Here is a 72,089-nt window from a genome sequence, read left to right as displayed (position 1 = left end):
TTGTAAATAAGATTCATAGCATGATTTAAACATAAAAGGCAAAGGCAGATTGTAATTTGAAAAGAGAAACTTCATTCATACATCAAACCCTTCAAACAAAGTTTCATGGTTATGACATGTCAAAAACAGAATTCACTTCAAAACACTGTTGTTGTTTGTTGGCTGAACAACGTTCAAAAAATAGAGGTTGTTGTTTGCTTAACAATCCAAAACACTAGAAATTTAAGTGTTCAACTGCCTGTTGTGGATCCAACAGTAGAAATAACATTTAGTTTCCTAGGAGACCTTCTGAGCATTGGTGGCTGGACTTCAGTTTGAACTTTTGGAGCCTTCAAACGCTTTGATGCAGCCGTCTTCATCTTCGAGCTCTCACCAGCTGATGTTGGGACTCTCTTCATCTTTTCCATTTTTTTTCCCTTCTGAGCTCTCTCTCATTGGGTATGGGAAACTTCACATTTGGTTCACTTTCTCTTTGTGTACCCTCATTGATAACTACTGATTGGGATCCTCCGGGCTGTAACAAAGAATACAATCTTAATAGTGTAGTTAAGTGAAATAAATATGTGTAAAGTTCTCATCAGTTAGTGTATCTTACATTGAGTACTTGTTTTCCAGTTTCCAAATTGACATAAAGTCCAAGTCCAGCTGCTGCTTTTCTTTTAGGCTTAGATGAGGTAGAAGCCTCTGCATTTTGGTCTACCTACATATTTAATAGAAGTAAGTAACATATACACAAAGCATATTTGTTAGCCAAATATATACTACATGGAAGATTGCAGTACCTTCTTAGGGTTCAGTGAGCATGAGTTTTTCTTATGAGTTTCACTTCCACACAGGCTGCAATGTTGTGCCTTTCCCACCCTTGAAAGCTTGTGCCTATGTTTCGGCTCATTAGGTGTCCTCACCCTATTCTTCTTAGGCCTTCCTATCTTCTTTTCAACAGGGGGTGGTTCTATTGCATCCTCTTCTTTCACATTCCAAAACTTAACTCCAGGTAATGGTTGGATGGAGTGTGCATATGGCATAGCTATCCCTATGGTACCACTGACTCATGGCAAGTAAAGGATCCATCTTGCTTGAAAAAAAAGCAGCAATGGCATGGGAACATGGCATACCAGTTAGTTCCCATGCCCTACATGTACATGTCTTTGTATCCACAAAGACTATGTGTCTGTCTTCACCATCAGAAACCTCATATCCATACTCACCATTCCACACCACATGACAATCAACTGAATCAGTTTTGTTAGCCTCAAACATTTTCATTGCATTAGGTGCCCAGTCAGTTTTCCAACTTTGCAAAGCAACTTTCCTATCTCTAATTCTTTGCATAGCCAACAACCTAATATCTTCTAACATGCTGATAATAGGTTTATGCCTAGCATCACTTATACTAGAATTAAAAGATTCAGAGCAGTTGTTGTCTACCATATGAGTTGAGCATCTAGTGCTTTGATAGGCCCTACACCAGTGTTGTTGCGGATAGTGTAAAAGCTCATCTGCTGCCTTTTTGTTTATGGATCTCAGCTTTGCCATATTAAGTTTGAACTCTTCATCAAACGAGCTCAAGCTGCAATCCAGAATCTCTTTTTCATTTCCTCTCCTCTCCACTTTTTACTCCAGTTGGCATATATATGCCGTGCACACCACCTGTGCTCAGCATATGGAGTAAGCATACCTTCTGCATGTCAGACATCATTGTGATCTGCTCCCCTTCCTCTAGCTGTAATTCTTGTTTCAAACACCTCATAAACCATGTCCAATTATTCTTGTTCTCCTTGTTAACTACTGCCCATGCTATAGGTACAATTCCATCATTGCCCTCTTTGCCCACAGCAGTTAAAAGGCACCCAAAGGTAACCCCCTTTAAATGGTAGCCATCAAGACATATGATCCTCCTACAGCCCCCCAACCAATTAAGTTTCAAAGGCCCCAACATCACAAATAGCCTCTTAAAAACTCTTCTTCTGTTCTGTAATTGCTCAACAGATAAAGAAAGTTCCATCTTTGTTCCAGGCATGACTTCTTTCACTTTTTCAATGTAGGCACACAACCTATTAAACTCTTCTTTATAGCTGCCCTCTAGGTTATTAATGATGTCTTTCTTTGCCCTCTTACACTTGTGAAGACTCACATGTAGCTTGAGGTGCTCCTTCACATGGCCTTGCATGTCTTTACTTGTGAATTTAGGATTTCTATAAACTGCATTCTTGAAATACCTAGCCAAATAACCCTGACTTGCACCAGGGACTTCTCTCTGCTTATTACAACAGTGGTCAGAAAGCACAAGCTTTTTGACCAACTGTGCGTGTGCGGCGCCACGCCGGTGCCATCTCCCCCTCCCCGGCTTCTCCTTGGCCGTTGCTTCACCGACGACGCGGCCCTCCTCGCAGCAGCAGCAGACCCTCCTCGCAGCAGCAGCAGATCGGCCCTCCGCTCCTCGCAGCAGCAGCAGAACCGACGACGCCGCCTACTCGCAGCTGCAGCAGACCTCCGCTCTCGCTTCGCTCACCGTCGGGAGCCACGCCGAGAAGACGGACGCGCTGCTCAAGCGGGCCCAGCTGCAGGCCGTCGGAGGTTAAAGAGCCGCATGACACCGTTATTTCACCTTCATCGACGCCTGCGCCGGAGGAGCAGCGACAGCCGCTGAGACTTCCGATCTGCGACATCTGCACCGGCAGGCCGCGACTCCGGACTTCCACCGGCGCTCACGGCTCAGCTGCTCAAAGTGACGATCTCCTGATGACGGCGCCGGAGGCTCTCGCAGCCCCGAACTCCTCGGCGGCCTTGCCTTCACGTTTTGATTTCCCTCCTATCTCTAACAACTTTTCCCCGAACTCCCATCTGGTAAGAGATGCGAACCATGGAGCCAACTTTTCTGGTATTCAGGCACAAAGTGCGGCTACCACACCGACGCCAAAGGCTGTTCACACAAGTGTTGCGCCGATCGCGGATACTGGAGACAGTGGGTCTGCTAAGGCTACGAAAAGGACCTTTGCATCTCTGCTTCATACATCGTCTCAGCGGAAGCCTGATTTACTCATCCACAAATTCACTTCGCTGAATTCCGAGAGAACGGGGAGCGGTTTCTCACTCACCATCCCTAAGGCCCTCATTGATAAGAACTTGGAGGGCTTTAAGCATGCCGCTATTGGGCGACTTTTCCTACAAAAGGGTGACAAACCGAGATCTACACAAGACATCAAATCCGACTTGCAACGTTTATGGAACCTGAAAAATGGTTGGCAATTGATTCCGATGGGAAAAGGATTTTTCACGCTGAAGTTCGGAACGCAACAAGACAAAGACATAGCCAAGGCCAAAACGGTTTGGGATCTTTCTTCTGGCTCACTTCGATTGCGTGAATGGACTCGCAACTTTGATCCTCATAAGGAGATTTCTTCCCTCAGTCAAGTTTGGGTTCGCATATATAATATGCCCGCTGAATATTGGCACCCAGAGGTTTTTGCGGCCATGGGACGTACGTTAGGATTTCCTATCAAATTGGATGGCGCTTCGGCGAATCGGGAAGTGGGAAGTTTTGCTCGATTGCTTGTTGAGATTGATTTGTCTCTTCCTTTAATTGACTCTATGACAATTGATTGCGATATTACTTCCTTTTATGTGGAATTTGTCTATGAACATTTGCCTCGCTACTGCTCTCTATGCAAAATAACAGGCCACGTTCTCGATGAATGCAAGCGGCTTAAAATCAATGCCGATGGTAATGATTCCAAGCAGGCTTCAACTAAGGAAGGCAATAATCAGAGGACGAACAAGGATGCCAATATGCCAGCGAAGGAAGTCAGCAAACAGGTGTTGAATACTTTCAAGCCTCCTGCTAAAGTTAGTAACTAGAAGCCTAAAGAGCAGCAGGAGTCTCTGGCCACGGGAAAAAATCAATTTGCTGGTCTCGATGTTGAGGAGGGGGAATTTTCAGTTGAAGAGGAAGCGGATACTCCAGAGCGACATGACACGCAGCCTTTGCCTAAGGGGCCGTTTGAGGATCCTCACCCCTCGACGTCCCTTTCACCTCGGGAACCATTTCCGACGGGTTCTGGTGGGCAGCCTGTTCTTGATGCCCGACCCAGGTCTCCCTCTTCTGCGGTGATTCTACATCAGGTCCTCCCTGAGGCCCAACTTGGGTCGTCTTCCTCTGCAGAGACTATGCTTCAGGTCCCGCAATCGGATCTAGCTTTGGTGGTGATGCCAGGAAAGGCGATGATGGAGGATTCTCCCATACCTCGCGGCCGTGGGCGCCCAAAGGGTTCTACCAAGAAGGGGAGGGTTTCCGATTCCTCTATAAAGCACCGGCTCCGGCGTATAATCAAGAATGGTATGGATATAAGTAAGAGTCGTGCGGATGGTGCCGTTTTGCAGGGCGCATGAGCACATATTGTGCCAGTGGAGTTCTTGAATAAAGTCCAACATGCTCAGGATGGAGGTGCGATTCTACAAAATTTTGTGATTCATTCTTCTTCCGACGCTGCTCGAGCTATGTCGGCGGTGGTTTCTAAAAGATTGGGAGATATGTTGGACGACGACGACTCTTTGGATGAGGATGAATCTCTAAATATTTTCTCATAGTTTGGGTGTTTGTTTTCGTTTACCCGTGGTTTCTCGCGGGTGTTTAAGACTGCTTTTGTTTTGACTCTTGTTTTTCTTTTTTTTCATTTCTAATAAAATTTCTATTTCAGCAGCTTATTACAACAGTGGTCTGCAATTAAAGTCTTCACTCCTAACCCCTCCTTATCCCCATCCTTAGACACCAATATAACAAATGGACATGAAGCTTCATTAATACAGACAACTCTTATTCTTTTAGGTTCATTTTTTAAGAACTTTAGTTTGTACCCAAACTTCACACCGTAGGCATGTATGGCATCCCTAGCATCCTTTGCATTTGCAAAGGTCATGCCTAGAGCAAAACTACCCTCCTCACCATCTTGTACAGTCCCAATCATCTGAGTACTATCCTCTGCCTCACTCTCTGATGATTCTTCACTATAAACACTTGAATCACTACAATCTCCCTCATCAACCTCACCCTCTTCTATGTGCCTATCTTCACTCTCTGCCTCAATATGAATCCCCTGCACCCCTGCCCCATTCCCTTCTACATCACTCTCTCCTAAATTCATAGCTTGACTCTCCTGCACCCCTGCCCCATTCCCTTCTACATTGACAGTTTCTAAGTTCTCAATATCATTTTCCTCCGGAAACATGGCTAGTGGTGTGATAGAAGGCATATGATCTCTATCATGATCAGTAAATAGTAGAACCTCCTCCTGGCCAATTAACTCAAAGTAATCAAAAACTTGGTGACAATGCTTAGAATCCCTAAGGTGAATTAGACCATTCTGGATTTTGTAATCCTCATCACACGCATATACTTTGTTAGGTTTACTTCCATAACAGTTTTCAAATTCATCATTAATCTGCTCTAAAGTCATATTTTCAACTGTATCATTTATCTCATTAGAATTAAAACCGTCATAAAACAAGTCACCATTGGCTTCATCTTTTTTCCAAATACCCCAATAGTTGAAAATAAACTTAAGAGGAGGCATGCTGCACAGAAATACAGAGAAGAAAAACCAAAAATCACAAATTTGTTCATGCGACAAGTGAAGAAGAAAAAAATAATTCAAATCATATAAGCTTTGCATGTTCTATTCAACCATTTTTTTCACACATATTTCTCAACGAATACTGACCTTCAATCGCGCTGGCTCTTTCAATGGTTCATTGTTTAACTTGCTTTCCTTCTTCGTCTTCCCAAAAGCCTAGTTTCTTCTTGGTGTCTTCGATTAGGATTTGCAGAATAAGATGTTTCGAATGCTTGAGACGATTGGAATACAAAGGTGGGTGGGAAGCCCGCGTAAATGCCTTAAGTGGGCCCCAAAAACGCGAATAAAAAAAAATTAATTAACTAACGTTGACTAACGGCGTCAGGTCAGAGGGGCTAATTTGTGCGCTTTTTTGAACTTTAGGGGTTTAGTTGCACACACAGTGAGTAAGGGGAGTAAAACGCTATAAGGGCCTCCACTTAAGGGGCCTATTTGCACCTTAACCCATATTAAAAAAACAAAAAGAGTGGAGAGTGGAGAGAGGAAAGAGGAGAGAGGAGAGAGGAATAAATTAATTTTATCATTTCAAACTATTATAACTTTTTTGTGTCAATTTTTTTAAATATAATTTTTACATCAAATTAAAGATATTGTCATGATCTTTGATTTAAGGGTTAATTACATCAAAATATCTGACCTTTTCCCAAAATTTAGTTTTTTGATAAACTTTTTAATTGTAGCAAAAATTTTAGCTACGTTTCAATTTATTGCAATGTCCATCCCGCGTATATTTCCGGCCAAATCCATTCATTTGTGGCCAATTTATTTTAGCTACGTTTCAATTTATTGCAATGGATTTGAGACGACAATATTTCATTACCCGGCACGACATGCCACCTAAGCTTTACGGAGGTCCACCTCAGCATGAATTTGGCCGAAAATATACGCGGGACGGTCATTGCAATAAATTGAAACGTAGCTAAATTTTTTGCTACAATTAAAAAGTTTGTCAAAAAGCCAAATTTTGGGAAAAGGTCAGGTATTTTGATGCAATTAACCCTTAATTTAACATCCATATTAAATATTTTTCACGAATCAAATTTGATGATTTCTAGAAAATAATCAAAAGAAAAAAGAGAAGTGAGATAAAATTTGGTAAAAATCATATAATGAAGATGGTGAGAGAACGTGTGAGATGAGAGAGTTAGGAGAAAGAAAGTGTGATAAAATGATTGATAGAAGGAAGGAAAGAGAAAATCTGGCGGTAAAAAATTACCGTTAAAAACTGGTGTTTCATATATATATATATATATATATATATATATATATATATATATATATATATAGATGTCCATGCTGCCCAAACTTTTCACTATTAATTGCATGTTTTTGGGTAGGGATGTCAATCGAGCCAACATCGAGTTTCGAGCAAGTTTTATCGAATTACGGGTTATTCGGGTACGAATTAATTGGATTGGAAAAAAAATTCGGGTCAGAAATTTTCAACGTTAATTCTAAATGTTCGAGTTTCAGGCTAACCCATTGGACTAATCGGGCTCAAATCTTTATTTTAAAAAAATTAACTACTCCCTTCGTCCCACTCCAATTAATAGGCTCACTTCTTTTGGGCATGGAGATTAAGAAAACTTACTTTTTAGTAGAAAAGTGGTAGTAAAGTGGTGTGGTCCACACCAATTAAGTACAACTTTTTTACCCAAAAAATAAAATGAGCCTATTGAAGTGGGACATCCCAAAAAGGAAAATGAGCCTATTGGAGTGGGACGGATGGAGTAATATATTTCTCTTAACATTATTTTATTTGTAATAAATAAATACACGCATAAATTAGTGAATTAATTCAACATCGACTTAGATTATAGCTAATACGCACGTCTTAGATATATAAAGATGCAACATTTTTATTAAATAAGTATCAATTTTTATTTTTTACATGAAATTTTTTTTATATTAAGCATTGGATAAAAAAAATACAAAGAAGTGAAATGATGAGTATAACTTTCTAATATTAAAACAAAATACATTTCACAATTCTTAAAAAAAATATCTTATTATACTAATTTTCATAAGCAAAGTAATGAAGTCGAAAATCAAATAACGAAAAAAAAATCATATAATCAAGCGAACACATTATTTTCGAGTCAGTCCTATAGAATTTTGGATTAATTTCGGGCTGATCCAATTGGGTGTTGAGCTATTCGGTTATGGGCTATTCGGGTTGTAATTTTTATTGGGTTAAAAGTTTTCAGTCTTAACACTCTCGGATTGGTGGGTTAATCAGGTTAGCCCACAGGTTTCGCGCTGGATTGACATCCCTATTTTTGGGTATTATATACTTCCTCGTCTATGATCAATATTCTCCACTATTTTCGATGTGAATTTTAAGAAAAAAAAAATAGATAAATGTATTGTGAGTGGAGTTTGGACTCCACATTAAAGTAAAAATGTGCGGTGGGGGAGTGAAGTTTGGGTCCAACATAAAAAAATAAAAATAAAAAATGAATTGCACATATGAATGACACGTGGCGTTGACATTAAAATATTCTATTTTAAAAAAACACGGAGGAGCAAAAAAGTCATTTTCACATTTCTTACAATTAGTTGTGCATGGTTCTGTTTTATAATATACAATATTCTGTTGTGCTATATGCAATGTTCTGTTTTATTATATGAATGGTTTTTGTAATTAGTCATACATTGTTCTATTTTGTTGTTGCAGGGTTCATTGACACGAAATGCATAGTTCATTAACATCAATTTGCATGGTTTAGTTTACATAAATGCATGGTTCAGTTTAAATATTTTCTTGCAATTAGTCATGCATAATTTTGTTTTATAATCAATTATATAATACGATTAGCGATTCCTCGCTTCTCCTTAATTCTAGGTCCTATGTGGCATATCTAAGAAATCAAGGTTTAAAATCCCTGCAATTCTAGAGCTTCTACCTCAATTCTGTATTGCTGACGTGGCAATATAATTCCACATAAGTATATTATTTTAAAAACACAAATCTAACATTTCTCTACCCCAATTCCCTTTCTCCCGTCTCTCACATCCGATTCTCCCCTCCCCCACCGCGCCCCGCTCCTCCCACCGCCGCGATCTGCCTCGCCGTCCCACCCCGCCCGCTTATTCTTTCCCCATTTTAACACCAGACTCGACCTCCCTCGCTTCAATTTTCCGTAGTCCGGCCCCAAGTCAGTGCCGCCGCCCCTTTCTGTACACACTTTCGTGTTATTTTTCAAATCTTTAAACCTGAAACCCTACTCATCGGTCTCTCTCCCACCGCCAGCTCCTTCTCTCAACTGCCGCCCCAAACGACCTTGTCTTCATGGATGGGCTCATTCATCACCCGAAGTCTAGCCATCGGAGACAGCTGACGGCGAAGCTCGGCTACCCACGCCCTAATTTCGTCCCCAAATCGATCCCCACCCCCGTCGCCGATGGCCCGTTCCAAGCCCCAGGCTGCCCAACCGCAATTTCGTTGCACTTTCGTTGATTCGCCGCCGGTATTCTCCATGGTAAGTATTCTATTAAGAAAGATTACACTTGATTATGAGTAGCGCTGAATTTCGGAAAGATTTACCTTTCCCTCAATGATCAATCAATTTTTAGGGATTAAGTTTAACAATGGAAAGTTATTATGTTAGGAAATATTACATTTGATTTTACTATGATTAGTGCTCAATTAGAAATATCAAATTTTGGAAAGATTTACTGATCGATAACAATGGAAACTTTATAAGCTATAAAATCATTAGTTCGAATGATTAATTGGCTTTGAAAGTCATGCATTGAAGTTTTCACTGTTGATATTAAATAGAGATAATATATTCAGCGTGCTGTAATGGATTGAAGGTCATAAATCACAGTTTTCAGTTTCAATATTAAAATGGAGAAACAAATAGTGAAAATAGTATCAGTAGAGGAAATGAAAATTCCGTATATTAGATAGAATGAAGTTTCAATAAGTAATTCGATGGTATGGTTCATAAAAATATTTCTTTGTTCATTGTATGGTGAACAATTGTTGGTTATTTGAAAAAAAAAAGTAATGAAATATGAAGAAACAAGTAGCTTTATTGAATTGTTAGTGGTTTAATTCCTTTTCTTTCTCTATATTTTAGTTCCGAAATTCGCCATCGAGGAATTCAAAGTGCCTCTCAACCATCTGCTGACGGTATGATTCTATTTCTATTTCCAGTTCCATCTTTCTGAGCTATATTTTTATTTGTTGAGTCGGCCCAAAGGATTCTGAGGAATATGATTTGTGATATGGAGTTGGTAACTTATCTGAATGTTAACTTAACAATCTGTAGTAATTTGTGGGGGCCTTTTGTGTTGTATCATTTCGTTACTTGAATACATCACTACTCACAACAAAAGAAAATTTTGATGCTTTGTTGGTCCAGGATCTTTGAACAGGATGGAGTTATATTAGTGGTTGATAATATTTCATTTGACTTTGTAAAATGTGCTACTATTGATTATGTTGACGAGCTTATGCGTTCTGCCTTAAAGGTCCGTTTGTGGTAGCTGCTTATTTATAGTATTTTAATAACTGATGTTATCAATCCTTTGCCAGTAAAAAATTGTGATCTTATATGTGGTGAGAGTAGAAATCACTGTTGACTTATCATGGTATTTCTACATGGATAAAACAACTAACAAATTCGCTGTAAATTATTTTATGAGATTCTGCACCTTTGAGATGGTACATTTTGTAAATTAGTTGGTCTAGATTCTCATTGTACTCATTTTCAATCATTTATTAATTTCTTTGTCAATCATATGTTAGTTTATTTGTTTATTTCCAGTTTTTTGTCGATTGATTGATGCTCACTCATTAATGTGGTGATGATGTTCTTGTGCCCAGACCTATAACACCATAGGTATTGGTATATACAGAATAAGTAGTTCTGAATCTTGTGACAGAAGTGTTGTACAGTTGTGCATCTTTTAGTGGGTTTTATTGACTAGCATAATCAGATGAGGTGATTAATATACATAAAGCTTATCAATTCTGTCACTTGCTACCTTTACTTATGTAGTTATTGTATGACATGCTAATGGGGATAGATTTTATGTTTAGCATTGTTGAGTAAGTGATCGGCGCTCACAATAGATCGAAGAAAATAAAAACAAAGGAAAATGAATAGAGAAGAAGAACGCAAGACTTTTACGTGGTTCGGCAATGTGCCTACATCCACGGAGGGGATCTATAGATCATTCACTATCAAGAAATTGAGAAAATACAGATACAAATTAGAGCTTCAAGCTCATAGCAATGGTGTCGCCGCTCGCTCTCTCTCTCTCTCTCTCAATATTCTATAATTCAACCATTTTTTATTGAGATAATACTAACTACTCTTTATAGACTAATAAAGAATAGCATTGACATCCGTTCACTTATCCTTATTTGCATATAAGTCCTTAAATTGTTGAGTTTTGTAGACACACTCTCCAACAATCTCCACCTTGTCTGCAAAACCATCAATTTGCAAACTCCAGGTGATTCCATGAACTCCAATCTTAAATCTCATCACAACTTAATGAACTTAAGCCATTCTGAATGTTGACACGGCCAAACCTTCAACCACGTTCCTACTCACAGCACTCTGCATCGTCGTGAATAGCACCACCGAGCCTAACACCACGCTACTCGGCTCAGCAGTCACTGCTGCAGCCATGGTGGTGGCAGCGCCCAGATTCACAGCAGCTAACACAGCCTCCACATCCTTAGCTACCAACAACGTATCACTGTTTATATGAACTTTACAGCAGACAGTGCTGTGGTCAGACATCCATTGGAGTAACAGTGCTGAAGAACAGCGCTGTCAACAGTGAACAGCGCTGCTAACAGTAAACAGCAACAACTTTGTTACTCCAATAACAGCCCTGCCCCTTCAACAGGATACTCAAACACCACCAAGGCATCAAGCCTTGGTCACCAGCTTGATAAGATCCATGCAGCGAACAAACTTAGACACATGAACAGCTCTGGTGCCATTCTCTCCAAGAGAATTTACGGGATCCCTATCTTGTCCACTCATAACCCCTGCACGAGTCCTAGGCCCCCGATACTCCACCTCACCCAACAGTCCCACGAGCAAACCAGCTCATCCTGACTGTGTCTCTGAGCATGAGTATTCCGCCTCCTGACTCCGCATCCCGGTCTTACGCTGATGCACGTCAAACTGAGTTATGTTTTGAAATAGGAGACAAGGTCTTCCTAAAGGTATCTCCTACCAAGGGGATAACTAGGTTTGGTGTCAAGGGAAAACTTAGGCCCCGATTCGTAGGACCTTATGAGATTTTGGAAAGAATAGGCCCAGTAGCCTATAGGTTGGCATTACCGCCAAGTTTTGGAAACGTTCACAATGTTTTCCACGTATCACAACTCAGAAAATACGTTTTCGATCCAAAGCACATAATCCACCAAGAAGAGATGATCCTTTGCCCAGACTTGAGCTATGAAGAGAGACCAGAGGTCATTCTAGATCGAAAAGTACAACAACTCAGGAATAAGGCAATCACATCAGTGAAAGTCTTATGGAGACACCACGGACAAGAAGAAGCCACGTGGGAGCTTGAAGACAAAATGAAGGAGAAATATCCCGAAATGTTTTAGAAGAAATATGCAAATTTCGGGACGAAATTTTTGTTAAGAGGGGTAGTATGTAGTGACCCGCTCTTTTATATATTTTAAATCCAGTAATGAGTGTGTATTTTTGTTCATCAGTGAATGAAAACGGATATTATTCTGATATGAATTCAGCTTATGATCCTGAATTTATATTGTTAAAGCAGTCAATGATATTATTTCAGAGTTATAACTGACTTAGCAAAGTCACGTTATTTATTTAAGCGAGATGGAATTAGATTTTATTCTTACTCAAGTTGTGGATTATTTCAGACTCGTGAGTTAATTAAATCTGCGGATTTAATTTATATATTAGAACAACGAACGAATTAAATCTACGGATTTAATTTTGATTCATTTTATAACTTATCGATTTTAGCGAGATATCACATGTCAAAATCGAGATTTATGTAAATACAGTATCAAGCAGAATCGAAGCCAGTATTTTATTTCAGTTACGGAATCACCGAGACATAGAAAATACATCATTAATTCTTCTCTATTTTTTTTCTTTTTCTTTCCATCAATCTTTGACCACCACTTTTCCCCACCACTCATTTTTCACCCCGACCATTCACTCTTTCCCAACCACTTTCCCCCATCACTCATCATTTTTCCCACCACTCATCACTCAATTATGCAGCAATATATATTTTCCTATTAGTATCATCCCCTAACAAATGCAAACTTTCACTCTCATCTTGTTTCACCGAGAAAACAAAATTTAAGAACAACCCAGTTTGTTTCTGCCAAAGCTCTCAAGGTAAGGTTTGGCTCAATACTTTCATTCTCCCTCGACTAAATTCACCTGCATTATACAATGAACCATCATTTATTTCAGTTAATTCCTCAGTGGAACTAATCAACTACAACGAACAATACATCAATCAAACCAAACAATTGCAAGGTAAGCTTTGTCCTTAACTTTGCTATTTTCAGTTCAAGTCTCCTTCATTCGTTAAACAATGGCAACTTCAATCCATTTCAGTTATTTCACCCTTCACTACACTCCAGCAACAACCAATCAATTGAATACAAGCGAGGTATTTTGCTATCTCAAATAACCATTCAGTTCGCATTCATATCAGAGGCATAATCACGTTTCACCACTGTATCAAATGGGCATGATATGTATAGCAATAAAAAGACTTATGCTTTTCATCCTACTGCACTATAGAACAATAAGCTTGAGAATCATTCACCTTAGCAACTAGAAGATTAAACAGAATACGAGAATTTGCTTAATCAGTAGCAAAGAGAACCGCAACAACATTTTATTTGTGTAGTAAAAGAAGAATGACTAGAGAACTTAGCTTAAGGAATAGGGCCGACTGCCCTGCTCTGAATCGGAAGACGACGCGACGACGGGGCTTTCATTGACGTCTGAATCGGGACTGTCGGAGCTCTGCGAATCATGGCGACGGCGGCTCCGGGAAAGGAGGCTGCTGGACTCTTGCTGTTAACAGCAGCGGCTGGCGGCGGCGCTCCCAAGCGGCTACGTCCGGCGATAGAATTCCAGGCCGCGACCCGGCGAAACAGTAGCTGTAGTTAGAGGCGGCGGAAATCTCGAAAGCAGCCGACGACGCAGCAATAGGCAACCGTGAGCAGGCTGGCTCGCCGGATTCCAGTAGCAGCAGCGGCGTCGGGGCTCGGGGAATCGACAGAGGCGTCGAACTTTTATCTGCTCACTGGAGGAACGCAGCAGCAACGACGAGATTGAGAGTGACAGATCTGTTTTGGAGAGGATAAGAAGGACGTTGAGGGATTGACGTTGACGAGGAGCTGCAGCGGCAGGCGCCTCGGCTGAGGCCGGTTGGAGGCGGAGCGAGAGGGAGAAATAGAGAGAGAGAGCTCGACTGTTTTGAGTGAGAGAGAGAGAGGTGTGCGTTCTTTTGTGTGTGTGCGTGATTTGTAAGGTAAAAGAGAGAACCGAGAGTGTGTGTGAGGATGGGCTCTCATTTAATTGAGTTGGGCCGAAAATTTGGGCCTTTATTTTATTTTCTTTGGGCTTCATTATTTGTTTATTTATGGGCCTTGTTGTAATTATTGTAATTGGGCCTTTCTCTTTTAATTGTAAGATTGGGCCAATTTTAATTATGAATTGGGCCTCTGATTTTAATTATATGGGCCGATTTTAATTATAAATTGGGCCTCTGATTTTAATTATATGGGCCGATTTTAATTATGAATTGGGCCTCTGATTTTAATTATATGGGCCGATTTTAATTATAAATTGGGCCTCTGATTTTAATTATATGGGCCGATTTTAATTATGAATTGGGCCTCTGATTTTAATTATAAGGGCCGATTTTAATTACTGATTGGGCCTCTGAAATTATTTATATGGGCCTTTGATTATTCACATATTTGGGCTGCTGTATCATTTCAGTTGGGCCTTATTTTTTTTTTTTACTCATATGGGCTTTTGTTATATTATTTCATTGGGACGAATTTATTTAAATTGAAGCCCATCTATTTTATTTTAATTGGACTGTTATATTATCTTCGTTGGGCCTCGTTTGATTTATTTAATTGAGCCCAGCTAATCAAATTATTTATTTATTGGGCCAAGATTTATTTAATTACTTGAGCCGATGAATTATTTCAATTGGGCCTCTCATGTTAATTATTCAAGTTCACTTCTACTTAATTAATTATTAGGCTGCCTTATGTTGAGCCTTTTAATTATTTAAACTTGCAACAATACTTTCTTCCATTTATTAAGCCCGATTAATGATGAGGTTATAAATCGAATAAGCTGAAGTATTTATTTATTTTCTATTGACTACGAGGAGCGGGGTTTATTTAATTGACGGATTAGAATACCCAGAAGAGAACGGATTAATTTTTGTTAATTATCCGGCTTCATGAGACGAGACTTAGCTTTTGTTTTAAATCCGATAGCCAGGATTAACAATAGAAATTCCCTGATTATTAACTCAGAATAATAGTTCATGCATATGAGGTTCATGCATAGTTAATTACGCATTCTCATTTAATTGAGAATTTTTCCTCGATTTAAAGTCTTACGTTATTTTCTCGGATTAAAGGTCGAGCGCAAGAATAAGAGCTCGTCAAGGAGTCACTAATCTGTAACAAAGCTTTGCTATCAGGTGGGCATTACTTTCATATATATCAAATGAGTTTAAATGTTACGTTCAAGCAAGTTATTTCATGACTAAATTAATTGAAGTTATTTCAAATATTGTCTTGCCATAAAATGTTTCAATTTCAGTATGATATCTATCTGATGTGGCTTTTATCATGTAATCGAATTCGGGTATTGAGCAGTTGATAGCTATCCTGCCAGGGCTAGTGTACACCAGTGACCGTGAGTCATCTAGCGGGTTGGCCGGTCAAGTGACCGTGAGAGGTGGCCACCTCTCCGGCACAAAGTTCCAGATATGATAGATTACAAGAGAACTTAGACTGCAGTCGAACTTTAAGAATCACAAATGAATTTAGTAAGCTTGGGCCTTTTAGCGAAAAACTCCCTTGCTGTACTGTTTATTATGGCATGACAATTTACAGTTTTGAAGCATGTATTTTTATACTTAGGCATACGTGCCACTGAGTACTTTTGTACTCAAGCCCTGCATATATTTCTAAATGTGCAGGTTGAGCAGCGGCTGATGTTGATGAAGTGACAAGCGGGATTCTTTTGTCTTATTATGTATTAATGAACTCTAGGGTTACATGTCTTCATACATGTAATCAGAACCTTATTCCGCTGCATACTCAGAAGTTGTATACTATTTTGGATAAGTCGGAGTTATCCGAACTTATTAGTTATTTGAATCTATACGACTAACACTTCGTTATATTATAAATATCCATGTTGTTAATAATGATGAAATGCGATCATTTCTTGTTTGATTATTCCCTTTCTACCCCGCTTCTAATCTCCCTTCATTAGTCACGGTTTCCCCGGCTTAATTATCCTTAATTAGGTCTGGTCGTGACAGAGTGGTATCAGAGCAGTTCATTTGCTCTGAACCCTAGAGTTAATAAATTTTTCTAGTATGATCACTAGTATGAAAGAGTCAGTCGGCAAAAGCTCAGCACTTCATCACATCGCTATGCTCAACAGAAAGGAATGCAACAGAAAGTTTCGAATGTTGAAGTTTATATTTCGCCTTGATGCAAATGTTGATTTTACTTATGCCTTTTTATGGAGATGTTACTCAATGAACTTAGATGCGCTAAGGATGCATGATCACTGTTATGAACACAACAATAGAAGGAATTTAGCAAGAACATTTTTGCTTTTCTCTGTAAATTGAGGCGATGAGTAAGTTACAAAGTTAGTGAACCAGACGAGAAATCAACAAACAAAATACAATGGGGAGTAAAGAAAAGTGTCACACACGAGATAGTGACACGGGCATAGATCTTCGTTCGGATTATTCACGCGAGGCGGATACCGAATCAACTATTGCCTTAATCAGAGTATAGTGGGAACACTTTTCATAGTAATAAGAATACCCTACATAGTTTGGAAACTGCAACATAGCGGAGTTATCTCTTTTCAAAAACCTAGTTAGTACTAGTTGCAGCATATTTAAGACTTCACGAATTATATTCGAGTCTAGTGTTAGGCTATTATGATTATAATACCGTGGTTTGAATTTCGAGACCTCAAGTAGAATTATTACCTTACTGTTGTAGATATGTTTGAACCTTACTGTTTTTGCCACCTATTTTGATATTCGTGAGTTTGATTATGCGACCTTCATGTATAGATGGCAAGGATGCGCTTTACCAGACGACGGCCGTTGCGTCGAGATGCTAGTCCGGATGCTATCAGGAACTCATATTTTACTTATCGCCGATGCCACGGTGATGACTTAGGCCAATTCTTGGCCGGCTTCCATCGACACTGGGTCGCTGCAAGAGACCATGGGATATCGGACTATGACGGAATGGAGCGGCTAATGGATTTGCTGCCATCAGAATGGCAGGGATGGGCGAGGATGATTTCCGCTCACTACATCACTCGTTCTGGCAGGTCCTATGACTTGCATTATGACTTCTCTGGATTTACTGCTGAGATCCAGGCACAATTCACTCGTTGGGGAAATGCTCCTCGAGGGCCGTATATACGTCCGGGAGACCTTGCTCGAGTCGGAGTACCTTCGCCCGACGAACTACTGGACCCACTTCCGGAGCCGACTCCACCAGCAGCCCCTATCTTAAGGCAACCCAGGAGGCACGACGCTGAGGCAGGCCCCTCTAGGCCTCAAGCCTACAGAGATTTTCCACCTGGCACGGGTTCAGTGCCATTAGTCTGTGAGCCACCATTATCATCGAGGCAGTTGAGCAAGGCAGAGATAGCAGCCGCTATGGCCGACGTTGACAGAGTCTTAGCCGATACCATGGATTTCCTCAATAGGGGAAAAGCCCCGGCCATGGACGACCGCCCAACTCTTCGAGTCACCTTGAAGATGATTCGCTCAGCCATCATTGGCCAGGCAGCAGGTGAAGGAGGGGGTGAGTCGCACCCATCTGGCGGAGAAACAGATGAGGACCCAGAGAAAGATCCGGAAGAGGATCCAGAGGAAGACAGCCATGCCCCGACCCAGGGATCTTGTACCCGATCTTCTTAGACCGGTTTATATATATATCTAATAGGATGATATTTAAATATTCCAGAAACATAGATTGTTCTGATGCTTTTGTATGCCATGTGTCGGCATAGACTTTTGACTAGTATTAGGACGGAGACGCGAAACCTTGGGACGTTCCGTGACTGAGTAGTTTTTGTAATGGCTCACTAGGTAGCCAGTTCATCATGTGTGGTACTTAGATAGATCTTTGAATCTAGATTTTATGATGATGTAAAGTCCTCATTGAGGCAATTTTCCCTATGTTATATATGGTGATCTTATTGGTTTTTCGCAGCAAGTCGTTCCGCTATGTTTTATTTATATGTTCGTTTAAGTTTTAACAAGAGCAGAACTCGATGAGTTAAAGAGTAACTATAGAAATGATAGTATGTCCTTATTGTTTTTTTTAATGCGCTGACAACTTGTGTTTAACCTAATAGAATGCCGCCAAAACGAGGACGACCAAGAGGAGGGGGCAGGATTCCCCGAAATGAAAGAAGAGGCCCAGAAACAGGGCCAGAACCAGAACCCGAAATAGTTCAACCACCTGTTCAGCCAGAACGACGGATTGAAGAATTATTCTTGCGACAGAACCCACCTACCTTCAACGGGACAGGAGACCCGGCAGAAGCTGAAACTTGGGTTCGCGCTATTGAACGCATTTTCAACTTCCTGCGTTGCACCGACCAAGAACGTCTGACTTGTATGTCCTTTCAGTTGACTGGGTCAGCTGATTTCTGGTGGGAAGCACGGATGAAAACGATGACAGCAGAGCAGTTAGAAAACCTGACCTGGGAACAATTCAAAGCTGGTATATATGACAAGTATATACCCAAGAGCTACCGCAAGAAGAAGGAAGCTGAATTTTACAATCTAAAGCAAGGGAAGATGTCGGTAACTCAATATGACAGGATGTTCTGCGATATGTCTAGATAATAGCCGGAACAAGTGGACACAGATGAGAAGATGGCTGAAAAGTTTTGTGCCGGTCTGAGGCACGAGATTAGGATGGCCTTGGCAAGCCATGGAGGATTGTCTTACACTGAGTCGCTCAGCCGAGCGTTAGACATTGAGGCAGCCATGCCAGGAGAAAGACTTGCAACTGTACCTGCTCCAGCACCTCTACATGATCAAAATCATAATCAGAATTTCAAAGGGAAGAGGAGATGGGACAACAGTAACCCGAACCAAAGCGAGAAGAGGCCATGGCAGGGACGGGTCTTCCAGTCACAGGGCTATGGAGGTCAGGGTGCACCGAAACAGATGGGAAATAACCAACAGAGGGCCCCACATTGCCCCAAATGTAACAAAAATCATGTGGGAATCTGTAAGGCCGGCAGTGATAGTTGCTATATCTGTAACCAGAAGGGGCACTATGCAAACCGGTGCCCGAATAAGCAACATGGAACGAGTTCAAGGCCAAACCCACCTATCCAGGCTCCGCATCTGCGAGCAATTCAAGCTTTGCCCCAACCATACCCAAGGCAGCAACCACAGTATCAGCAGCCACAGCAGCACCAACAGCTACAGTACCAACCACAACCTCAACAACCGTATCAGCAACAGGCCCGCCAACAACAGCAGCGACAACAGAAACAACATGAAAAGCCTCGTCATGCTAGAGCCTATGCTATGAGGCAGAAGCAGCCCGAGAACAACCAGGGAAACCTGGCAGGTATGGGCATGCTATTCAATACTCCTGTTGTACTTCTATTTGATACGGGCGCATCGCATACTTTCATTTCAAGTACATGTGTTGACACATTAAAACTTAAAATGGAAAGAGCTGACCAGGAGTTGAGTATATCATCACCTATAGGAGGGATGACGACAGTAGATCATGTGTGTTTGAACCTAGAACTGAACATAGGGTCACTCAAGATTGTAGTGAACAACTCCTATGTTATACCGATGGGAGATGTGGACATAATCCTAGGAATGGACTGGCTAGCCGAGAACTATGCCACCATCATTTGTAACGAAAGACGGATATCGTTTCGACCCCCAGGAAGGGAGCCGTCACATTTCCACGGAATTAGTATGGGGAGAAGAAAGATGATCATCTCCGCCCTACAAGCAACGAAAATGATGAAAAAGGGATACCCAGCTTATCTCGTATACTTGCACGGAGAACTGGGTACTGAAAAGAGTATAGAAGATGTAGCAATTGTACGGGACTTTTCAGATGTATTTCCAGAGATTCTGCCAGGGCCACCACCGGACAGACCAATTGAGTTTACCATTGATTTGGAGCCCGGGGCAGCTCCCATCTCGAAGGCACCGTACCGGATGGCTCCTAAAGAGTTGGAAGAACTCAAGATACAACTGCAAGAACTTTTGGAACTTGGATTCATTAGGCCAAGTGTATCACCTTGGGGTGCACCCGTACTTTTTGTGAAGAAAAAGGATGGCACATTGCGAATGTGTATAGACTATAGAGAACTGAACAAAGTGACACTCAAGAACAAATATCCTTTACCAAGGATAGATGACCTCTTCGACCAGCTCAAGGGAGCAAGCGTGTTCTCGAAGATTGATTTGCGGTCTGGTTATCACCAGCTGAAGATTCGACCAGAAGACGTACCTAAGACGGCATTTCGAACTAGGTATGGCCACTACGAATTTGTAGTTGTGCCATTCGGGCTAACTAATGCGCCAGCCGTGTTCATGGACCTCATGAATCGAGTGTTCCATCCGTATTTAGACAAATTTGTCTTGGTATTCATAGATGACATCCTGATCTACTCGAAGAACGAGAAAGACCATGAGGAACATCTGAGAATTGTCCTAGAAACGTTGAGGACGGAGCGCCTTTATGCCAAATTCAGCAAGTGCGAGTTTTGGCTCAGCGAAGTCACATTTTTAGGACATATTGTATCATCAGAAGGGATTAAAGTGGACCCTGAAAAAGTGCAAGCAGTGCGCGAATGGAAATCGCCTACTAACCCTAATGAGATAAGAAGTTTCTTAGGATTGGCAGGTTACTATAGGAGGTTTATGGAAGGATTTTCCAAAATTGCAAGGCCAATGACGCAACTACTCAGGAAGGGAATAAAATTTTCTTGGACAGAGGAGTGCGAGAAGAGCTTCCAAGAACTTAAGGAGAAGTTAACTACGGCACCAGTGTTAGCCGTCCCAACAGCTGATAAGGAATACATGATCTACACAGACGCGTCCAAAAATGGACTTGGTTGCGTGCTGATGCAAGAAGGAAGAGTGATAGCATATGCGTCACGACAGCTTAGGCCACATGAACTGAATTACCCGACTCATGATCTGGAGTTAGCTGCAGTGGTGCATGCGCTGAAGATTTGGAGGCACCACCTATATGGAGTTAGGTGTGAAATATTCACAGATCATAAAAGCCTGAAATACTTTTTCGAGCAAAAGGACCTCAACATGAGACAGAGGAGATGGCTCGAACTAGTGAAAGACTATGACTGCGGTATTAACTACCACCCAGGCAAGGCCAACGTAGTGGCTGATGCATTGAGTCGTAAGACCCAATCTAAATTGGGAGCTCTCATCACTCGAGAGACGGTGCTCATAAGGGAATTTAGCAAAATGAGCATAGAAGTGGTTAAACCACCAGGGACGATAGCAAGCGTTGTGGCAACAGTACCTAACTTGAGGAAGATGATCGTAGAAGCACAAAGAAAAGACGGGAAGATGGAAAAACTACGGGAAGCAGTAAGAAAAGGAGGCGTCAAGAATTATCAAGAAGCATCAGATAATGTTATCCTCTTTGAAGGAAGAATATGCATCCCCCACGATGATGAGCTTAAGGATAAAATCATGAGTGAGGCTCACGATACCCCTTATACTGCCCACCCAGGCAGTACTAAGATGTATCAGGACCTAAAGAAACACTTTTGGTGGGAAGGAATGAAGAGAGACATAGCGTCATTTGTGGAGAAATGCCTAGCATGCCAACAGGTGAAGGCCTTACATCAAAGGCCATATGGAAAACTACAACCGTTGGAAATTCCAGAATGGAAGTGGGAGCACATCGCAATGGATTTTGTGACCAGTTTGCCCAAAACAAAGAGAGGAAACACTGCCATTTGGGTAATAGTGGATCGACTCACAAAATGTGCTCATTTTATACCAATACCGATCACACATGGGTCAGACAAGCTAGCTCAGTTGTATGTTCGAGAGATTGTACGCTTACACGGTGTACCCGTGTCGATCACTTCAGACCGAGACTCAAAATTTACTTCTAGATTTTGGATGAGCTTACAGAAGGAGTTAGGCACGAGGTTAAATTTTAGCACCGCCTTCCACCCGCAGACAGATGGGCAGTCTGAAAGGACAATTCAGACCCTCGAAGATATGTTGAGAACAGTGGTGTTAGATAGAGGTGGAAGTTGGGAAGTAGTGCTGCCGTTGATTGAATTTGCCTATAATAACAGTTACCAAGCGACTATCGATATGGCACCATATGAGGCATTGTATGGAAGAAAATGTAGATCACCACTTTATTGGGATGAAGTGGGTGAGAGAAAAGTTTTAGGACCAGACATGGTAAATGAGATGGTTGAGATAGTCCGCCAGATCAGAGGGCGAATAAAAGAGGCACAAGATAGACAGAAATCTTACGCTGATGCACGTCAAACTGAGTTATGTTTTGAAATAGGAGACAAGGTCTTCCTAAAGGTATCTCCTACCAAGGGGATAACTAGGTTTGGTGTCAAGGGAAAACTTAGGCCCCGATTCGTAGGACCTTATGAGATTTTGGAAAGAATAGGCCCAGTAGCCTATAGGTTGGCATTACCGCCAAGTTTTGGAAACGTTCACAATGTTTTCCACGTATCACAACTCAGAAAATACGTTTTCGATCCAAAGCACATAATCCACCAAGAAGAGATGATCCTTTGCCCAGACTTGAGCTATGAAGAGAGACCAGAGGTCATTCTAGATCGAAAAGTACAACAACTCAGGAATAAGGCAATCACATCAGTGAAAGTCTTATGGAGACACCACGGACAAGAAGAAGCCACGTGGGAGCTTGAAGACAAAATGAAGGAGAAATATCCCGAAATGTTTTAGAAGAAATATGCAAATTTCGGGACGAAATTTTTGTTAAGAGGGGTAGTATGTAGTGACCCGCTCTTTTATATATTTTAAATCCAGTAATGAGTGTGTATTTTTGTTCATCAGTGAATGAAAACAGATATTATTCTGATATGAATTCAGCTTATGATCCTGAATTTATATTGTTAAAGCAGTCAATGATATTATTTCAGAGTTATAACTGACTTAGCAAAGTCACGTTATTTATTTAAGCGAGATGGAATTAGATTTTATTCTTACTCAAGTTGTGGATTATTTCAGACTCGTGAGTTAATTAAATCTGCGGATTTAATTTATATATTAGAACAACGAACGAATTAAATCTACGGATTTAATTTTGATTCATTTTATAACTTATCGATTTTAGCGAGATATCACATGTCGAAATCGAGATTTATGTAAATACAGTATCAAGCAGAATCGAAGCCAGTATTTTATTTCAGTTACGGAATCACCGAGACATAGAAAATACATCATTAATTCTTCTCTATTTTTTTTCTTTTTCTTTCCATCAATCTTTGACCACCACTTTTCCCCACCACTCATTTTTCACCCCGACCATTCACTCTTTCCCAACCACTTTCCCCCATCACTCATCATTTTTCCCACCACTCATCACTCAATTATGCAGCAATATATATTTTCCTATTAGTATCATCCCCTAACAAATGCAAACTTTCACTCTCATCTTGTTTCACCGAGAAAACAAAATTTAAGAACAACCCAGTTTGTTTCTGCCAAAGCTCTCAAGGTAAGGTTTGGCTCAATACTTTCATTCTCCCTCGACTAAATTCACCTGCATTATACAATGAACCATCATTTATTTCAGTTAATTCCTCAGTGGAACTAATCAACTACAACGAACAATACATCAATCAAACCAAACAATTGCAAGGTAAGCTTTGTCCTTAACTTTGCTATTTTCAGTTCAAGTCTCCTTCATTCGTTAAACAATGGCAACTTCAATCCATTTCAGTTATTTCACCCTTCACTACACTCCAGCAACAACCAATCAATTGAATACAAGCGAGGTATTTTTCTATCTCAAATAACCATTCAGTTCGCATTCATATCAGAGGCATAATCACGTTTCACCACTGTATCAAATGGGCATGATATGTATAGCAATAAAAAGACTTATGCTTTTCATCCTACTGCACTATAGAACAATAAGCTTGAGAATCATTCACCTTAGCAACTAGAAGATTAAACAGAATACGAGAATTTGCTTAATCAGTAGCAAAGAGAACCACAACAACATTTTATTTGTGTAGTAAAAGAAGAATGACTAGAGAACTTAGCTTAAGGAATAGGGCCGACTGCCCTGCTCTGAATCGGAAGACGACGCGACGACGGAGCTTTCATTGACGTCTGAATCGGGACTGTCGGAGCTCTGCGAATCATGGCGACGGCGGCTCCGGGAAAGGAGGCTGCTGGACTCTTGCTGTTAACAGCAGCGGCTGGCGGCGGCGCTCCCAAGCGGCTACGTCCGGCGATAGAATTCCAGGCCGCGACCCGGCGAAACAGTAGCTGTAGTTAGAGGCGGCGGAAATCTCGAAGGCAGCCGACGACGCAGCAATAGGTAACCGTGAGCAGGCTGGCTCGCCGGATTCCAGTAGCAGCAGCGGCGTCGGGGCTCGGGGAATCGACAGAGGCGTCGAACTTTTATCTGCTCACTGGAGGAACGCAGCAGCAACGACGAGATTGAGAGTGACAGATCTGTTTTGGAGAGGATAAGAAGGACGTTGAGGGATTGACGTTGACGAGGAGCTGTAGCGGCAGGCGCCTCGGCTGAGGCCGGTTGGAGGCGGAGCGAGAGGGAGAAATAGAGAGAGAGAGCTCGACTGTTTTGAGTGAGAGAGAGAGAGGTGTGCGTTCTTTTGTGTGTGTGCGTGATTTGTAAGGTAAAAGAGAGAACCGAGAGTGTGTATTGTGAGGATGGGCTCTCATTTAATTGAGTTGGGCCGAAAATTTGGGCCTTTATTTTATTTTCTTTGGGCTTCATTATTTGTTTATTTATGGGCCTTGTTGTAATTATTGTAATTGGGCCTTTCTCTTTTAATTGTAAGATTGGGCCAATTTTAATTATGAATTGGGCCTCTGATTTTAATTATATGGGCCGATTTTAATTATAAATTGGGCCTCTGATTTTAATTATATGGGCCGATTTTAATTATGAATTGGGCCTCTGATTTTAATTATATGGGCCGATTTTAATTATAAATTGGGCCTCTGATTTTAATTATATGGGCCGATTTTAATTATGAATTGGGCCTCTGATTTTAATTATAAGGGCCGATTTTAATTACTGATTGGGCCTCTGAAATTATTTATATGGGCCTTTGATTATTCACATATTTGGGCTGCTGTATCATTTCAGTTGGGCCTTATTTTTTTTTTTTTACTCATATGGGCTTTTGTTATATTATTTCATTGGGACGAATTTATTTAAATTGAAGCCCATCTATTTTATTTTAATTGGACTGTTATATTATCTTCGTTGGGCCTCGTTTGATTTATTTAATTGAGCCCAGCTAATCAAATTATTTATTTATTGGGCCAAGATTTATTTAATTACTTGAGCCGATGAATTATTTCAATTGGGCCTCTCATGTTAATTATTCAAGTTCACTTCTACTTAATTAATTATTAGGCTGCCTTATGTTGAGCCTTTTAATTATTTAAACTTGCAACAATACTTTCTTCCATTTATTAAGCCCGATTAATGATGAGGTTATAAATCGAATAAGCTGAAGTATTTATTTATTTTCTATTGACTACGAGGAGCGGGGTTTATTTAATTGACGGATTAGAATACCCATAAGAGAACGGATTAATTTTTGTTAATTATCCGGCTTCATGAGACGAGACTTAGCTTTTGTTTTAAATCCGATAGCCAGGATTAACAATAGAAATTCCCTGATTATTAACTCAGAATAATAGTTCATGCATATGAGGTTCATGCATAGTTAATTACGCATTCTCATTTAATTGAGAATTTTTCCTCGATTTAAAGTCTTACGTTATTTTCTCGGATTAAAGGTCGAGCGCAAGAATAAGAGCTCGTCAAGGAGTCACTAATCTGTAACAAAGCTTTGCTATCAGGTGGGCATTACTTTCATATATATCAAATGAGTTTAAATGTTACGTTCAAGCAAGTTATTTCATGACTAAATTAATTGAAGTTATTTCAAATATTGTCTTGCCATAAAATGTTTCAATTTCAGTATGATATCTATCTGATGTGGCTTTTATCATGTAATCGAATTCGGGTATTGAGCAGTTGATAGCTATCCTGCCAGGGCTAGTGTACACCAGTGACCGTGAGTCATCTAGCGGGTTGGCCGGTCAAGTGACCGTGAGAGGTGGCCACCTCTCCGGCACAAAGTTCCAGATATGATAGATTACAAGAGAACTTAGACTGCAGTCGAACTTTAAGAATCACAAATGAATTTAGTAAGCTTGGGCCTTTTAGCGAAAAACTCCCTTGCTGTACTGTTTATTATGGCATGACAATTTACAGTTTTGAAGCATGTATTTTTATACTTAGGCATACGTGCCACTGAGTACTTTTGTACTCAAGCCCTGCATATATTTCTAAATGTGCAGGTTGAGCAGCGGCTGATGTTGATGAAGTGACAAGCGGGATTCTTTTGTCTTATTATGTATTAATGAACTCTAGGGTTACATGTCTTCATACATGTAATCAGAACCTTATTCCGCTGCGTACTCAGAAGTTGTATACTATTTTGGATAAGTCGGAGTTATCCGAACTTATTAGTTATTTGAATCTATACGACTAAAACTTCGTTATATTATAAATATCCATGTTGTTAATAATGATGAAATGCGATCATTTCTTGTTTGATTATTCCCTTTCTACCCCGCTTCTAATCTCCCTTCATTAGTCACGGTTTCCCCGGCTTAATTATCCTTAATTAGGTCTGGTCGTGACATCTGGTGACTGACTGGACTCTTCATCAGACAACAGAATTCCCTCTTCTCCACCAAAGTAAAACTCCACTCTTCATCAGAGTGTACAAAACTCGATTATGAGCTTATGAAATCATTAACAACAAATCTCCACCTGATTTCTAAGCCAATAATCGATAGCAGCAACTAACTCCAGTTCTTCCTCCGAAAACACTTTACTTCTGTATCAGACCTTAAAACAATCCTCCATCGGACTCACTGGAACGAACCTCCAGAATCAAGAACCCACTGTAGACCCCCTTTTAGCACATTCAGTGCTTCCGCGGAATGCCATGGCTCTTTCTCTTCTGACTCCACCCTCTTAGTGGCATTTGACTGATCTTGGCTTTTCTTCCAAGCAATGCAGTCCCTCTTCCAATGCCCCAGCTTCCCGCAGTAGAAACACCCCTGAGCCTCATCATCTGAGCCCACGTTTCCTTGCCTTCCTTTCTTGCCCTTCTTGAAAACCCTCCGGGGTTTCTTGGCCTTGCCACTCTTCCCCGATCACTGTCGAACAACCCTGATCGCTGCCGATTCTGCAACAGCGCTTATTTCTCAACATCGAGCGAAACCGAAGAACTATTTGAATAAGCGGCCATCGATATCGTCACAGCAAACAACAAACCGATAACTCCATTATATATTCAACTAAGAGAATGAACTTATCCCCATGCAAAACTCAACCATGTAAACTCCACCAATTCTCAACATTACAGAGTATTCCATCTGCTCGATCTCTCCTCAAATTGTTGAGAAAAAAAAAACTCCACCTTAACTCTAGTGGTATCATAGTCAAACATAAGAATCATGGGATCTCCTCAGTTCTCTCTTAAATAATATATCGTCACCAGCTGCCAACAAGATGCTTCACCTCAAATTCAACATTCTTATGAATATCAAAATTCTTAGTCACCGTCAATCACCAAAAAACAGCAGCACACAAGAGCTCAATCCAAGAATATACAGCAACACAAGAGAACCATAGCTCCAAGTCTCTCCACCGGACTTATGCTTCTTTCCATCTCATTTCCGTGCATCTTCCACTGCATTCTTGACCTCTTGATTCTCCAGTTAATCAACTCCATCAACTCTTCAAGAACTATCTCTTTCATCGAGAAACACTCGTGATCAATAGTCTTTAATCTGTGTAACAGGACACTCTCAAGGATCCAAGAAAAACCAGCCTCAGCTATGCCCATTGGTCATCCGATGACAGAACAAGCTTCTCCAAAACTTCAGAGATGAGTAACAAGGGACTACAACGACAAACGGTCGTGGACTCACTTAACCGCGCCCACGGGCTGAGAACACCCTTCACCGCACCGTAAGGACACTCGGACCAAAACGACAACTGCTTGGCCGCCCAACGCCATCTCCGTTGCTCTTTTACTTCCACAAAAGAATTGATCGAGTTTCAAAAAATAGACCCGAGATCTCAGTCCCTCTCTTGCTCGTAACCAGCACATACTACTCTCATTCGTACTGCTCTCTCCCTTTTCCAGATTCCTTACCGAATCCACATCTTTTCTGAAAATAACTTTCTTGAACTCCCTTTCTTCGCATCCAATTTTAGAATTGCTGCACCAAAGAAATTTTTATCTTGATTCCCATAAGGTTCTTGCAGTGAAAACCTCTTACTTGAATATTGTTGTTGCTAACCATCCGATCAGCCGCGCTAGCCAAAGCTTTCCGGTCGATCCTCACCTTCGGCGCAAGTCAGACTTGTACCTTTCCGGCAGCCAACTCTCTCTAGAAATCCATTACCGGCGAACCCCTTAAAGCATTCGTACCGATACGCCGACGTCTCGCCTCCGTGGAGCGGCGGTGAAACAGGAATGCACCTAGCATTCCTAGAGCACTGGCAATCGCCGCGGAGCCACCACCCCACGATATCGCCGAGAAGAGCGATCTGCATTCGCTCATCGTGAGATTCCCGTTATCGATCTGTCAGATCGACCTTCTTCCGCCTTCCCTGCGAATAGAGGTAAAACTGACTGCAAAGAACTTATTCTTTGTGGTTTAGTTGGCAAGTTTTCAAACCTCTTTTCAACGGACCGAATTGAGAGTTTGTGTGGAAAAGGAATTCAGACCAGTGTTCTGTCTCCGTGAGATCTTAGTGTCTAGTGTGCGCTAGGAGTGAGAAATTCAACCCAGTGTGTTGGTACTGAAGATAGGATCTTCAGTTGTTTCAGTTTGTTGTGCACCCGTAAGTACACGCATCGGTTTGCTGTGCACCCGTAAGCACATGTCCAGTGAAGTTGTTGGTCTGATCAACCGACCGTGGATGTAGGAAGAGTTTTCCGAACCACGTAAAAATCTCTGTGTTATTTACAGGTTTCAGTATTTACCTTCTTACTTGTGCTCTTACATTCCTAAACTGAAAACTGATTAATTGCAAAGAGAAACTTAACTGCTGACAACGTGATTAAATTCACAGGCTATTTCGAAACAAAAGTTTTCCGCTGCGTGTGTTATTAGTCTAACTGATCTATCTTCTGATAGTCAGTAAGATTCATAACATTTCTCTGTTTAACAAACTCGACTGAAGCCTTACGTATCAGTTAAGGTCTTTGACTTAACTGATAACTCTTTACTGAATAGTATTCAGTATCAGTCGTCAACCTAGTTTTGACAAAACTCTTTTCACTAAAAAGGTTGGGTCAGTTTGTATTCAAAGTTCATTTTCGAAAAATAGCCTATAGGTGTATTTCCCCCCCTCCAATACACCTATTCAAGACTATCCAGACCTAACAGTGACCCTTGCTGAGGGTCACCCGAATAGGACAAAGCAATTGGCAAAAAAAAAAATGCAAAGTCATTGAAATTGCTCGACCCAGCATGTCAGCCGCCCCCCAAGTCACCCTTCTCTCTCGTTATCATGTGTTGCCACATGTCAAAGTATAATTGGTGTATTAAATATTATGATAAATAAAATTTAATAATGATTTTTCTGTATAAAAAATATATAAAAATTATATTAAAATTTTTATTATTTTTAGCACTATAAATAGAACCCAATTTCAGCATATTTTCACACACAAACCAAATCTCTCTCTTTCTTCATTTCACATTTCGTTGAATTTTTTCCTCACAAATTTATTTCCATTTTAAGCTATGGATCCAAATCATCCCAATTATTTTTATCCAAATTCTCAGAATGATCAAAATTCCCAAGATTATCCTAACCCTCAAGATTCTGCAAATTTTTCATCTTATCCGACTCCTCATTTTTTTCCAAATTTCGAAAATCCACCAAATTCTCAATTTTATCAATCTCAATTTTCTCCAAATTTATGTCAGATTCCTACATCTCAAAGAATTTCCACATCTGAAAATGTCTCCCGTAATTTGTTTATGGGTGTTCAACGCCCAAACAAAAATCAGAAAGGGGCAAACAATGTAGCTTGGCGTGTGAAAGAAGATGTAGCACTTATGTCATCTTGGATCTATGCTAGCGAAGATAGCGTTCGAGGAAACAATCAAAAGGGGGAATCGCTTTGGTCACGTGTTCATAAATTGTATCACAACACTCAAGCGAAAAATCCGAATGAGCTCAACGAACGAAACATTGAATTGATGAAAGGTCGCTGGAAACGTCTTAACAAAAATATAAACAAATGGGTTGCTGCTTGCAGGGAAGCAAACGCTCGAAGAAGGAGTGGGATGAGCGACAACGATGTTGAGAAAGAAGCTCATTTTATTTACGAAGCAGGTGGAAGCAAGTTTCTAGACTTGGTTGTATTTAATGAAGTTATGAGTAAACATCCCAAGTGGAATGTTCATGATACCACCCCTATTTTTCGCCGTCAAAGTGAAGATGTTGATGACCAACAAAGTGGTGGCAGTTCGAAAAGATCAAAGACTTCGGAAGATGGGGGATTTTCTATCCTTTCTAATCCAGAAACTCCAATATCTGAACAGTTAACTGCGACTCGTCCCATTGGAAGAGATAAGGCAAAAAGGAAATGAAAAGGTAAGGTCTCACAATCTGAATCTACTCATGAATCTGTTGTTGCTGCAGAAATTCGTGCAATGAGACTCACTAGAGATGCCGAAGCTAAGTTAATAAAAACTCGAATCGATCTAGAGCGCGAGAAGTTGCAATGAAACGCAATGAAGATGGAAGAAAAAATATTGCTTCAATTGTTGTCGAAAGAGCACTTATCTCCAGAAGACGAAGAGATGAAACGTCAACTAATTAAAAATTGTGTTTGGAGAGTGAATGTATTTTAGTCATGTGCTTTCTATGTAATTTTAGTTTATGTACTTTTTATTTGTGTGCTTTTAATTTGTGTGCTTTCTATTTGTGTGATTTTAGTCAAGTGGAATTGTGTTATGTACTTGTTTTATGTTTAATTAATGAACAAGTGTATTTCATCTAAAGTTGAATAGCATTGGATCCGTTTAGCTTCCCAAAGAATTTAGTCAATTCTGACAAAGCATTTGTCTAATTCATATGCATACTGACACACATTATTTCCAAGTCACATGCATATTGACACTACATTATTTCCAATTCACATGCATACTGACACTACATTATTTCCATTTCACATGCATACTGACACTACATTATTTCCAATTCACATGCATATGTCATTTTTGACAGACTACATCATATGCAACCGTATCAATTCAAATCTAGCTATCTTATCCCATATTTCAGTATGTATTCTATATATGCCAGATGAAACACATCTCAATAAAACACAAAAATCTCACTCTTTGCTCAAGTACACCTATATCCTATTATTTTCCCATTTCTCATACAAATGTGTCTGTCAATGAATACTCTTCAATTGATTCAGACTCAAGTTCTGATGTTTCCCATTCCAACGAACTTGATGAATGGGAAGAACGAGTTTATTAACAAAATCGTCAATTTGATAACATCATCCGGAATATGATCCTAAACAATCATAATCTGATTGTAGGACATCAAATTCCAACAGCCAACAGGAGATATTGTGATAGGGAACGTGAGTTTGGTGCAGAGCATTTGATCAACGACTACTTCAACGACAACCCAACGTATACTCCAGAGCTCTTCCGACGGAAATTTTGCATGCAGAAATCGCTATTCGTTCGAATAGTGGAAGCTGTTACTGCTAATGATGAATTTTTTCAACAGAGACGAGATGCCACCGGCAGAATAGGTCTTTCATCATTGCAAAAATGTACTGGAGCCATGAGGGTATTGGCGTATGGGACATCTTCCGATGTTGCCGATGAGTATCTACAAATGAGTTCATCTTCGACAAGAGATGCTTTAGTCTATTTTGTGGAAGGTGTTATTTCTTGCTTCGGTGGTACGTATCTAAGAAGGCCTAATGAAGAAGATTTGGCAAGGCTGCTCTATGTTGGAGAACAACATGGTTTTCCAAGCATGATTGGCAGTATTGATTGCATGCATTGGGAGTGGAAAAATTATCCTAATGCATGGGCCGGCCAATATACTGGAAGAAGCGGAAAATCAACGATCATTTTGGAAGCTGTTGCTTCATACGACTTGTGGATATGGCATGCGTTCTTTTGAACACCAGGTTCGTGTAATGATATTAATGTACTCCATCGATCTCTTGTTTTTAATGATGTCTTAGAAGGTCGAGCACCAAAGGTTAATTACGTAGTGAACGGGTCGTCATTATGATAGGGCATATTATTTAATTGATGGTATATACCCTTCATGGGCTGTATTTGTCAAATCAATTACTTTCCCACAGATACGCAAACACAAGTTGTTCGCTCAACACCAAGAGTCTGCTTGAAAAGATGTTGAGCGAGCATTTGGAGTTCTACAAGCTCGATTTGCATTTCTACGACGCCCATGTCTTATTTGGGACGAAGTTTTGATGGGAAAAATTATGATGGCTTATATCATCATGCATAATATGATAGTTGAGGATGAACGAGATACCTACCAAAATTATTAAGATCCAACAAAAATTTTATGGATACACCTACAAGAGTACAAATAGAAGATGAAGAACATTTCCGCTATTCTACTGAACGCATTGCGAGTTTGTCTGCTTATATGACTAATAGAGATCAACTTCGCAATAGAGAAGCTCATAGGACTCTTCAAGATGATTTGATTGAGCACATATGGGAAAAATTTGGCACTGACAATTAAATATGTAATTTGCATTTTTAAATTTCATGTATTTTACTTTGATATATTTAATTTTAGTTGTGTGTTTAATTCTTGTAATCTTCCTTTGTGATTGAGTTAAATATCAATTATAATATATGACAATGTTTAATTATAATATAATTACAATTTTTTTTTCAAAAATATTTATTTTATTTATTAAATATAATAAATAAATATTTAATTTTAATTTATATTTTATTTTAGATATTAAGATAATTTAAAAATAAAGTGAAAAGAAAAAATATGTAGGTTGAGTTGGTGTCTCCATTGGGAGTAAAAATTATATTAGGTTGATGGTTGTGTAGGTGGATGAGAGAGAAATGAATATTTTATTAAAAAGTGGAGTAAGGTTGGATTGGGTGAGTGTCACGGCTGTGGGTAGTCTCACAGACACTTGACCGGCCAACCCGCTCGATGATTCACAGTCACTATGTACACTAATACCGATAGGATAGCTATCCGCTCAGGATCCAAATTTGATTATAAAATTGGCAGAGCCAATGCACATAGATAGGGGTGGGAAAATAGGGTTCGGGTATAGGGTACCCGAATACCCGACCCAAAAAAATCGGGTATCGGGTACCCTATACCCGAAAAATTAGGGACCGGGTTCGGGATCGGGTATTTAGGGTGGGGAAAAATCGGGTATCGGGTATACCCGATACCCGATCGGGTATACCCGAAATACCCTGTTTTTATTAAATATATATTAAATTATTTAATTAAATTTTAATTCCTTAATTTCAATTTTCAAATCAAATTAGGAGTGAACTTGAACTGTAACCCTACCTACTCCCTCCTTGTTCTCCCGACTCCCGCCGCGCCCCTAGGCCCCAGCCCAGCCCTCAATCCCTCTGTTCCGTTTGCTCGACGACCCAACGTCGCCGGCGCCGGCCTTCGTCGTCCCACCTGCCGCTTGCCACGATCTAGCGGCTGCGGCGCAGTCCTCTCGCGAGTCGCGACCATCGCCCAGTCCGCTGTCCGCCAGGCGCCCAACTCCCTCTGTTCAGCCCGCAGCCCGTCGACCCAGCCTCGCCGCCTCCGTCGTCCAAGCAGCTGCGCCGCCTCCGAGCTCCCAGCAGACACGCCGCCAGCCGTCCCCACTCCCAGGTATAGTTCTTCTTCAGATCTTCTAATCTTCTTCTTCCTTTTTTTTAATTACTCAATTCAATGTGTATTGTGACCGGGTAATTAGGGTACCCGAATACCCGACTCGGGTACCCGAGTTGGGTATAAGGGTACCCGATTTTTTTTCGGGTTCGGGATCGGGTATCGATTTCTCGTCTTAATCGGGACCGGGTACCCGATTTTTTCAGGTAGGGTACCCGATCCCGACCCGATTCTCAGCCCTATATACAAGCATAAAACGTTCTTGCTTTCAATATACAAATCCAACAATTTGAGCCTCACTCCGAGCAAGAATCCATGGGGTAGAGGTACCCTCTCGAGAAAAGAGGCCCCTTTCCCACGTCAAGGGCGATATCGCCTTGAAAATATACACCGCACCTAACGGCGGTGATAGGTTCGAGGCGGTGGAGGAGGTTCTCAAGAATCTCAACCACAATGAGGGAAACGACATCGAGGATCACTACGACCATCACCACCACCACCATCCCATGCACAAGGAGAGCGCTCCACCGCCATTGAAGGAGATCAACACTAACGAGTTTTTCTACAATATTTTCACTGCCCAAAACTTAATCCTAACAAAATCTTGGTCAATTTGGTTTGACTTGGTTTTTTCAATATTTTCACTTAAGATGTGAAGACGGTGGCAGGAGGGAGAGAGAGAGAAAGAGAGAGAGATTAATGAGAACTAGGAGAGGGAGAGAAAAAAGAGAATAAATCAACAAATCAATAGTGATCTCTTAATCTAAGATTAGTAAAAGTAATCTAATTTCTTAACCACTGCCCTTTTATTTCATCCACATCACCTTTTTCACTTTTCTTAGTCTCCGTGCCCACACCAAAGTGAGGCTTTAAATTATGGACGGAGGGAGTAATAATTAACAAATTAAAGGACCCAATTAATTAATACTCCCTCCGTCCCATTAATAAAGACATAGGTCTTTTGAGCACGAAGATTAAGGAGAGGTAGATTAGTTGTTAAAGTGTTGTGGCCCACCACTATTAGTGTAGTTGATTAGTTTTAATTTAGTGTATTTATTTATTTCTATTTAATGTTTTAGTTGAATTTTAAATTTTTGTAATTTCATTAATTTCGAAAATTTGAATTAATTTAAATGAATTAAATAAAAAATATTGTCCAACCACCACCTCCGACAACCACCACCGCCACCTCCGACACCACCGCTACCTCACAAATTCAACCCCCAATTCATACCCAAAACCGAAACCCAAATTCGACCCCCAAATCAAACCCAAAATCGAACCTGCAAAATCGAATCGCGGCAAACCCTAGCCCCTAACCCAAAAATCGAATCGCGGCAGACACAGAGTCTAGGGAGAGAGAGATGAGCGAGAGAGATGAGGGAGAACCGAGAGGGGAAGAAGAAAGGCGGTCGCGGCGCGGCCCCAGAGCCGCCGTCGGCTGGAGAAGGAGAAGCAGGCGGCGGCGAAGAGAAGGAGAAGAGAGGGGGATGTGCGCCGCGCTGCAAACCCTAGTCCACCGGCGAGGAAGGAGAGAACGAAGGAGAGGAGGCAAACGATTCCTTCGGAGGAAGCGAAGCCACCGCTGCTGTGCAGTCGAAAGGAGAAGAGAGGGGGGTGGGTGATGGCTGTTCGGCCGGAGAAGAAGCAGCAGGCGGCGGTTGCACCACTAAGGCGACGTCTTCGTCGGGCGAGAGAGAGAGAGAGAGGGCGAGATGGGGATGGATACCGCCGGCGTTCGTCGGGAGGTGTTGTGGTCAGGGCGGCGCCGGCGGCGAGAGAGCTGAGAGAGAGAGAGAGGGGTCGATTCTGGGAGAGAGAGGCCGAGTGTATAAAATTAGTTTAGGGTTTTTTTGTCTTATTTATACTTTAATTAAGGTGCAATTAACTAGTGTATATTAAAGCCTAATTATTTCCTTATTTGGAAGTGTGTCTTTATTATTGGGACACCCCAATAAGGAAAGTGTGTCTTCAATAATGGGACGGAGGGAGTAAAACTTAATTCAAATTAATAATTAATCAAGGCCCAATTTAAAATAAAGATTTGCTGGCCCAATTGAAAAGAAATTTAAAGCCCAGGAATATAAACACACTAAAATCAGTTAGCCCATCACCTTTTATGAAAATAAAAATCGCCCCAAAGAGAAGCCCAAATGCAAATAACCCTCGTCCCCCCCCCCCCTCTCTCTCTCTCTCTCTCTCTCCTTCTTTCACCAAACTCACGCACACACCCAGTACGCAGCTCATCTCCCTCCCTTCTCTCGGTTCTGTTGCCGCCGCCTGAGGCCGGAGAAGGTTCGGCGCGAACCGCCGGCGTCGCTCTGCTTGAGCCGGCGCCCCTTCCTATTCTCCTTCTGAAACACACCCACACACATCTCTCGTCTCTCTCTCGCTCTCGATCGCGCCGCCGAGCTGCGCCGCCACGCTTGGAACCACCGTCGCCCGATAGATTTGAAATAGTTTTCAGAAAACTCGAACTTTGTGTAAAGACTCGATTTTGGAATCAAAACTTTTGAATTCAACTATGTATATAGTTCTATTAAATGAAAGCAGAGCACATTTTAATGGCAGTTCATAGTCCTCTTGTATTACTAACATCATGAAAATAATTCTATATATGAATGATGGAGCTAATAAGTTATAGAATGTGAAATCTTGAAGAGGAGTTTGTGATTCTTGTTGTTGTTCTGGAGTTTGATTGGTTTGTGTTGGCCGCGGGAATAATCTAAGAACAAAGTTATTGAATGAGAAGATATTACTCCCCCGTCTCCAGGGACGGAGCCAGGAATTAAGTTCGGGGGCTGAACTTGTACGGCACTCGGATAATTTTTTTTGAGCATTCTGTATATTTAAGGTATTTTTTTATTAAAATACGAGCATAATACTAATAATAACGAACAATATTTTCATAGATTATATAGTTTCAATATATCACAAAACTTTTTTTGGACATTCCGTATATTTAAGACATTTTTTTATTAAAAAGCAAGCATAATAATAATAATAACAAATAATATGTTCATAGATTATATATTTTTCATATATTACAAATTAGTTTCAATACATTATAATTTTTTTTAACATTTCATACATATTAAACATTTTTTTATTAAAAGACAAGTATAATAGTAATAATAACAAACAATATTTCATAGATTATATAGTTTTAAATAACAGAATTATCCTTAAATTAAGTATATATGAGAGAATATAATAACCAAATACTCTTTTATAAAACAAAATTATTTTATAATAGGTATAAACATATATCTATATATATTTTTAAAAAAAAAAGTCAAAATTTGGGAGGGGGCTCTAGCCACCCTGGCTCCGTCCCTGCCCGTCTCAATAATAAAGACACACCTTCCTTATTGAGTTGTCCCAATAATAAAGACACACTTCTAAAAATAGAAATAATTAGGCATTAATTAAAACCCCTAATTATTCTGTAATTATCCTATAAATTAAAAAACCTTAACTATTATTGTGTCGTCTGCCTCCTTCTCCAACCTTAATTCTCTCCTCTCTCACAAACTCTCTCATCTCCACCACCTGTCGCCCCAGCCTCTTCCGGCGACGAGCGCTGTTGGTGACTTCCGCTGGACCTCCGGCGAACAGCGCTGCCGCCACTTTCTTTCAAATCTGACTCACGCTCACACACCCATCTCGCCCCCACAAAACCGCCGGCTCCTCCCTCAAATCTCTGGCAAAGCAAGAGCGGGCGAGCCCACCGCCGAACCCTCGACGCTTCTCACCTTTCCTCTTACTCTAGCGATAGCAGCGACGCCCCTTTCCATGCCCTTCCTCTGCCACCCAGATCCGCCAAACCACCACCGCCTTGAGCCGCCGAACCACCACCACGCGGCTCCGGCCTCTCTCTCTCTCTCCATGGCAGCAGCCATCGAACAACCCCCAATCATTTCTCCTTCTCCCAAAAACCTAGATCCCCAAGATCCCCTTCAAGATTCAGCCCCCAATTTTTGCAGAAACTTTCAAAATCAATTTTTCTTAGAAAAACATAAGCTTTTAAAATCTATTCATTTTTTAGTTTCATTTTTTGGTTAACATTTTAGTTCGATTTTGAGTTCGATTCTGAGTTTCATTTTTTAGTTCGATTTTTCGGGTTTTCTTTTGGGTTCGATTTTGAGTTCGAAATTGGGTTCGATTATGGGTTCTCTTTTGGCCACCACGTTGGTGGTGTTGGCCGGCGATTCTCGGTGATAGATGAGCACAGGATGTTCATCGGGCTGGTGAGCTTGGTGATCGTCGCCGGCGTTGATGGCGTGACGGTGAAGACGAAGAAGAAAGGGGGCAGGGGTGCTCGGTGATTGTCTGATTGTCAAAATGACTAAAATTAAAAAAAAACAATTAAATTAATTAAAATATTCTAAAATAATGAATTTATAAATTTAAATTTTCAGTTGACATTTAAAATAAAATAAAAAGAAATCACTAAATATTTACTAATCAAATACACTAGTAAAGGGGACGACACTACTTTATTTTCTAATCTATCTCGCCTTAATCTCCGTGCCTAAATGAAGCGTGTCTTCATTATTGGGACGGAGGGAGTATAAGAATGCATAAGAACTGAAGTTATTAATATTCATTTACCTTCACTGAATCTTGTCAAAAGAATAGCTCCGCACTTTAGAATTTGCTGAGTGAAGTTGTTGGTTTTAAGCTGAATCATTTAGGTGATTATAAAGGTGAATTTCGCAGACAACGAAAATTATGACGTTAGAAATTTTTGTAGGGAGTTGGAGAGGATTTATGTTTGAAGTGATTGGCGAAGAAAAATTAGTCTACAAATTTCTGCAGCCTTTAAATATTGTGAACTTGGCGTGATTTTCTTTTGCTGAAATCGTGACTTTATAAGCTAGGTGTGGCTATTTGTACGGGCGTATGCAGAAGCTTGTTGTAACATGAATTTAAGAGGCATGACTTTGAAGAGAAATGAGTTGGTTTTTGTGTGTAATTTGGTCAAAAGTGTATAGTGTTGTGTAGGAGAAAAACAAGGGAGATGAGTATAGAGTGAATAATGTGGACATTTATGTTGGAGGAAAAATAAGGAGCAAGTGTGGCTTGGTACATGGTGTTGGTAAAGTCATGAGTTAACCAGATTGTAAATGAACTCTTTTGTATAATTATTGGATTTGTAATGAATCTCTGATATTGCTGATTAAATACTTGTCGCATTTCTATAAATTAAATCCTCAAACTTGGAATTTAATACATAAAAGTTGGAATTAATTCACGACTTAATACTAAACACATATAACGCGAAATAATAAAATTATTATTCACATAAGCTCAAGTTATAATTCTAGCAATTCAATTTAAATAACACGATTTATGAAATCAATTATAAATATGAAATTTCTAATTTTATTGATGGCATCAATCAACTGGTAAAACAAACTCACTGTGAGGGTGTGTCTACACAAATATGAAGAGGTGCAATGACTCGCATGCAGAAGTTTGTTATCTGCTTTATCCAACGATTTGTTGGGTGCATGAAGGAGTTGCATGCAGCAGATTATTTGTCACAGTCCGCTATTCCTAATGGTGGTTTAGACGCAGTTATAACTTGGGATGTGGGTTAATAAACGGTGAAAGAAAGGGCATTTACTTAACATAAAAGTATTTTGAGAAAATATGACATTAAAAGAAAGTACTAGGATCATATTTGATCATTCAAATACTTGCAAAACATTCACATAAGGATGACCTAATTGAGATGGATTACCCAAAAACGAATGCATTGACTTCATAACTAGGGGTGTAAAATCGGGTTGCGGGTATCGGGTATACCCTCACCCGTCCCGATACCCGCGCGGGTATCGGGTACCCGATACCCGCAAAATTCGGGTGGAGGGTCGGGTCGGGTGCGGGTATTAGTTTCTAAAAAAATGTGGGTATCGGGTACCCGTGGATACCCCGACGGGTACCCGCATACCCGCAAATTAAATTTTTAGTTTAATCATTTTTATACTTATGAATTAATTTAATTTTTATATATGCATTTAATAGACTGTGAGTACGGTTTCAAAAAAAAAAAACATAGACTGCGAGTACAAAAATGTGAGAATATTTCAATTATACGTTTGGATGCATTTACTAAGCATTCCAATATTTCAAACATATGTTTGGAGCTTTAATTGATTAGGTAGATTTTAATAATTAATTTCAGTTTAGTTCTTCGTACTGTCACAATTCTATATTTATCTATACTATATTAAAAAAGTAACTTTTATTTTAAAATTGAGTTCAAATTGATTTGAATGGTAATTAATTTATAAAATAATTCCTACGGGTAAAGAGGGTACCCGCACATTGCGGGATAAGAAATACCCTCCAGCGGGACAAATACCCTCCAGCGGGACAAAATACCCGCACAATTAAAACCAATTAAGAAATTGCGGGAAATCGAGGGTACCGTCATACCCGCAGCGGGTATTCGGGTACCCACGGCATGCAGGCGGGTCGGGTGAGGGTGGAGGTTTCGGGCGATTTTGTCCCGCCATTTTGCGGGTAGGGTACTCGCGGGTACCCGATTTTACACCCCTATTCATAACATAGAGTTACCATAATCAAAGTGTTTCGCAGCGGAATACGTGTGAGATATACATATGAAGATGTATACTCAAGGTTACATTTCTTGAAATGACAAAGGAACACCCGCTCAACACCATTCCATTCCATCAGCTGCTCAACCTGCACATTTAAAAATACATGCAGGGCTGAGTATAAAAATACTCAGTGGGCACATGCCGAAAACACAAACATGCATACACATATATAATTTGTACTGCCAAACAGTAACACATAGGGGTTTTCTTGAAAGACCTGTGTTTACTAAAACATTTATTTGATTTTCATAAAGTCGATCGGCCGATCATTTTCCTTTCATATGTTCCATATCTGTCATTTTCTGTCACGGGCCGGTAAGGAGGCCTCCTTCCACGAATGCCAAGACTGGTCACAAGTGACTCGCGGTCTCCATGAGTGTACACGTTAACCCGTACTAGCATACCTTTGTCTAGCATAGGGTCCCAATTGGATTTCCTTTAAAGTTGGCGAATCAACACAAATAGGACACATACGTAAAACATAAACATTCTTGGCAGACAATCATTTCATAAACGTTTCATTTCATTTCATAAACATTTCATTTCATAAGAGCCATTCATCATTTCAACATTTCATAAAACTGAAAATAACAGTTAAATAATATCATGCATATATTCGTATAAGAGGCCTACGATACGCAGGGGATCTCTATATACGTATAGTAGAAGTAATGCCCACCTGATGATCTTAGCTCACTCTCGTAACACTTGGGGTGAACTCACTCCCGTTCTTTGCTCATACCTTCAGATAGAATCACATCGGAGATAGTTCATGGGATAAGATAAAAGAAATCGGTCAGAAACTTCCTTACTAAGAATACTATTCCTATCTTAGTACTATTCTGTCACTCCTCATTAATACCCTCCGACTATCTTAGTCTCATAAGCATAAAACTACTTAAGTAATCACCAATCCTACTATCGACTTAACACTCACATAGAACTAAGCCACATCAATAAACAAACACATAGATATGCATACACACAAAGCAATATAAATGTCAAATTGGCTCATGGACACTAATCAAGTTAAATAACACCTTAGCAATCATACTTAAAAACTTTTTGTAAAAAATGGAAAATATTTATAGTTGGGGAAAAATTTCCAAAAAATTAATTTAGAAAATCAAAGACACATAATAACACATTCTTAAATCATTTATCCAATAATAATTTACATTAACAAGTTATTCCACTTTATAACATTCTTGACAAACTAAACTCTAGATTTCTTCGTTGAAAAATTCTCAAAAATTCACATTAAGCTCACATAATACACAATAGCACGAATATGTGATCAAATGACTCAAGAAAAATCAAACTCGGCTTTCCCTTTTTCTCATCACATTCGGTCAAGACCTAAATCCTTAGGGGTTGGTTCGTTTCGTCTCATATCGCATACATGGGCTCAATTAATCATCAATTAGCCACATACAAATATTTTCGACACATAACTCATCTCATATGAAAGTTCTCATTCACACACACAAACTAAACTCGAGTAAATTTATGCATATCCATCAATTAACGAAATTGATCATTAATAAATAGTCCTATCATGCTTATAATCAATTAACCATAGCCAATCTAATCATTTAACACATAAATTAAAAAGTCCCAAATTTAAGTAAACTAAACTTTTTGAAAATTTTTAATCTTGCATGTATCATCAATCAAACTTTAGATCTATCAAATTATCCCACTTCATTACATATATAAACCATCAATTAGCAAATTAAAGCATATAAGCAAATTTGCCCAAATTCTATCAAACTAACTCGCATCAAACATCACCAATCGATTTCAATCATTAATCCAATCCATTAAATCTCATATTAGCATCCTCAATAACACATATCAATCACCAATTCATCAATAATCCTCAAGATAAAAAAAAAAAGAAAAAAAAATCTCAAAAATAGGTAAACTAAACTAACTCAAAATCCATAATTCATTTTAAATCATTTCTTTGCATATGGAAATAGATTCAATAAGATCCCAATTGCTTAAATATCACCTCAATTTAAGAAAAGAAAAAGAAATTTTTTTTAAAGGGCATGAACCCTAATTTTCGAAAATTTTAATGAACTAGAAGGGTGGTGTTTTCTTGCTTGATCTAACCATATACACTCATATCTAACACAATTATAACTAGATCTAAGCAAATTCAACACTTACTCAATGATTTTGAATAGACATAAAAATCTTCTCTCTTGACTTCAAGCTTGAAACTCCATCAACCTTGGTCTTGATTAATGGGAAATGAATTTTGATTTGATTTTAGGTCGAGATCTAGGTATAAAATTGATCTTTGAAGCTTAGAGTTTAATTAACAATGGTGATAGAGAGAGAAAAGAGTGAGAGGGAGAGAGAGTAGAGAGAGAGGCGTGAGTTTTGAGGGGAGGAGCGAGAGAGAAATTCTTTTGTTAAAAGCATAAACTTGCTCCTTAAGCTATTCCTTCATTTAATGCTCACACAAGTGGATAATCCACTTGCACCACTTGCACAAAAATTATATAAAGCTTAAATAATAAAGAATGAATGTGAGTGGAATAAAATGTGTAATAAAAATGTGTAGTGAAAATAGATTAAGGAAAAATGGTTCCTTACTAGACTCATTAATCAATCTCATATAATTATGTGACCATAATAATAATAATAATAATAATAATAATAATAATAATAATAATAATAATAAGTGCACACATAAATCCACTTCACATCTATCTCAGAAAAATAAACTCCGACAAATTCCATTAGGAAAGTTATAATATCAATCATAACATTACTACTTCCGATTAAAAAAATAATCTCGTTCGTTACTAATTTTTAAAATTAATCTCGGGTGCTAACATGCTCAGGAAAATCATAAATCACTCAATCAAAATCACACATGTATCAAGTAGGTCACATAACAATTAATCAAATAATTTTACTCAAAACATATCATTGCAATCAGTCAAAATCTAACGGCAATTTACTCGCCTCCCGAATCTGACTCTATCTCTCTAGTAATTCTTTACTCACTCACCCCGACTATATTTCTAGTCAGATATCATCACAAAACTTAATAAAATAACAATCACAAAGATAATTGTGCTTCCTCAATTGGTAACAGTTTTTATAATCTCTTCTCGATTCAATCAGTATCTCTATCTAAACTCATCCTATGAATATATATAACTCACTTAATAGGTCCATCATCGGACTTCTGGAATGCTCGCATCTAAATCTAATGAGAAAACTCCATCCTATCCGTTATAACCTCTCAGGCAAATATTAGAAAAAGCTCGAGTCATCAGGACTCTATGCTCAGGTTTGCAAAACTTTAATGTATTCCTTAACACTAATTACCAGAATAGTATTAGAATAATAATAATGCAAAAATACAGGGTGTTACAAAATCCTAATTATAAAAATTAAGCCTTTAATCCATAATTAAAAGTCGGGGCATGACATTATTGCTCCTGGATATATAGTGTTTTACTTTCACTTTATTCCTGTGTATCTACGTGAAATGTGTGTTATACAGATCAAGAGAGGAAAAAGTACTAAGGCAAGAAGAGAGAGAGCTAGTTAGACTGAGGGTTTTCAGCTAGAGAGAGTTCTTCTCATTTGCGTGTGTTGTGTAAATCTTGATACTTTGCACAGTAAATACAAGTCTCCGTTAACCTTCCCGTAAAATGTAAGTCTTTTGACTGTACCACGTTAAATCCAGTGTTGTGTGAAGTTTGATTCTTCGTTTTAGATTGCTTTTGTCATTGCTGTTCTTGAAGTGTTGATTGTGCGCCGGTTTGCTTTACAGTCACAAATGTGTATCTAAACTAATAAATTAATTTATTGGTTTAATTCAGGACTAAACATTAAATCGCAACTATGTATCTCTTATTTAGGCTTTTGCTGAAATAATATTATCTAAATATAATAGTCTCAAGTAATAATTAAATATGCAAAAGAAAGAAATATTATAAATAATGCAACTAATTAATCTAATATGTATTTAGAAGAGCGGAGCATCATAACACTAAATAAATTTTGAGCTTATAATAACAATAATATATATAAGAGGATGTAAAAAAAATTATGCCCTTAAAAGTGACGGGCCTTAAGTCTTCGCCCATGTTGGCCCGCCCTCAGAGACGACCCAATTCATATTCACTATTTGATTTTAATTTTTTGAAAATTTTATAATTTTTTGCTATAATATACTCCCTCCGTCCCAAAGGAAATGTCCTCCTTTTTTTGGGCACGGTTATTAAGGAGCAAGTTAATTAGAGTATTAAGTGGTGTTGTGTAAAGTTAAAAATTTAGTGGGTCCTACAATAAAGCATTTAATTATTTAAGGTTGAAAGTTAACTTTTGGGGAAAAAAAAAGTGGCTGTGGCATATTTAAAAACTGACACTAATTAATCTTTAATATTGGAATTGAATTAAATTCAATAACTCAATAAATGTTTTTTAGCGGTGGAATGCTTAATTCAATAAATGAAGCATTCAATGCAGCCACTATTCATCCTGCAACTGTTCACAAAAGCAATTAATAAATGAAGCATTTGGCGGTCATTCTATTTAACCAAAATTTGGGCGGCAATTACAGCCACTATCACTCTACCAGCCACTATTTACAAAAGCTATAAATACAGAGGGCGTTTGAACAAATTACACATTCCATTTCAGAGCATTCAATGCAATTTCAATGACGGGCAAAAAGAATCTATCAACTAGTGAAAGAAATCAAGTAGTGCAATTTCTTCTTCAAAATAGCATTGATGGTAAACCGTTGAGAGGGAAGATGATGGAGGCTGCGACTCGCTTTGGAGCTTCACGAAGAACAGTTAGTCGACTTTGGGCTACGGCAAATAAGCAACAAAGTGAAGGTCAAGTCATACACCTACAAAGTGGTAAGTTCACCATGAAAATAACCAAAAGAGTTCACATTGATTTGGAGTTAATCTCAAGTTTGGAACTATCCAAGAGAGGTACCATTAGAAGATTAGCAAGGGGCATCAATTGTAGCAAAAGTACAGTGGGGAGATGGGTGAAAGAAGGGCAGATCAGGGCTCATACCAGCGCTATTAAGCCCGACCTAACAGCTCCTAACAAATTGTTGAGGTTAAGTTTTTGTCTACAGGCACTAGAAGTGAATAGACTTGTCAATTCTATCAAATTTAGGAGCATGCATAACACGATTCACATAGACGAGAAATGGTTTTATATTACCAAAACTACGCACAGGTTTTATATGACTCCAGGGGAGGCGGAGCCACACCGAACATGCAAGAACAAAAAATTTATAGAAAAGGTCATGTTTGTGTGTGCCGTAAGTCGACCTATGTATGCAAGTGATGGAACTCTAATTTTTTATGGAAAGATTGGCATTTTCCCATTAACACATCAAGTACCTGCAAAACGATCAAGCAAAAATCGACCAGCAGGGACACTTGTAACAAAACCATTACAATCAATCAACAGGCAAGTTATGAAGAGCTGCTTCATCAATGAGGTAGCATTTACATCAATGTTTATGCACTGTAACTGTGTCATTTCAGTTCAATGACAGATTATGCATCATTTCAGTTTCTGCTAGATTAGGCAGCATATAAGATTCAATGACAATTTATGTATCATTTCAGTTTCTGCTATATTATGCACACACTAAGATTCAATTATAGATATGGTTGTAATTCAGTTTCTGCTAGATTATGCAGCTTATAAGATTCAATGACAGATTATGTATCATTTCAATTTCTGCTATATTATGCACACACTAAGATTCAATGATAGATATGGTTGTAATTCAGTTTCTGCTAGATTATGCAGCTTATAAGATTCAATGACAGATTATGTATCATTTCAGTTTCTGCTATATTATGCACACACTAAGATTCAATGATAGATATGGTTGTAATTCAGTTTCTGCTACATTATGCAGCTTATAAGATTCAATGACAGATTAGTGGCATTCATTTTATGCTCCCTTATTTGTTATGACAGATGATTCCAGTCATCAAGGCCAAATGGCCAGCCAGTGCAAGTAAAAACATCATCATCCAACAGGACAATGCAAAACCGCATATCAAAGACGATGACATTGATTTCAGAGCAGCTGCACAATCAGACGGCTTTAACATCAGATTAACACAACAACCACCCAACTCTCCAGACACCAATGTGAACGATTTAGGCTGGTTTCGAGCAATTCAATCCATTCAGATAGAAACGGCAACATACTCAGTGGATGATCTGGTGAATGCAGTGGTAAAGTCTTTTGAAGAGTTATCACCAACAACCTTGAACAATGTCTTCCTAAGTTTGCAAGGTTGTATGGTGGAGACCATGAAGGTAAGGGGTCAAAATTGCTATAAGATTCCCCATATGAAGAAAGGTAGCCTAATTCGAGAAGGGAGGCTGCCCATAGATTTAGAAGTTTCCGAAGATTTAGTAAGGGAATGCATAGCGTATTTGAATGAAGCTGGATACACGGAGGGAATTGAAAAGCTAATGAATGACCTAGGGAATGCATAACGTATTTGAATACAGCTGGAAGATTTAGGGTGTGTACAGGGGCTGTGTACATTTTTGTAAACATTTTGCTTTGCTTTTTGTCCATGAAACAAGTGTAATCAGGCTATGTATAAGTCTTTGAAACAGGGGCACATTTTGCTATGTTTAAGTCTATGATACAGGGGCACATTTTGCTATGTTTAAGTCTATGATACAAGGGCTTTTGCTATGGTTGTAACCTTCACAGATGCACACACCAAATTCAGCCACCAAACTCAACATATACATACCAAATTCAACCACCAAACTCAACATATACACACCAAATTCAACCACCAAACTCTCAACATATACACACGACAATTCAGCCACCAAACTCAACATATACACACAACAATTCAGCCACTAAATGCACACACCAAATTCAACAACCAAAAATAGGCATGAGCAAATATTCATCATTTCTGCCACAATTATTTCCTCCCACAATCAATTGCTAGAATTGAGCCCCAGAAAAAAAAAATCAAGATCAATAACAAAATCAGAGAAGAAGAATATGGTTTAGAAATCACCAATTTCAGCAACAACTCCTTCCGTAGCATGAATGCTCGTAGATCTTGATACACATCCTCTGAGCTTACTGGGTAATCACTGGGATTATAGTCCGAAAATGGCATAGATGGCAGAGATGGAATAGATCGAAGCTCTTCCGACCAACTCGTTGTATCGTCTTCACAAACGGAGGGCTCAATCGAATCTTCAGCACACACACAGGGAATATCTTTACATCCACCATAGCAATTAGGGATTTCGATGACCCGGGTCGGCACCTCTGGTGGATTTTCTGATTCCACAGCTTTGACGATCGGAAATGGATCCTCGAACAACAACATCAGACGCTTACTCATCAAATTATTTTTGGCAGATGACTTCTTGGCGTGATGATGAGCAGAGGGCGATCTGAATGAATCTTTAGCAACCACCGACGATCTGACTGAATCGGATGGGTTAGGGTTCAGATTTTCTCCGTGCATGATGGTGAATGGATGGCGGCGCGGCGGTGGGAGAACACGGTGCGACGCGGTGGGAGAGAAGAGGTGACGCGGTGAGAGAACCTCCGGGCGGCGCGAGGCGGTGAGAGAGAAGAGGTGCCGTCGAGAGGGTTTTATGAAAGTGGAAATGGGCTGAAATAAGTTTAGGCCTAACAGATTAAGGTTTGAATTAAGACTAAATTAGTAACTTAATTAGGCACTTAGTATCCCTTATTTTTTTCCCAAAAAGGAAAGGGGACATTTCGTTTGGGACAGCCCAAAAAGGAAAGCAGGACATTTCGTTTGGGACGAAGGGAGTAATTTTTTTAATATTATTTTTGATACAAGAAATTTTTTAAGCTTAAAAAATAAAATAAAACTTTTGGTTAGGTGGTCATAGATAAACCATCTAAAATAGATATGGTTATGTTAGGATGAGTATTGTTAATATAGAAGATAAAGAAATTATTTAAATTTGAATATGTATGATGTTTGACTGATTGAGGTGGTTGTTGTTAATAATGATCTATATAGAACCGTGCGGGTCTATAAATATTTTTTTTATATTTTTTCTTTTTTTAACATTATCACTATATGTGATTATCGAGAAATTTATTGTAACAACAAAAAAATAAGTTATTTTATTTAATGATTATTTTTGAATTTATTTAAATTACTCATTCCGTCTCACAAAAATATAAACAATATGTCATATTGAAGTGTGTTGCAAAAACATGAACATTTTCATTTTTGTACACTATCCCCTTATTTTTTGTACATCATTTTCATACTTATTTACAAAAAAATCATCATGCCTCACCACTATTTTTCCTCAATCTATAATAATATTAAAGCACAATTTTCAGCTGCAGTATTTTCCCGCAAAAATGTATATTGTTTAGTCTAATGGATATTGCACGATTTTGATCCGCTGGGCTAATAGAAGTTATGCAGTTTTTGCTCCAAGTTTACAACTCATATTTGAACTTGAATTTTGGAGTCCAAAATTGTATCTGCTAATTGTGTTTGTGTAGTGAACCGCTCTTTTATATATTTTAAATCCAGTAATGAGTGTTTATTTTTGTTCATCAGTGAATGAAAACTATTATTATCCTGATATGAATTCAACTTATGATCCTGAATTCATATTATTAAAGCAGTCAATGATATTATTTCAGAGTTATAACTGACTTAGCAAAGTCACGTTATTATTTTTAAGCGAGATGGAATTAGATTTTATTTTTACTCAAGTCGTGGATTATTTCTGACTCGTGAGTTAATTAAATCTGCGGATTTAATTTAAATATTAGAAAAACAAACGAATTAAATCTACGGATTTAATTTAGATTCATTTTATAACTTATCGATTTTAGAGAGATATCACATGTCGAAATCGATATTTATGTAAAAATACAGTATCAAACAGAATCGAAGCCAGTATTTTATTACAGTTACAGAATCATCGAGACATAGAAAATACATCATTAATCTTTTATTACATTTTTTTTATTCTTTCTTTTCTTTCCACTACTTTTGCTCCCCACTTCATTTTGCCACTAACTCCACTTTTTCACTATCACCATTATCATCAATCTTCCCACTAAACTTTGTTTCCATTTTCTTTAAACCACAATCATCTCCACCATTATCATCAATCAAGCAACGTCAACCAATGTATCAGCCAACATTATAATCTTCACTCATTTCTTTAACACCAGAACCAGAAAAATTGAAGGAGATAGAGTTGTAAAATTTCTGCCAACTTCAAAGGAGGTAAGCTTTGGCTTGAACTTCTCCATCTTTTTCCATGATTTAACCTGCAATTACTGAAACAACAATACCAATTTTCAGCTCAATTCATTCAACTCAACAACAACAAACCAACAAGATACTCAAGGTATTAATTCTATACCAAATATCCATTTCAGTTCACATACATTGTCACGACCGGCCTTAATTAGGGATAATTAAGCCGGGAAACCATGACTGGGGAAGGGAAATTACGAAGCGGGTTTAGAAAGGGGCGCATAAAAGAATACTCAAAGAGTTTGAATACGCGTGAAATATTCCTTAAAAAGGAAAAAGACATAGTTCGCATAAAAAGGGTACTAAAAAAAAAACTTGTATACGCGTTATATTCCTTAAAAGGAAAAAGGCATCGTTAGGACTTGGCTAAAACATTATCAGAGTTTGCAACGAAAGGTGCAACTGAAATAATCAGTGTTTACAGCGGAAAGCATAACTGAGATACATGTATGAAGACATGTATCCTTTCTGAGCCTACTTTAAGTTCGACAAAAGCTCTACTCAGCAACAACACTTCATCGCCCATCACAGCTCAACCTGCACAAACATAAATATCGAAGGGCTAAGTACAAGAGTACTTAGTGGGCAGTTGCCAAGCATATAACATAACATCATTAACAATTTCACAATATCGCATAAGAGGCATGAGTTTCTTTCATATCCTTTGCTCATTAAACATTTCCAAATTCTTAAATAGTATAAGGGCATTCTTCATCATCAATCTTCATTAACAAACATCGTGTCGTGGAGAAGGCCTTCCCCAACGAACACGGGCATCGCGCCGTGAGGGGGAGCCTCCCTCAGCGGTCACGGCATCGTACTATTGAGGGAGGCCTCCCCCAATAGACGCTGTAACACTGGCATACTGGCATACTGGCATCGCGCCGCGAGAGAGGCCTCTCTCAGCGGACACGGGCATCGTGCCGTGAGGAAGGCCCTCCTCAGAGGACACGGCATCGTACTGTTGAGGGAGGCCTCCCCCAACAGACACAAGCATCAAACATAAGCATAAACTTATCAGTGTAAAGCATTCAAGCGTAAATAAGCGTAATAAAGCATACCACACTTGAAGATCCAATTTGCATTTTAAAGCATAACACTTGCATAGCATTTTATTTACGCGTAAGAAATTGCCCACCTGATAGCAAAGTTTTGCTAAGGTACTCTAACTCCTTGTGTAGTTCGTACTCTCGCGCTTGACCTTAATCACGAGAATATAAAATAAGACATTGCCTTGAGGTAAATTCTTAATTAATGAGAAAGCGTAATTTAACTATGCATGAATCTGGTATGCATGAACTAATACTCTGAGCGATAATCGGGAATTCTACTATTAATCCTCGTTAATAGATTTAGCTAATTCTCGTCTAGCGCGGTCGAATAAAACTGTGATTCTTCCTTCCTCATCGGAATATTCTAGTCGTGAAATAAACCTCGCATTTGTACTTGATTGAAAAAGGACTAACTCGGCTTTAAACGAGGTGTGACCTTGTAGAAATTATCAGGCTTTTCGATAGAAGCATCATTACTAGCGTAACCTCAAATAATTAATAGGCTCAAAAGAGAGTAGCCAATTAATTAAATAAACCAGTGGCTTAAATGAAATAAACAATAATGGCTTGCTTTAAAGTCGGAAGTCCAAAAACATTAATTAATAAACTGGGCGGCTCATTACTGATAAATAATTGGGCTCCATCAAAAATTGATACTGCTAGGCTTAGCTCAAAGGAGTAACTTCAGCTCAAGCTTTAAAAGAATTAAAGCCCAATTTAAAAAGTCTTCGACCCAAAACAATTAAAATAGGGGTCCAAATAATAATTAATGTGGACTGAAAAGAATTAATCTTAGCCCAAAAAGGCAATTTAATCGGCCAAAATGATGAATTAAATTGGCCCAACGAAATATAAAAGGGACTAGAATAATAGCCCATCATAAAATATGCATCAGCCCAACTCCTTAATTAAATCGAGCCCAACTTAAAATAATTCGGTCCACAACAGTTAAAAGTGGACAAGCCCAAAGTCAATTAAAAGAGGAAGCCCAATCTAAATAAATGGAAAGCCCAAATATAAAAAAAAAATCGAGCCCAAATATATAAAAAAAATTCGAGCCCAATGTAATGGCCCAACAGTTCAACTCAAAGCCCATTCCTAACCCTTCTTTTCTCCCCCCTATCAGCCGCTAACCCCATTTCATCTCTCTTTCTCTCATCTCACGCACACACTGAAACAAGCGGCGCCTCTCCCTTCTTCTTCGGCGAAACGCCGCATCCGTCTCCGGCCGGCGTCGACTGCCGCCGCGCCTAAGCCCGGCGTTCTCCTCCCTCTCGATCTCGTCTCTCTTTTTTCTCCAAGATAGCAACGCCGCCTTCTTCCTTGGGTGTTCACCGGCGTTGTTCTCTCTCTTCATCGCAGACCCAAAAACGAGCCATGAAATCTGGAATGTCGCTGCTGCCGACTGGAGTTGCTGCTCTCGACCTTGCTCTCTGTTTCTCTACTCCCATGTCATCTCCCCCTCTCAATCTATGGAGCGGAGGAAAATCCTTACTCCTAATTCAGAAATCGCCTCAGCTCGACGCCGCTCTACTATGAAATTCCGGCGAGTAGGAGAGTGTCCGACGCCCTCATCGATTCTCCGATGAGTAGTAAATCAGGGTAGGGCGGCGTCCGCTGCTCTCCTCTTTCACTCGCGTACACGAACGAGGGAAAGGCCGAGTTCTCGGTCCTCTTAGCTCAGACGAGAGAGTCACCGCCGTGGTTCGACGCCGTTGCCTTGGGCAGCCGCTGCTCAGCTCGGTACCGGTCAAAGCAGTCAGCCTTCCCTCCTCGCCCCGACGTCAACAGAGGCCCCGTCGTCGCCACCAGTGGAGGCCGGCGAGTTTAGTCCTAGTCACGATTATCGTCGTCTTCAAATTCAGAGCAGGGCAGTCACCCATTCCTTTCTAAAGCTAAGTTATACTCACCCCTATTTTGATCGGTTCTTAGCGTGAATTAGGCAAGGATAACGTGTAATCTCTTCTTTGCTTTGCATAAACTCATATGCTTGTTTAGACTACATATTAACTGCTACTTGTTCATGAAGCGTAATTGGGTGCTTAATAAGTTCAAGATGCTTATATGCTCAACTATATGAATTCTGAATTCTAAGACTGAAGCATGCTTGATTGTGTGAATCATGGGGTGAATTTGAATAAATGAGTTTAGTATTTACCTGCAAATATTTGGTGTTGGTGGCTGCTGTTATTGATATTGAATCAGTGGATAGATACACTGAAATATAAAGATTGTTTCTCAAACGATGCAGGTTGAGCTTAGGAAGAAATGGAAGGAGTTAAGCCAAATCTTACCTCTAAAGTTTGGCAGGCAGAATAGCAATGAATGGAGTTCCTCTTTCACGTGGGTTATTAGTGCAGAATGGAGAGAGTTGCTGCTGATAATGAGATTATATGAAAAGAATTGTTGGCTGATTGACAGGTGAAAGGCATGGCTTTCGGTGGAAAAGGTGACAACCCACTTATTTGGTGCCAAACAAATAAATATTTGAGTGGAGTTGGTGAGAAAAAGAGTAGTGGTGCACTTGAGTGTGGTGGGGGAAAAAATGTAGTGGAGGATTAATGATGTATATTCTATGTCTCGGTGATTCTGTAACTGTAATAAAATACTGGCTTCGATTTTCAATCATCGCATTTCTGTATCTTGCTTGATATCTTTTTCCTTGCCTGCTAACTTGATAAACTGTAATATAACTTAAATTAAATCCGTAGATTTAATCTGCGTTGCAGTCGGAATAATTTCTCGACTTCTAGTAGCACTAATAAAATATAACTGCTTCTGTTTTTCGATTAATAAATAACATGACTTTGCTAAGTCAGTTATAACTTGGAAATAATAATTATTGAATGGCTCAATAATCCTCGTCGCGTTTTTCTCATACGTTATAAAAGTATAAAGCTAAAATAATAACTCCGTTTCTGATAAAAAAATCAGGACCATAAACTGGATTCATTTATAAAAATTGCATTTACTAATTTTAATCATAATTAAAAGAGCGGGCTACTACATACTACCCCTCTTAACAAAAATTTCGTCCCGAAATTTGCATATCTCTGCTAAAACAGTTCGGGGTATTTTTCCTTCATCTTGTCTTCAAGTTCCCACGTAGCTTCTCTTGTCTGCGGTGTCTCCATAAGATTTTCACTGATGTGATTGAGGCTGATTTCGCAAGTGTCTACGTATTGCTGGCAAGGGGTGCGGGTGTTCTCAATTGCTGAACCTCGTTATCTGTTGGGGCATTGCGTGGAGTAGTGACCCTTTTGGCCACAATTGTAACAACCGTTAGTTCCGGCACGACATACACCCCTATGCATCTTACCACAATTTGGGCAAGGTGAAATTCCTTTCTGACCTTGGTTACGTCCAGTTGGCTCGAGATTAGTCTGTGCCTCGTGCCTTTGTTGAACATACTGTTCAATCCGTTTATTTTCTTGCGACATTGTCTTATTAGTCTGATTGATATTGTCTTCATTGTTGTCCCACTTGCGTTTCCCTTTGAGCGTATGTGAGGCTACTGGTGGATCATTTGGCGTTGAGATCAACGATGGGGCTGACTTGTCCGACGGTATTGCAGCTTCAACGTCAAGTGCCCTGTTCAGAGACTCCGTGTATGAGAGTCCTCCGTGGCTTGCTAGAGCCATCTTAATTTCGTACCGCAGTCCGGCACAAAATTTCTCTGCCATCTTCTCCTCTGTGTCTACTTGTTGTGGAGCAAACCTCGACAGGTTGCAGAATTCCTTGTCGTATTCAACCACAGATTTCTTTCCTTGCTTTAACTCGTAGAACTCAACTTCTTTCTTCTTCCTATAGCTTTTCGGAATATATTTATCATATAATCCTGTCTTAAAATCTTCCCAAGTATAACTTGCCCATTGTTTAGGTGTCAGAATTTTTCGTCGTGCTTCCCACCAGAAGTCAGCCGATCCTGTTAGTTGGAATGAGACGCAAGATAGGCGTTCCTCATCAGTACAACGTAGAAAGTTGAAAATGCGTTCCATTGCACGCACCCAAATCTCAGCTTCAGCCGGTTCACTCGTTCCATCAAACGTAGGTGGATTTTGCCTTAAAAAGAGTTCTTCGACTCTCCTAGTTGGGGGCGGAGGGGATAGGTTATGTCCTTGAGCATCTTGTGGTTCTTCGGGTACAGCGTTACGGTTTCTGCGATTGTTATTGTTTCTCGCAGGGCGTCCTCTCTTAGGCGGCATTCTGGTAGCAAAGATGTGCCAATTAGTACACTCTAGCATAATCTAATACAAGCCTCTAAAGAATTCTTGTACAGGTTAACTTAATGACAACATTGATGTAGTAAGCTTTAAGGGTCCTTAGCATCTCATTTCCATGAGTCATATCAATTCTTAAGCATATAATATCTCATCATCTAAACTGGATACTTAGGCATAAGTCATGGAGATTTATAGCGGCTATAAAATCATGAGCTTAAAAATTATTCTATACGCATCACTTATCTTGCTGCCTTCACTATAGCCATCAAAAGATACATTATCTAATTTCTTCTATGTTTGCTTCTATGTTCTGTAGTAGTGGTGATCTCATAACTTAATAGCTCTATGTTCCTATGGATTCATTCCATAGGCATACTTAATCGCGCTTGCGTAAATCATTTCATTCAATAACAACATAACAAAGCTATTGACAGTTACTCACTTTGTTATTACGATAGTTCTCACTTTTTGTAAACATTAACTCAAAACTTGGAATAGCTTACCATTCTGCTTCGTTGAGTGTGATGCGATGAAGTGCTGAGCTTTGTCGATTGAAATCTAGACACTTTAGTGATCCATTCTAAGTTTGGCTTAAATAAACTCTTAGGCTCAGAGCAAACGAACTGCTCTGATACCACTCTGTCACGACCGGCCTTAATTAGGGATAATTAAGCCGGGAAACCATGACTGGGGAAGGGAAATTACGAAGCGGGTTTAGAAAGGGGCGCATAAAAGAATACTCAAAGAGTTTGAATACGCGTGAAATATTCCTTAAAAAGGAAAAAGACATAGTTCGCATAAAAAGGGTACTAAAAAAAACTTGTATACGCGTTATATTCCTTAAAAGGAAAAAGGCATCGTTAGGGCTTGGCTAAAACATTATCAGAGTTTGCAACGAAAGGTACAACTGAAATAATCAGTGTTTACAGCGGAAAGCATAACTGAGATACATGTATGAAGACATGTATCCTTTCTGAGCCTACTTTAAGTTCGACAAAAGCTCTACTCAGCAACAACACTTCATCGCCCATCACAGCTCAACCTGCACAAACATAAATATCGAAGGGCTAAGTACAAGAGTACTTAGTGGGCAGTTGCCAAGCATATAACATAACATCATTAACAATTTCACAATATCGCATAAGAGGCATGAGTTTCTTTCATATCCTTTGCTCATTAAACATTTCCAAATTCTTAAATAGTATAAGGGCATTCTTCATCATCAATCTTCATTAACAAACATCGTGTCGTGGAGAAGGCCTTCCCCAACGAACACGGGCATCGCGCCGTGAGGGGGAGCCTCCCTCAGCGGTCACGGCATCGTACTATTGAGGGAGGCCTCCCCCAATAGACGCTGTAACACTGGCATACTGGCATACTGGCATCGCGCCGCGAGAGAGGCCTCTCTCAGCGGACACGGGCATCGTGCCGTGAGGAAGGCCCTCCTCAGAGGACACGGCATCGTACTGTTGAGGGAGGCCTCCCCCAACAGACACAAGCATCAAACATAAGCATAAACTTATCAGTGTAAAGCATTCAAGCGTAAATAAGCGTAATAAAGCATACCACACTTGAAGATCCAATTTGCATTTTAAAGCATAACACTTGCATAGCATTTTATTTACGCGTAAGAAATTGCCCACCTGATAGCAAAGTTTTGCTAAGGTACTCTAACTCCTTGTGTAGTTCGTACTCTCGCGCTTGACCTTAATCACGAGAATATAAAATAAGACATTGCCTTGAGGTAAATTCTTAATTAATGAGAAAGCGTAATTTAACTATGCATGAATCTGGTATGCATGAACTAATACTCTGAGCGATAATCGGGAATTCTACTATTAATCCTCGTTAATAGATTTAGCTAATTCTCGTCTAGCGCGGTCGAATAAAACTGTGATTCTTCCTTCCTCATCGGAATATTCTAGTCGTGAAATAAACCTCGCATTTGTACTTGATTGAAAAAGGACTAACTCGGCTTTAAACGAGGTGTGACCTTGTAGAAATTATCAGGCTTTTCGATAGAAGCATCATTACTAGCGTAACCTCAAATAATTAATAGGCTCAAAAGAGAGTAGCCAATTAATTAAATAAACCAGTGGCTTAAATGAAATAAACAATAATGGCTTGCTTTAAAGTCGGAAGTCCAAAAACATTAATTAATAAACTGGGCGGCTCATTACTGATAAATAATTGGGCTCCATCAAAAATTGATACTGCTAGGCTTAGCTCAAAGGAGTAACTTCAGCTCAAGCTTTAAAAGAATTAAAGCCCAATTTAAAAAGTCTTCGACCCAAAACAATTAAAATAGGGGTCCAAATAATAATTAATGTGGACTGAAAAGAATTAATCTTAGCCCAAAAAGGCAATTTAATCGGCCAAAATGATGAATTAAACTGGCCCAACGAAATATAAATGGGACTAGAATAATAGCCCATCATAAAATATGCATCAGCCCAACTCCTTAATTAAATCGAGCCCAACTTAAAATAATTCGGTCCACAACAGTTAAAAGTGGACAAGCCCAAAGTTAATTAAAAGAGGAAGCCCAATCTAAATAAATGGAAAGCCCAAATATAAAAAAAAAATCGAGCCCAAATATATAAAAAAAATTCGAGCCCAATGTAATGGCCCAACAGTTCAACTCAAAGCCCATTCCCAACCCTTCTTTTCTCCCCCCTATCAGCCGCTAACCCCATTTCATCTCTCTTTCTCTCATCTCACGCACACACTGAAACAAGCGGCGCCTCTCCCTTCTTCTTCGGCGAAACGCCGCCTCCGTCTCCGGCCGGCGTCGACTGCCGCCGCGCCTAAGCCCGGCGTTCTCCTCCCTCTCGATCTCGTCTCTCTTTTTTCTCCAAGATAGCAACGCCGCCTTCTTCCTTGGGTGTTCACCGGCGTTGTTCTCTCTCTTCATTGCAGACCCAAAAACGAGCCATGAAATCTGGAATGTCGCTGCTGCCGACTGGAGTTGCTGCTCTCGACCTTGCTCTCTATTTCTCTACTCCCAAGTCATCTCCCCCTCTCAATCTATGGAGCGGAGGAAAATCCTTACTCCTAATTCAGAAATCGCCTCAGCTCGACGCCGCTCTACTATGAAATTCCGGCGAGCAGGAGAGTGTCCGACGCCCTCATCGATTCTCCGATGAGTAGTAAATCAGGGTAGGGCAGCGTCCGCTGCTCTCCTCTTTCACTCGCGTACACGAACGAGGGAAAGGCCGAGTTCTCGGTCCTCTTAGCTCAGACGAGAGAGTCACCGCCGTGGTTCGACGCCGTTGCCTTGGGCAGCCGCTGCTCAGCTCGGTACCGGTCAAAGCAGTCAGCCTTCCCTCCTCGCCCCGACGTCAACAGAGGCCCCGTCGTCGCCACCAGTGGAGGCCGGCGAGTTTAGTCCTAGTCACGATTATCGTCGTCTTCAAATTCAGAGCAGGGCAGTCACCCATTCCTTTCTAAAGCTAAGTTATACTCACCCCTATTTTGATCGGTTCTTAGCGTGAATTAGGCAAGGATAACGTGTAATCTCTTCTTTGCTTTGCATAAACTCATATGTTTGTTTAGACTACATATTAACTGCTACTTGTTCATGAAAGCGTAATTGGGTGCTTAATAAGTTCAAGATGCTTATATGCTCAACTATATGAATTCTGAATTCTAAGACTGAAGCATGCTTGATTGTGTGAATCATGGGGTGAATTTGAATAAATGAGTTTAGTATTTACCTGCAAATATTTGGTGTTGGTGGCTGCTGTTATTGATATTGAATCAGTGGATAGATACACTGAAATATAAAGATTGTTTCTCAAACGATGCAGGTTGAGCTTAGGAAGAAATGGAAGGAGTTAAGCCAAATCTTACCTCTAAAGTTTCGCAGGTAGAATAGCAATGAATGGAGTTCTTCTTTCACGTGGGTTATTAGTGCAGAATGGAGAGAGTTGCTGCTGATAATGAGATTATATGAAAAGAATTGTTGGCTGATTGACAGGTGAAAGGCATGGCTTTCGGTGGAAAAGGTTACAACCCACTTATTTGGTGCCAAACAAATAAATATTTGAGTGGAGTTGGTGAGAAAAAGAGTAGTGGTGCACTTGAGTGTGGTGGGGAAAAAATGTAGTGGAGGATTAATGATGTATATTCTATGTCTCGGTGATTCTGTAACTGTAATAAAATACTGACTTCGATTTTAAATCATCGCATTTCTGTATCTTGCTTGATATCTTTTTCCTTGCCTGCTAACTTGATAAACTGTAATATAACTTAAATTAAATCCGTAGATTTAATCTGCGTTGCAGTCGGAATAATTTCTCGACTTCTAGTAGCACTAATAAAATATAACTGCTTCTGTTTTTCGATTAATAAATAACATGACTTTGCTAAGTCAGTTATAACTTGGAAATAATAATTATTGAATGGCTCAATAATCCTCGTCGCGTTTTTCTCATACGTTATAAAAGTATAAAGCTAAAATAATAACTCCGTTTCTGAAAAAAAAATTAGGACCATAAACTGGATTCATTTATAAAAATTGCATTTACTAATTTTAATCATAATTAAAAGAGCGGGCTACTACATACATACACCATTGTATCCATTATGCAGCGGCGCATTTCAGTTCATTGCTAAACATTGTAGACATTTCAGTTCGCTCCATTTCAGTTCGCATGATCAGTATCTTATGATAAAAAAAAAAAAAAAACCATTGTAGACATAATGGAATTAGCAAGCTGCATTCTTTATAGTACAAACACCAACTACATCATGATTCATCCATTGCTACTTCACGCCCTTGAACTTAGCAGAATCACCAAATATGCTTTCAAGAGCCCTTGAACTTAGCAGAATCACCAAATATGCTTTCAAGAGCAAGTGACAGTTTATATGTAGTTTTAAACCGCGTTTTAAACGAGCATTAGGTGTAAACAAAACGAGAAATATTGCACCATATTTTAATCCTTTATGAATCGACAAAAAGAAGAATGACTAGAGAACTTAGCTTAAGAAAGGGGTTGTTGGATTTGTATACTGAAAGCAAGAACGTTTTATGCTTGTATACAATGTTTCCTAAGTTCACTATCTAATCTCCTATCTGATTGTGTTCATGATTGCATATGTATGTTCTTTATCTCTATATAAGTAGATTATATGGTGTGTTGTAGATCACAGAAGACCATATAATTGGAATAACCTTAAGAGATATAATATGACCACAGCCGAAATAACTCTAGGACAAGTTATTGGTTTAGGCTGCAGTATAGATGGAAGTAGTTTGTCTTGGCTACTTGTCTATACTGGTACGTCTTTACGTATTGATAGGACCACAGTTGAGATGTATTCTTCTATCTGACTTAAGTGAAGAATCAAGATCTCGGTGACTTATAAGATCTTAATACTAATAAGTATTCAGATATATATGTTAATTCGTATATCACTTTGACTTACTATGGGTGAAAGTTATATACTAACTCGAGTACTCTGTATCTTGGGTGATAGCGGTTAATATATGATATTTGATTATCTGTATTAGTACCCGTATCCGGTATAGGATAATGACATCCCCTTAAGGAGCTCAATAAGGTTTATTTCGCTAAACCCTGCAGGTTGATTAAGTTCAGGCGTAATAATAAAGTTTGAGTGGTACTGCTTAAGGATTTATAAAGAGATTAATTAATTTAAGCTGTCAGAGCTCTAATTAATTAATGGATGTCGGATATTTTAAATACGGAGATTTAATAAGTCTAAATACAAGCCCCCGACTCATCACCGGCAATAAAGGGGTAAGTCAGTATCGGTTCTCTAGTGGAATGAACTGATATTTATAAATTAATTATGGTCTGGGCTGACCATAGATAAATTAATTTATTTGAGGCCCATCTTTATTCCTTGTATCTGGTCCCTGGACTGGCCCAAAGACTCCTAGCCCTAGTATAGAGAGAACACGCCTCCTACATTATTTCTGGCGCCTTCTACGTATTTAATTCTATTAAATACAGCTGTCAGCTCTCAGGAAAATACACTGATAAAAATATTAGGGTTTTGAGAGCTGTGGGGCGCAGGGAAGAAAAACGTGTGGGACTTATTTCTCTCTTGGGACTTTCATAGATCGTTGTCCATCCAACGGTGAAAGCTGAGCGGGATACAGTCGAGAAGATCAGAGCTGGAGTCAGATTTTCGCAGGAAACCATGTTCTGGCAGTCTCCGTAAAACGGCCATAACTTCCTCCACAGAACTCCGATTCAGATGAATCAGGCGGCCACGGAACGCTCTCTCGAAGATGAAGAAGTCGTATTTCTGCACAAAATACGATTGGAGGTCGTTTGAGGGGTCAAACGGAGCGTTGAAGTTGGCTGACCTGTTCAGCGACAGATTGACGAATTCTTAGGAATTCTTCAGGTATTTCTGAACTCCAACGTGCAGCTGTTAAATTCATAGGAGCATGTTAGGATTAATCGTTGTATGATAAATTAATAATAATCCAAGAAACGATCATCGGGCAAAGCGGAACGTTAATTCAGTTTAATATTCCTTCAATTGGTATCACAGCCCAGGATTATTTTCTTGGCTCTATTATTAATTTATGTACGATTAATAATGTGCGTTGTTTTTCCTGCTGTTGTTCTTCGTGGTTTGTTGATTCGTGGGATAAGTCGTTTGACGTTGTAATCGTTTTTCACCACGAGATAAATCCGTGGTTAGATTAGGGTTTCAAATTGTATTTGTTTTCCTTTGTAATCTGTAATTGTTGGAAAACGGAACGATGACGACGACGAATCAACATCGAAGAACGGAGTTGGAGAGTAAAGAGGGCAGCGAGGTGCCGAGGGGCGAGATTGGTCGGGCAAAGGTAGGGCCGAGGAGCATGGCTGGTGAGCAGGGGCTGGGCGCGCCATGGGCTGCGCGTGCGTGCTTTGCGCTGCTGCGTGCCCGGCTGGAGTCGCGCGGCCGCTGCTGCCGTTGCTGCTGTTCTCGTGCTGGATCTGCCGAGGTTGCCGGGACCAGGAGCCGGGCTGCGCGCCGGGCTGGTGCTGCTGCACGCCGGGCTGCGCGCCGGGCTGCTGCTGCTGCACGCCGGGGCTGTGCGCCGGGCTGGCTGCTGTGCGCGCCGGGTTGGTGCTGCTGCACGCCGGGCAGTGCGCCGGGCTGCTGCTGCTGCACGCCGGGAGGCTGCTGCTGCACGCCGGGCAGTGCGCCGGGCTGCTGCTGCTGCACGCCGGGCAGTGCGCTGGGCTGCTGCTGCTGCACGCCGGGGCTGCGCGCCGGGCAGCGCGCCGGGCTGCTGCTGCCGAGCGCCGGGGCGACTGCTGTGGGAGGTGGCAGCTGCGTTTTGTCAAACCCTAGGGGGCCCAAACCCTAGTTTTCAAAGACGGGCCTGTTTGAAGCGTTTCGGGCCGAGTTTACGTTTTTGAGCTTTTTCTTTTCTGTTCTTTGTAATAGATTAGAAATATGGGGTTCCACGAATGGGTCACGAAGAACTTTATTTTTTTAATTCTGTTCTTTGCATGTCGTGGTGTTAATCCTTATGCTCTTTACCTGCTTTTGTTCGTCTCTGCTTGTTAATATGCTTTATTAACTGCGCTTAGACAAGCATGATAGTAGGTTTATCGTTTTCTTAAGCATGTTTTAGGATTCTGCGAGCATGTTTTTACATGTTGCGTTCTAGATGAGCATGTTTAGGATTATGTGTTGAGCATGATCAAACCTTTTGAAAGAAAAAAGACTAAGCTTAATAATTTTATGGATGATTAAAATTATTTAGATTTCCACAAGCGGTCTCTAGACAAAGTGATCAGCAATATGAGTAACGGTCCACCCCACGTGGCTTACTTCATGTTTGTTCTTTCATAAGTTTGTCAGATGAGGTTTCTATAAAAATATTTAAATTCATTAAAGTAGTGGGAGTTATGCAGTAACGGTCCACCCCACGTGGCTTACTCGTATAATTTTTCACGAGTACTTTAGATGATGGATTTAAATAAGATAACTAAGAAATTAAATTGAATGCGGCATGGTCCGAGTGAGTATGTCAAAATTTGAGAATTTAATTTCAAAGTTAAATTGTGGTTATTTCTAATTAATTTTATTCTTAAAATTATGTAGACCTCCACATGCGGTCTCTAGACAAAGTGTTTAGCAATATGAGTAACGGTCCACCCCACGTGGCTTACTTCGTATTTGTTTCTCATAAGTTTGTCAGAAGAGGTTTCTATAAAAAATATTTAAACCATTAAAGTAGTGGGAGTTATGCAGTAACGGTCCACCCCACGTGGCTTACTTGTGTAATTTTCACAAGTACTTTGGAGAATGGAATTAAATAAGATAACCAAGAAAATTAAATTGAAAGCGGCATGGTCCGAGTGAGTATGTCAATTTCGAGAATTTAATTTTCAAGGTTAAAATGTGGTCATTGCTTAGATATCATATCAAGTACAATGTACAACTCCCCCACGGAGTCCCTTCTTGATGATGATATGGTCTAGTTAAGGTGCCAACTATTAATTTCTTTTGTCAAAAGGTTAAGTTGACATGGAAATTAAATGACTAGGTGAATAGTCTGGTTGAGGAGTTCGTGTGTAACTGTCCACCCCACGTGGCTTACATATGGAATTCTTTGAGCCGTTGGAGGTTTCACTAATATTGTTTTATCAAAAGGTTACAATATTATTGTTACGAACTATATGCGTTCATGTTCTTACATGTTTAATTTGTTTACTTTCAGATATGTCTATGTCTCCTGTTTCTTTATTCTTGCACAAAGTTTCTTTTTACCGGTCCACATATATAAAATGGAAACGCAGTTTTGGATATTTATCTTTATCACAAACTAAACACATTTTTTTGTGTTGCTTACTACTCGACGTTCTATTTGTTCAAACAATGAGACAACTGATGGGAAAAAGGAACTGCATAAAAGGTAGCATGTGACGAATAATGTGGCTATATGCTTTATTATGAGTATAATGTCACAAACCTTGTAGCTCCAACATCAGGGCATGGACAATGCTATTAGCATCATGCTGAATCTCAAGAAAGTGTTCGGAGAGTCGGACTGAGCTGCTCATTTAAATTTGATGAGAGTAATCTTGTTAATTTTATGAGTGAGCACAGCTCAGTGCACGAGCATGTCATGCAATTTTGACGGACTTGACTTGCTCAGTGGGAGTATCGACGGTGAGGCAAAAGTCGATATTATCCTGAACTCTCTTCCCAAGTCTTTTAATTAAGAACTTCCGCCTCAATGCTGTTATGAGCAAGAAAGATACTTCTTTTGAGTTACTCTGGTTACGGCTAAGGAAGTTGTGGGAAAAAGATGTGCAAACACTTGTTATTGCCAAAGGATGGCCATCTTCTCCGTCAAAAGACGGGAAGAAGAAGGATCCAAGGGGCAAGAAAGACAAGGGAAATAGTGGGAGTAGTGGTGTGATAAGATTGAGTATTGGAGATTTCTTATTTCAATACTCAAGGCAAAGGGTTAAGGTACTTCACTTGCTATAGTAACTGAGACATGTCAGCTCGTTTTCTACTCAATTGTGAGTAGTGGATAACGAGAGAAACTGATAATGATTGTTACACCTTGCATGGCTTTTTGTAAGCTGACAAGGAAGCTGCGAAGTGATGAGATGATTGTCTTCCTAGGCAACGTGACTAGAGTCGCAGTTATTGCAATTGGAGACTTGTCTTTAAGTTCTAAAGACATAGTTTAGTTTTTGAGAGTTCCTTATCATGTTTCAAAATTTTGAATAGATGGATCTTATGTCATTTTTGATAGTGGTGTTTCTATCATAAGAAATGACAAAGTTGTCTATTCTGGTATTTTGAACATCTCTCTTCATACTATAACTTGTCTGCAAAATACCTTTATATTGCATTTACATCATCGAACAAAAGAAAGAGAAAAGTTAAGGCTAATCTCTCATGAGGATCTTACACATATATTGATACCCTAGATTAGGTCACATCTATCTTAACAGGATCCAAAGGCTCGTGTCTAAATAGTACATTGGATTTAATCCAGGTTGTACCATTTCGAACCTGCGAATCCTGTATAGAGGAAAAGATGGAGACCAGGTCATTCATGACAAGGGGGATAAAGGGCCAATAATGTGTTAGGAATGATCTTTTCTGATTCATTGTCAGTGTTTGGGATTCCAACCCAGTTTACTACACCGTGTAATCCCTATATAAAATGGTGTGGTGGAGAGAATAAATAGGTCACTCTTGGAAAAATATGTTCGATGATGAGTTATGTATCTTTGCAATTAGTCCTAAAGAATCAGAAGGTGGTTATTAGCAATGACACACGATTCTTAGAAGTGGACTATGGGAATAATTACTAATCCAAGTCAGATAGTGTGTTTCAAGAAATTGAAGACATTAGACAGGCGATTCCATCACCCAAGCCAAGTATGCAAGAGTTTTGTACCACAAGACACTGCACGCACTGTTGACACACATGTGCCACCACAGATCCATTGTAGTGGGAGGGTTGTGGGACAACCCGATCGATTTATGTTCTTGGGAGAATCTTTGGATTCAGTCCCTGGTAGTGAATATAAGAGAATCGACCCAGATATCTACTTGGAATTAGTGGAAGACGAGAATGTAGATTCTTGGCACACCTCAATGGAGCAATCCATTAAGAATATGGGTGTATACTAGAAAATCTTGCTACCAGGAGGCAGTCATGCCTTAGGTTGTAAGTGAGTATGCAAGATAATGACAGGCCCGAATGAGCAAGGTCGTAGCTTCCGAAGCTAGACTGGTGGCGAAAGGTTATGCCCAGTGTAAGGGTATAGGTTATGATGATATTTTCGCAAGTACCATGCTCAGAACATTCGGATCATTTTACCCATAGCAGCTCACTTAAACCATCGAGGTTACGTGAGGGAGGGAGAGAAACATCTCGTGTCAATCGCTCTCGTGTCATCGGTGATGTGGTTTATCTTGCATTTTATGTAAACAATATCCTCCTAATTGGCGACAATATGGAGCTATTGTCAAGACATAAAGTAATGGTTATCCGGACAGTCTCATATGAAAGACTAAGGAGGTACAGTATACATCTTTGTGATCAAAGTAATAAGGGATCACTAGAAAAGGATGTTGGGCTTATCTCGAGTGTCTTACATTGATACTGAGAATACTCGTTGTAGTATGAATACCGCCAAGAAAGGATTGCTACCTTTTAGATATGGCGTTCCTTGATCTAAAGACTATGTCTTAAGATGCCTATTAAGGTTGAGGAAATGAAGGCAGTATTCTACGTTTCCGCAGTAGATAGCTTCATGTATGGATTACTATGTACGAGATCTTATATTTGCTATGAAGTTAGCATGGTTGTAAGATATATGTATAGTCCTAGTTAAGGATACTGAACTGTGGTAAATTATATTCTCAAGTCCATGACTAGAGAATAAGGATAGTTTACTAGTTAGACAGTTTAGTTCCTTTTTGGATTATACGATTTCGGATTTCCAGGCTGACCGGAACAAAGAATAATTACCTCGAGCTATGTGTTTTCCTTGGGAGGTAAAACCTTTTGGTTTGACCACTACCTCCAGGGTCTAAGAATGATTCCTAGTTTGCGTGAGAGCATCACCTTCGTGGTACCTCAAGTGCAGTTGCAAACTCTAAGGAATCCTAGAACCACAAGGGGTCAAACACATGGAGAGTAAGTACCAAGTTATACGATTATTCGTAAATCGAGGTTATGTGCTCAAAGAATAAATTCTCACATATTGGAGAAACCTACTGATCTTTTCACAAAAGGCTTATCGCAAATGGTCATTGAAAGATGGGAATGCGATTGATGCCAGATTGATGCCACCCACTTAGGAAACTTTAAGTATAAGTGGGAGAAGTGTTAGGTGATTGGTAAATAGACGCATTGTATACTAAAAGTTTGCTTTAGTATAAGTGGGAGATTGTTGGATTTGTATACTGAAAGCAAGAACGTTTTATGCTTGTATACAATGTTTCCTAAGTTCACTATCTAATCTCCTATCTGATTGTGTTCATGATTGCATATGTATGTTCTTTATCTCTATATAAGTAGATTATATGGTGTGTCGTAGATCACAGAAGACCATATAATTGGAATAACCTTAAGAGATATAATATGACCACAGCCGAAATAACTCTAGGACAAGTTATTGGTTTAGGCTGCAGTATAGATGGAAGTAGTTTGTCTTGGCTACTTGTCTATACTGGTACGTCTTTACGTATTGATAGGACCACAGTTGAGATGTATTCTTCTATCTGACTTAAGTGAAGAATCAAGATCTCGGTGACTTATAAGATCTTAATACTAATAAGTATTCAGATATATATGTTAATTCGTATATCACTTTGACTTACTATGGGTGAAAGTTATATACTAACTCGAGTACTCTGTATCTTGGGTGATAGCGGTTAATATATGATATTTGATTATCTGTATTAGTACCCGTATCCGGTATAGGATAATGACATCCCCTTAAGGAGCTCAATAAGGTTTATTTCGCTAAACCCTGCAGGTTGATTAAGTTCAGGCGTAATAATAAAGTTTGAGTGGTACTGCTTAAGGATTTATAAAGAGATTAATTAATTTAAGCTGTCAGAGCTCTAATTAATTAATGGATGTCGGATATTTTAAATACGGAGATTTAATAAGTCTAAATACAAGCCCCCGACTCATCACCGGCAATAAAGGGGTAAGTCAGTATCGGTTCTCTAGTGGAATGAACTGATATTTATAAATTAATTATGGTCTGGGCTGACCATAGATAAATTAATTTATTTGAGGCCCATCTTTATTCCTTGTATCTGGTCCCTGGACTGGCCCAAAGACTCCTAGCCCTAGTATAGAGAGAACACGCCTCCTACATTATTTCTGGCGCCTTCTACGTATTTAATTCTATTAAATACAGCTGTCAGCTCTCAGGAAAATACACTGATAAAAATATTAGGGTTTTGAGAGCTGTGGGGCGCAGGGAAGAAAAACGTGTGGGACTTATTTCTCTCTTGGGACTTTCATAGATCGTTGTCCATCCAACGGTGAAAGCTGAGCGGGATACAGTCGAGAAGATCAGAGCTGGAGTCAGATTTTCGCAGGAAACCATGTTCTGGCAGTCTCCGTAAAACGGCCATAACTTCCTCCACAGAACTCCGATTCAGATGAATCAGGCGGCCACGGAACGCTCTCTCGAAGATGAAGAAGTCGTATTTCTGCACAAAATACGATTGGAGGTCGTTTGAGGGGTCAAACGGAGCGTTGAAGTTGGCTGACCTGTTCAGCGACAGATTGACGAATTCTTAGGAATTCTTCAGGTATTTCTGAACTCCAACGTGCAGCTGTTAAATTCATAGGAGCATGTTAGGATTAATCGTTGTATGATAAATTAATAATAATCCAAGAAACGATCATCGGGCAAAGCGGAACGTTAATTCAGTTTAATATTCCTTCAGGGGTGACTGCCCTATTCAGCCGAGACGAGACGAAGATTTTGACAATAGCTCTTGCTGCCGATCGGAGTCAAAACGGTAGCAGCGGTTAGCGGCGGTGCTCGCCGATTCTGGAGTGCAGCGGCACGGCGAAGCCGAAGATTCCAGTAGTAGCAACGGTGTCGGGGTTCGGAGAATCGACGGAGACAGCAGACTTTCGACGGCAAGAAAAGCTAGGGCTCGGTTTTGAGAAATGAGGATTAGAGTTCACATCTTGGGGCAACCTCCCCTGACTTTGAGAGACGGTCGACGCTCGTCGGTCGCCGGATTCCAGAGTGGCGGCGACGGGCTCCTCGGCGGAGGACAGATCAAGAGAAGAGAAGGCTCCGATGCGTGAATTCTCTGCGACTAACGGCGACGGCGGCTCCGGGAAAGGCGGCTGCCGGACCCTTGCTGTCAACAGCAGCGGCCAACGACGGCACTCCCCAGCAGGCCGCGACTCCGGCGAAACAGCAGCAGTCGACGGTGACACCAGGAGACGCAGCAGCCGCTCCAGACGGCAGCGTCTGGTTCGAGTTTTGAGAGAGGAAAAGGATCGTGAAGCTGAGAACGGCGGCCGATCGTCGGATTCACAGCAGGAGCAGCGGTGGAGCTCACGAGGCAGCCATGAATCGAGAGAGAGAGAGAGCTTGATTGGATCTTGAGCAAGAAAGAGAGAGACGAACAGATCGAGAGAGAGAGAGGAAGGGGCTGAGTGGTTCTTGATTTTGAGAGAGAGCTCGACTGATTTTAAGGGAGAGCTCGACTGATTCTGGGAGATGGAGCTCACAACTGTTCTGAGAGTTTGAGAGTGAGAGACGAGAATTGAGTTGAAAGGGAGAGAAAGAGATGTGCGTTCATTTGTGTGTGTGCGTGAATTTGTAGGGTAAAAGAGAGAACCGAGAATGAGTTTGTGGATGGGCTCCCATTTAATTGAGTTGGGCCGAAAGATTTGGGCCTCCTAGTTATTATTTTATTGGGCTTTGTTATTTATTTTCAGTGGGCTTGAGTTGGGCTGGATTATTTATTAATTTGGGCCTTTATTTTATTTTCTTTGGGCTTCATTATTTATTTATATTTGGGCCTTGTTGTATTTATTGTAATTGGGCCTTTCTCTTTTAATTGTAAGATTGGGCCGATTTTAATTACTGATTGGGCCTCTGAATTTATTTATATGGGCCTTTGATTATTCACATATTTGGGCTGCTGTATCATTTCAGTTGGGCCTTAGTTATTTTATTTCAGTTGGGCCTCATTTGATTTATTTAATTAAGCCCAGTTAATCAAATTATTTATTTATTTATTGGGCCAAGATTTATTTAATTACTTGAGCCGATGAATTATTTCAATTGGGCCTCTCATGTTAATTATTCAAGCTCACTTCTATTTAATTAATTATTAGGCTGCCTTATGTTGAGCCTTTTAATTATTTGAAATTATATTATTATTTCCATTCATATTTGATAAGCCCGATAAATTCCTACGAGGTTATGTAATGAATAAGCCGAATTAGTTCCTTTCTATCTACCACATAGAGCGGGATTATTTAATCAGTGGAGTATAACATCCTGAAGAGAATAGATTAATTTTAGTTAATTATCCGGCTTCATGAGACGAGACTTAGCTTTTGTTTAAATCCGATAGCCTGGATTAACAATAGAAATTCCCTAATTATTATTTCAGAATAATAATTCATGCATAAGAATGATGCATCATTAATTCTGTATTCTCAATAATTGAGGATTTTACTCGAGCAGTATCTTATTTATATTCTCGTAATAAAGGTCAAGCACGAGATTAATAATCAGTTAAGGAGCTACTGTACCACAGAAAGTTTCTAACAGGTGGGCATTACTTTCATATATATCAAATGAGTTTAAATATTTCGTTCAAGCAAGTTATTTCATGACTAAATTAATTGAAGTTATTTCAAATATTGTCTTGCCATAAAATATTTAAATTTCAGTATGATATCTATCTGATGTGACTTTTATCATGTAATCGAATTCGGGTCTTGAGCAGTTGATAGCTATCCTGCCAGGGCTAGTGTACACCAGTGGCCGTGAGTCATCTAGCGGGTTGGCCGGTCAAGTGACCGTGAGAGGTGGCCACCTCTCCGGCACAAAGTTCCAGATATGATAGATTACAAGAGAACTTAGACTGCAGTCGAACTTTAAGAATCACAAATGAATTTAGTAAGCTTGGGCCTTTTAGCGAAAAACTCCCTTGCTGTACTGTTTATTATGGCATGACAATTTACAGTTTTGAAGCATGTATTTTATACTTAGGCATACGTTCCCACTGAGTACTTTTGTACTCAAGCCCTGCATATATTTCTAAATGTGCAGGTTGAGCAGCTGCCGATGGTGATGAAGTGACGAGCAGGATTCTTTTGTCTTATTATGTATTAACGAACTCTAGGGTTACATGTCTTCATACATGTAATCAGAACCTTATTCCGCTGCGTACTCAGAAGTTTTATGTTTATTTGGCTAAGTCAGAGATATCTGAACTTACTAGTTATTTGAGTCTATACGACTAAACTTCTGTTATATTATAAATATTCCTTTTGTTAAATGATGAAATGTGATCCTTTCTTGTTTGATTATTCCCCTTTCTACCCCGCTTCTAATCTCCCTCCATTAGTCACGGTTTCCCCGGCTTAATTATCCTTAATTAGGTCTGGTCGTGATAGTTTGAAATTCTATAAATAACCCTTCATTATATGCTAATTTATCACACTTAAGCTCTGCGATTTAAAATTTGTAGTAATCCTCTCTCTCTCTCTTTTTCTTTTGAAAACTTTCTGATTTTTGTATTCGAAAAGTTCTTTTGATTTCTTCAAAAATTTCTTTTTGTTTTCTTTCTTTTGTAGTCGATTTTTTTTTTTCTTTTGTAGTTGAAAACTTTGTTATTTACTCTTGAGTAGTTATTCTACATTGTTGCAGAGAGCTTTTTCATGAAAAGTGTTGTGCTATTCAACTGTGACAATGATGAATATACTTTAGTTTTTTTTTTCCTAAATCAATATTCTATATTGTTGCAGAAACCTTTTTCGTGAAAAGAGTTATGCTATTCATTTGTGCAATCATGAATATATGATCATTTGCAGAAAGTTTTTTTTTTTCTTGAATCATTATTCTTTATTTTTGCAAAAATAATTTCACGAAGTGAAAAGAGCTATACTAATGATCCGTGACAATCAAGAATATATGATCATTTGTTATTTTTTTCATGTTA

The 72,089-nt window shown here is 39.6% G+C and overlaps 4 protein-coding genes and 2 long non-coding RNA genes across 7 annotated transcripts; 3 read left to right on the top strand and 3 right to left on the bottom strand.

Annotated features, from left to right (window-relative positions):
* Positions 1–394: 394 nt before the first annotated feature.
* On the bottom strand, positions 395–1,536 carry LOC131026000 (uncharacterized). The gene is made up of 4 exons (XM_057955781.1): positions 1,116–1,536; positions 783–1,033; positions 596–700; positions 395–514 (listed from the first exon to the last, which is right to left on the bottom strand). Exons 1-4 carry the CDS (start codon positions 1,534–1,536, stop codon positions 395–397), a joined length of 897 nt encoding a protein of 298 aa, XP_057811764.1.
* A 6,989-nt stretch (positions 1,537–8,525) lies between these two features.
* Positions 8,526–10,401, top strand: LOC131024533 (uncharacterized). The gene is made up of 2 exons (XR_009101896.1): positions 8,526–9,112; positions 9,719–10,401. It is a non-coding gene; the product is annotated as an uncharacterized LOC131024533 (long non-coding RNA).
* Positions 10,402–30,242: 19,841 nt separating this feature from the next.
* Positions 30,243–30,857, top strand: LOC131025999 (uncharacterized). The gene has a single exon (XM_057955780.1). It carries the CDS (start codon positions 30,243–30,245, stop codon positions 30,855–30,857), a length of 615 nt encoding a protein of 204 aa, XP_057811763.1.
* Positions 30,858–31,791: 934 nt separating this feature from the next.
* On the top strand, positions 31,792–32,424 carry LOC131025998 (uncharacterized). The gene has a single exon (XM_057955779.1). It carries the CDS (start codon positions 31,792–31,794, stop codon positions 32,422–32,424), a length of 633 nt encoding a protein of 210 aa, XP_057811762.1.
* A 7,374-nt stretch (positions 32,425–39,798) lies between these two features.
* On the bottom strand, positions 39,799–43,283 carry LOC131024532 (uncharacterized). 2 transcript variants are annotated; one of them, XR_009101895.1, is made up of 3 exons: positions 42,963–43,202; positions 41,002–41,526; positions 39,799–40,869 (listed from the first exon to the last, which is right to left on the bottom strand). It is a non-coding gene; the product is annotated as an uncharacterized LOC131024532 (long non-coding RNA). The 2 variants fall into 2 exon arrangements; XR_009101894.1 differs by having other exon boundaries at positions 39,799–41,526; positions 42,963–43,283.
* A 2,119-nt stretch (positions 43,284–45,402) lies between these two features.
* Positions 45,403–48,406, bottom strand: LOC131024531 (uncharacterized). Its single transcript, XM_057954039.1, has 2 exons — positions 47,861–48,406; positions 45,403–45,634 (listed from the first exon to the last, which is right to left on the bottom strand). The coding sequence occupies exons 1-2, from the start codon at positions 48,320–48,322 to the stop codon at positions 45,620–45,622; spliced, it is 477 nt and encodes a 158-aa protein (XP_057810022.1). The 5' UTR covers positions 48,323–48,406; the 3' UTR covers positions 45,403–45,619.
* Between the last annotated feature and the right edge of the window lie 23,683 nt (positions 48,407–72,089).

This window comes from Salvia miltiorrhiza, chromosome 5 (genome assembly GCF_028751815.1).
Source record: "Salvia miltiorrhiza cultivar Shanhuang (shh) chromosome 5, IMPLAD_Smil_shh, whole genome shotgun sequence".
Classification (NCBI taxonomy): Eukaryota; Viridiplantae; Streptophyta; class Magnoliopsida; order Lamiales; family Lamiaceae; genus Salvia; species Salvia miltiorrhiza.
The sequence above is the reverse complement of the archived record's forward strand: the minus strand, read 5'-3'. Positions and strand labels throughout refer to the sequence as shown.

Coding starts and splice junctions, on each gene's coding strand:
- LOC131026000 (XM_057955781.1), bottom strand. CDS start 1,536: ATGGCAAAGCTGAGATCCATAAACAAAAAGGCAGCAGATGAGCTTTTA. Junction 701..782: donor GCTCACTGAACCCTAAGAAG/GTACTGCAATCT, acceptor TTAAATATGTAG/GTAGACCAAAATGCAGAGGC. Junction 515..595: donor CTGGAAAACAAGTACTCAAT/GTAAGATACACT, acceptor TCTTTGTTACAG/CCCGGAGGATCCCAATCAGT.
- LOC131025999 (XM_057955780.1), top strand. CDS start 30,243: ATGGGTGTTCAACGCCCAAACAAAAATCAGAAAGGGGCAAACAATGTA.
- LOC131025998 (XM_057955779.1), top strand. CDS start 31,792: ATGATCCTAAACAATCATAATCTGATTGTAGGACATCAAATTCCAACA.
- LOC131024531 (XM_057954039.1), bottom strand. CDS start 48,322: ATGCACGGAGAAAATCTGAACCCTAACCCATCCGATTCAGTCAGATCG.